Raw genomic sequence first — 72,089 nt, 5'->3', positions numbered from 1 at the left:
AAAGATCTGTGTAGAGTGCTCCAAATAGATGTTATTATTGTTAAAATGTTTTAATCCCAATTTTTGCACTATTTAAAGATGTATTATTCTGATAAAAACATAAAATAGAAAAATAAAACGGCACTGTCATTTTAAAAATAAAATAATTAATGGGTCAGAGAGATAGCATCATGAGTAAGGCATTTGTCTTGCACACAGCCGACTTGTGTTCAATCCCTGGCATTGCATATGGTTTTCCGAGCCTGCAAGAATAATTTCTGAGTGCGGAGCAAGGAATAACAGCCCCTGAGTGCTACAGTGTATGCCCAAAAAACAAAACAAACAAACAAAAAAGCCAAATAACACCACATATTCTAGCAGCCCTGGGGGTGGGGGGTGGGGCGGTGAGGGAAGAGGATATGGGAGGTAGGACAAAAACGGAGGTGTAGGGAGGACAAACTGGTGATGGGAATCCCCCCTGATTTTATATACTTAAAAATATTATTGTCAACAATATGTAAGCCACTATGATCAAAATAAAAATTATACTAAAATAAAGAAATAAAAATAAGAATAATTTCAAAATGTTATACAAAGGGGCCAGAGTGGTGGTGCAGCGATAGGGCATTTGCCTTGCATGCAGCTGACTTAGGATGGACCGCAATTTGATACCTCAGCATCCCATGTAGTCCCCCAAGCCAGGAGCGATTTCTGAATGCATAACCAGGAGTAACCCCTGAGTGACATCAGGTGTGGCCCAAAAAAACAAAAACAAGTAAGCATATTCAATAAATACAAATAAACTTAATTCCTATACTGTAATAATAACAGACAAAAACATCACAGATCTTTAATTGTATAAGAAATTAAAATATATATATTTCTTTCTCAAGTATAAGTCTGCCTAATATATAAATATAATTATTGGTAACAATGCTTATATAATTTAAATATAACTATACAAGACAATTTTCTGGAGTTAAGTTCAACTTATCTTGCAAGCAAAAGTAAATCATAAACAGATTGCAAAAATTCAAAATAGTTTTTATTTTCTAACATTTTTCAGTCTCAGTATTAAAGGTACATTTTTTTGGGTGTTTTTGGGGGGAGGGGACACATTCAGCTGTAGTAGTGGTTTACTAATGGTACTAGTGGCTCAGCACTCAAGAACTACTCCTGAAAGTGCTCAGGAGACCATATGGAGTGTGGAGAATTGAACCTGTGCAAGAATAGTTCCCTGCCCATTTTATCATTTGTTACTCCAATTCTAAAGATACATCTTAAAATAAATATACAGCACTGCCTATCCTCTAAAGATATATATTACTACCTGCATTGTAGTTTAAAGAATTATTCCTTTGTGTGTGTGTGGTACTGGATATCAAACCCAGGTCTTCACACATAATCTACCAATGAGCCATTTCACATCCCTAACTATATTTGTTTTTCTTTTTAATTGTGTTTTTGGTCATTATTTAAATACATTATTACATACTAAATTTATTAATTTTGTACTACATCCTGACATTTATTTTATTGTAATTCACAGAATAATTCACTTATTCTTAATCTGGTTTCTGGTAAATTTGGAGTTATTTGTAACATCTGTGCGCTTCTTATCATGATATTTCTTTTTATTTTACCTTTTGTTTGTACTTATTTATGCTATTTGTCGTGCTTTATATTATTTGTGATTTAGAAAAATTTTCCTTTGTGCCTAAATGACTAACTTGACTATCTTTAATTTATTTATTTTTAAATTACTTTATTTAAAGACCATGCATTACATAGTTGTTCTTAATACATTTGTTACAAAACCAATCTCATCACCAATGTAAAATTCCCTACAGTATTTTCCCAGACTCCTAAACAGTACTATTTACCCCTTTGACAGGCACACAATAATATATTTTATATTGTTTGTTTATAGGTTAGTGGTAATAAAATTATTATCTTGGGGGGGCACACCCGGCGGTGCTCAGGGGTTACTCCTGACTGTCTGCTCAGAAATAGCTCCTGGCAGGCACGGGGGACCATATGGGACACTGGGATTCGAACCAACCACCTTTGGTCCTGGATCGGCTGCTTGCAAGGCAAATGCCATTGTGCTATCTCTCCGGGCCCATAAAATTATTTTTTAAATTAAGACAATTGGAAAATATTGAAAATCAATGTATCTCATAATGAAGTGATTACATCATTGCCAAAAGGTTTGCTAAGCAATTTGTTGCTAGTAGATTTCCTGTTACATTTTGCGTGTTTGTTTCTGAATATTAGATGGCTTTGAATCCATGTCAACGTTGAAATTGGTGTTTTCTTACTTGATTGAAAAAAATTGAAGGTTAAGACAGCTGCATATGTGATCTCCAAGTCCAAGAATTCCAAGCTCTGTGGCTAATAGTGTGGTTTTTCTGGGACATAGTTTCCGTTGCAGAGCATCCAGAAGTTAAGAAGGGGGAGGACGGTACTCGCACTCAAACCAAAAAAGTCCTGAAAATGTCAACCCAAATAACAGCATACACAGAGTTTAGTCATTTTGGTGTCTCTGCAGAACTCTCTGGTTGAGTGATGAAGCTGGGACAGTGGCAAAGCAGAGGTTGTGGGTGGCATGGCAGAGTTTGGCTCTCTCTAGCCTCCTGAGATTGCTATTTTTGGGTGTGTGAACAGTATATCCCTGGTTTTCATGGCTTGGTATACATCTATTTCAAGAACAGAGAGCTATTTTGACTTTTAATCTCTTCTACCTATATTGCTTTGAAATTTCATATGGGTTTATTGCTACAATAATGCACTTTAAGTATTTACATATGTCCTTGGCATTTAAAGTTACCACTAGTTAAATTATTATTTTCTTTTATATTTGGTATAAAAAAAGTTTTAACTGTGTAGTAAGCCATGGTTTACTACACAGTTGTATTTTATTTTGGTTTTCTGGAATCTGACAGTTTTACAAATATATTTTTAAACATCTTAAGTTCAGGAGCCGGAGCAATAGTATTGCAGTGGGGCATTTGCCTTCCATAGGGCAGATTCAGGACGGACCTTGGTTCGATCCCCGCATCCAATATGGTCCCCCAAGACAGGTGCGGTTTCTAAGCGCATAGCCAAGAGTAACTCCTAAGCGTAACAGAGTGTGCCACCCCCCAAAAAAAATAGCAAAAAAAAATCGTATATGCATCATTTGTTGACTGATATTTCTGAATAATTTATACTATATAATTTATATATGTATTTATGCCAAAATATATATAAGGGCCCAATTTTTTGCAGTGTTTTTGCTATTAAGTGAAATACTATAATATTTTTTGTAGTCTTCCTTATTGCAAAATATTGTAAGTTCAAAAACAGAATGGGGAACTGGGAAGATCTTGCCTGGAGTAAGGCAATTGTCTTCCAGGAACGATCTCTGATCATAGATCCATGAATAAATTCTGAACACAGCTAGTAGAAAGCCCAAACAGCACAAAATAGAGTTGTTTTCAGAGGAAAACTTTAATGCTGTTCTCATTTTTATTCATATATATTTGAGAAATTTAGTCATAAATAGTAGTTAATAATTAAGAATTAAAACTGATCTAAAACTGATTTAGTTGTTTTATTTCATACAGTGAAACTGCTATGTGTTTACTAGTAATAATGATGATCGTTTATAATACCAAGCATATTTTTAAAGTTTTGATAAAACATAGAGCTCATTTTCAAATATAAAAACCATTCTTAGGTGTATAAGTAGCTATATTATTAGATAAAAGTAATATTCTGTTCCTATACTGTGATGCCTTGGTATGCATTATTCTCACTTATAAATCTATGTGTTATGTTCCTTGTATTAGTGATGTACTGATCCTCACATTAGAAAATGTTTAACTTTAATATACTTCACTTAAAAATCATTAAGACAGAGTTTGTACATTCACTTCTGCACAGAATCCACTCTGATATTTTTCAGTTACTAAGTAGAAACTATTTTAAGATAACTGAATGCATGAGATGTGATACAAGAATTGGAAAATCATAACAGAATACTTTTACATATGATAATCCATTATTCATGGGAGATTTATTTAATTTAAACAGTTTTTATGCTTTGAATAAGAAATCTTTTTCTTTCCACTCCCTTTCTTAATCTCCCATTCAGTTTCCTCCCTTTCCCTTATCACCCTTCCTGTTTTGTGGACGTTATGCCCAGTGGTGCTCAGGGGCCATGTGGCGCAAGAGGTATAACCCATAACTCTGCAGTGTATCACTTGAGCCAAACCCAAAAGCTTTCCTTTCCTTACTTGAATTTTATGATTTAAAATTATGAATTAAATTCTATGCATTTACTAATCTAGCAAGTCAATTCAAGAGGAGTTTTTGATCATTTTAAATTAGGAATTTAATAGAACTTATAAGAAAAATAGATAATAAACCACCTATAAATTATTGTTTTATCTACTCTACGGACAATATTCAGTTAATACATTTTTTGGTGGCTACTCCTATTTAAATTCAGGATCACTCCTAAAGGTACTCTGGATACCATATTTAATGACAGAAATCATACCAGGGTTGAACATTTGCAAGGCAACAGCCTTGCCCCATACTGTCTCTGCGACTCTCAGTAAATATTTTAAATATTTATTGTAGACTGTTTTAAGAATGAATTTCATTTCCCAATTTATGATTCCATATATTTACCAAGTCCATGAGATCAGCTAAGTAGTGAAAAATTGCATTTCTTGACCATTTCCTATTAATGCTCTATTGATGTTTTTTATTTGAGGTTGTTCATCTGTACTCAGAGATTACTCATGGTTCTGTGCTGAGGTTAACTTCTGGTGGGACTCTGAAAACCATATGGGATAAAAGGGCACTTGTATATTGAGCATTTACAATATATACAATATTATCTGTGATATAGTCTCTCAGGATACCTATTGGATCTTTATGATATATTTGTCTATTACAAACACATACACAGAAAGTATACTAGTAAAAGAGTATTATTTTAGAGACTCATTTACAGTTTCAGCAAACAGACTTAAGTACATCAAATACATATTTAATTACAATGTAAATAAACCCTTGGGTGTTATATGAATGCAGATATATTGCATTTATTATAACTGTTCTCTATTTAGTACTTTTAAAATAGGAGTTCCAAGATATTTTAAGAGTACCCTTTTTTTTAAATAATTTTTTTATTTAAGCATCTTGATTACAGACATAATTGTAGTTGGGTATCAGTTATATAAAGAGCACCTCTTCAACAGTGCAACATTTCTTCCATCTCCCATCTCTCCTCCTTCCCCCAGCCTGTATTTGAGACAGGCCTTGTACTTTTCTCACTCATTAATATTGTTATGGTAGTTGTCAGTGTAGTTATTTCTCTAATTGCACTCACCACTCGTTTTGGTGATCTTCATACTTGAGCTGGTCCTTCAGGCCCTCATCTCTATTATCTCTGGGCATTATTGCAATGTCTTTTTTTTTTCTTAAAACCCATAGATGAGTGAGAGTATTTTGTGTCTATTTCTCTCCCTCTGACTTATTTCACTCAGCATAATAGATTCCATGTGCATCCATGTATAGGAGAATTTCATGACCTCATCTCTCCTGAAGGTTGCATAATATTCCATTGTGTATATGTACCACAGTTTCTTTAGCCATTCATCTGTTGAAGGGAATCTTAGTTGTTTCCAGAATCTGGCTATTGTAAATAGTGCTGCAATGAATATAGGTGTGAGGAAGGCATTTTTGCATAGTGTTTTTTTTTTTTTTTTTTTGTTCCTGGGGTATATCCCTAGGAGTGGTATAGCTGGATCATATGGGAGCTCATTTTCCAATTTTTTGAGGAATCTCTATATTGTTTTCAATAAAGGCTGGACTAGATGGATATTCCCACAAGAAGGGAATAAGAGTTTCATTCTCTCCACATCCCTGCCAGCACTGAGAGTTCTTATTTTTTGTGATGTGTGCCGCCAGTCTCTGTGGGGTGAGATGGTACCTCATTGTTTTGATTTACATCTCCCTGATGATTAGTGATGTGGAACATTTTTTAATCTGTCTTTTGGCCATTGTATTTCTTCTTTGAGGAAGTATCTGTTCATTTCTTCTCCACATTTTTTGATAGGGTTAGATTTTTTTTTCTTGTTAAGTTCTATCAGTGTATTGTATATTTTGGATATTAACCCCTTATCCTATGGGTTTTGGGTGAATAGTTTTTCCCATTCTGTGGGTGACTTTTGTAACCTAGTCCCTATTTCCTTTGAAGTGCAGAAGCTTCTCAGCTTATATAATTTCATCTGTTTATCTCTGCTTCCACTTGTTTGGGGAGTGAAGTTTCCTCCTTAAAGATGCCTTAAGTGTTGATGTCATGGAGTATTTTACCTATATGTTGTCCAATATACCTTATGGTTTGGTGTTAGATATCCAGATTTGTAATCTATTTGAATTAGACCTTCGTACATGGTGTTAGTGAAGATCTGAGTTCACTTTTTTGCATGTGGCTGACCAGTTTTTCCAATACATTGGGAAATCAATACAAAGGGAAATGTAAAAATATTTTAAATAATATTTTCCTTACTTATATTAAATTGAAGTATTTGACAGAATCTTTGGGGGTTAAGATATAACATGGTAATAGTATTATCTTTCCTCTTTTGTTTTTTCATGTGTTTTATTATTTCATAGGAATAAAATTTGTTCAATTCATTTCTTCAAAAAGCCCATATTTTATCTACAGAAAATGCATATTTATATGTGCCACACTATGAATGTCTATTCATAAAATACTCATTTTTTATTTTGTACCTGATATCTATCAAATATTATCAAAGGCTTAGGAAGATGCTCTCAGTCCATGCATAGTTTGGTGGAGAATGACACAGAAATCTTACCCTTCCTTCCTTCCTTCCTTCCTTCCTTCCTTCCTTCCTTCCTTCCTTCCTTCCTTCCTTCCTTCCTTCCTTTCTTCCTTCCTTTCTTCCTTCCTTCCTTCCTTCCTTCCTTCCTTCCTTCCTTCCTTCCTTCCTTCCTTCCTTCCTTCCTTCCTTCCTTCCTTCCTTCCTTCCTTCCTTCCTTCCTTCCTTCCTTCCTCTCTCCCTTTTTCCCTTCCTCTCTCCTTTCTTCCCTCCCTCCTTCCCTTCTTCCCTCCCTCCCTCCCTCCTTCCTCCCCTAAAAAAAAGAAAAAAAACTTACTCTTGGGTAATATGAGTGGCCATATAGAGTGAGTGACCCATAATGTTGGTTCCAAAGACTTTTCCCAAGGTAGTAATATGAAAGTCATTCTGGGCTCAAGTACTGTGTTAAATAGTATGTAAGGTGTCTGAAGAAGACCCAATAAATGAAAAAATGAATTTAGAGAACAGTTTTTAGAGGCTATTATTGAAAATTATTTTGAGAAAAGTAATTGCCTAACATTGGTCAGAGCATTCAAGATTCCTTTTTGGCAAATTTTGGTCCTGAAGAGTCTGTGCTCCAATAGGTGATGTATAGCACCTCGGGCTAGGTGCTGTATTTTACCAGAGTTATACATAAAGGTACTCAAGGAACTGTGCAATGGCAGAATTCAAACCTAGAACCTTTTAATGCCAGACATACTCTTCAGTACTCTGAGCTTTCTCTCCAATCTTCTAAGATTCTTTAAGAGATATTCTTTATGTTTTTAAAGCATTATTTTTCTTAGTGAATGTGTGTGGTGATATCTTAAGTTAGGGGAACCATATTGAGTCAAAACTAAGGAAGCATAAATTTTAGTGATTGCAAAGCAGGGAAAAGAGACTGAGACAATGTTCAGAAAATGACCCCAATGCAATATTAGTAAGAGTTTCTTACTAGAAATGTAGTTAAACTGTGATAAAACGCAAAATGCAAACTATTGGAAGGGAACTGAGGGGGATGGTTATAAGAGCTGGGTATATAAGGTAACAGTCAGAAAGTCACTGTCCTGGGATCATGTAGCACTCTTAGTGAAAATGAAGTCAAAACTAAAACAAAAGTGAGATTTCTGATTCCTTCTAGAGTTACTTCACAATTGTTTTCCTGACTCACATCTGATTGCTTCAAGTCCAGGACAAGACTAATTCAGTTGCTGCTAGAAACATAGATTAATGATCAGACCAGGATTTGAAAACCAGTAACACTGGTGACTATATTGGCCCAAACTAGATGATTTCTCTAGTATTGTTATTGTGTCTCCTGTTTCTTCTTGAATGATTCTATCTCAAACACTAAGTTCCTATTTCACATCTCTGTGAAGTCAGTCTTCACAAAGTCTTTTTACACCCTGTCTCCACATTCTGGTGAGCTTCTCGTCTTATTTGCTAACAGAAATATGTAAATTATCTGTTAATAGCCATCCCACTGCAAGTCTAAGTCATCCCACTTAGATTCTGGGACATAGCCTTTTGAAATATTAGATTTGAACTTATAAAGGTGACATGCTAATAAGTTTGCTTAAAACCATGAATGACTTTTAGAAGAATATCAAACCTAAACCCCTCAGTAAAGCAACTTATTTTAGAATAGAAATTAGATAAAGGAAACTCCATTTTTGTTGATTAATATAGATTCTTCACAGTGGCTGTATTCTCACACTTATGTTCTCAGAATTAGGAGACTGCTGATCTTTAGCCACCCTTGTTGTGACCATTGTTCTCCCTAATGCCAAATCTGTATGGTCAGTAGCCATTCATCATATAATTTTATTTACTGGAGACACTTACTTATAATGCAAGAATTGAATTTGTTTACTAAGATTTAGTTATATCCATCTCCTTTTTTGTATTGACCTTCATCTGCTATTTTATTCCTATAAAATAGCAAGCAATAGTCCTCTTCTCTCTTCTTAGCTTTCAACTGTGTGCACTGCAGGAGATTGTACCTTGCACAGTGATTGATTCTATTTAATAAAAACAATGCTGACGACCTAATAAACACATACAGTAGTTTCTAGTTTAAGGGAAGACATTTAAAATAGAAGTAAGGTACTTGCTAGCTCTTTTGGTACAACATGAAGCTTGAACAAAAACGTAGAAGAATATTTCCATCTTCCATTAATAGAGTCCTTATATGTTCCATGGAATCTATTACTTAAACTTAAGTGTGTAATATTTTAATATAATTTATTAAAATTACTTTTGTTTCTTTAATTTTTATAACTTTAATTTAATATATTATATTTAGGTAGCTTCAATTGTGTTAAGGATTATGGCATCTATATAAAAAATTACTCTACCCTTCCACCACCATGGTGCCGGTCCACATCATATACTGTCCCTAAATTGCTCCTAGCCTCGTCTTATTCCCCCTTCTCCTTTCTTCCTTCCACTATTTGGTTATAAATTTTGTACTTACTGTCAAGGGTTTGTAGTGTTCAGTACTATTTATTATCATGTTTTGCTTCTAATACATAGATAACTCCTTCTGATTTGTTTCACTTAACTACGTCCACTCCAGTTCTGTACATGTTACAGTAAACAGCCTAACATTAGTTTTCTTTATCACTGCAAACTTATAGTTACAAAATTGAGTTTGTTTAATATTTAGCAGTTTGAAATTGAACAAAATGCTTCCATTTGTGTTCCAGGCACATATGACACTGAGTAACAATATCTTCAGATTCCTTTCCTTTAGAATAATGAAGGTGAATGAGATGAAAGTCTTAAATTAATTTGTTATTTACAGAAAGTGTTATTTTCTAAAATATATATGTGTATATATATTATAACAAGTCTCTGGAAGTAGCTTAATGTAAGGATTGTTTTTTACCAATTGTTCAAAATATACTATGGAAACAAATGGCAGCCTCATCACATTATTTTTTCCTATATGATTTAATAAGCCTAGAGTTAGTTTTTCCTATTAACTATAATGTTTGCTTTACTCTTGTGGTAAATTACTTTGACAATGTTGAGGATTATCTCTTCAGTTACAATCATATCAAGAGTTTTTGTCATAAATGCATGTTGAATCTTTCAAAAACTTTTTTTGCATCAAATAATAGACATATGCTTTATTTTTTATAATATTGATTAATATATTATGTTGACTGGCTTAAATATGACAAAATTTCTTGCAATCACAGTATCTTTGATTTAGATGCATGATTATAGTGGGATAATATAATTTTTTTAAAAAATCACCCATTTGGTAATGGTGAATTATTTTTTATGACTTAATAGATTATATTTTCTAATACTTAATATCTATCTGTCTGTGTATAACAGGGCCTATAATTCTCATTTTTGTATGATATCATTGCCTGCTTTTCATATCAGGGTAATTTTGTTTTATAGAAACTATTTGGGGGTGTTTTGACTTCTAATTCCAGGAACAAACACGTTTCCCTCTCTCATCTCTTATAGTCAATATAGAAATAAAAATACTTGCCATAGGGGGAAAAGATATTAGATAAGAAAAAGATAAAAGGATAAATCAGACTCTAATTACTTTTGTATGACATGATAAAATATTTTAAAAAATAGTAAAATCACAAAAAAAATGCTCCTAGAAACAATAGTTCTGTATAAAATAATGACAGGCTTAAATTAATATGCAGAAGTCCATGGCTTTTTATATGCAAAATAATGAAATAGCAGAGAGAGAATTAAAACAATAATCCCATCACAATTATGCAAGAGAAAATTAAATACCAAGCAAAAAAGGCAAAAAAAACTTATATAAAGAAAAAAATAAAACACTACTTCAAGAAGTAAAAGAGGACCTGATAAAGAAATGGAAACAAATACCTGCTTATGAATTGGGAAGAATAACACCATCAAAGGATAATACTCCCAAAGCATTGTATAATTTTAGAATAGCCTCTCTAAGGATACCTGTGACATCTTTCAAAGAAATAGATCTAACACTTCTAAAATTCTTATAGAATAAACTCCCCAATTAGCCAAAGCAATCTTTGGGAAAAAGATGGATGACATTACTTTTTTTTTTCCATTTTAAACTTACCTACAAAGCAGTAGCATTTAAAATAGTCTACATACTGGAACAAGGAGAGACACTCAGATCAATGGAATAGAATTAAAAATCTAGAAACAGGCCCTCAAGGTGTACGTGAATTAATACTTGTAAAGGAGCAAAAAAAATAAATGCATATTTGCATGGTTGTGCATAAGCAGGATACTTAAACTGGAGTAATTTTATTTTGGTAAAGAAACTTGAAGAAACAACATGAAGTACTATTCTTAATATTCACTTAAAAGAGACAAAATGTTACTAAATTCTATAGTGCTGCCAATCAGAATATATAATAAATAAATGCATTATATTATGATCAAAGAGAGAAACAACATATAGCTTAGGGAAACAAAATTAAAATAATGAGGACAAAATAGGAATTTTAGTACCAGACATTTAAAGAGGAAGCAGAAAAGCTAACAACAAACTTAGACAATGAGACTACAAATGATCCTGAGGGTGATATTAATATAAAAGTCCTAACTGGATATGGAAATCCCCCCATCATTTTGATGTAGGTGTCAATATGCTAGATTCTGTGATCACAATATAGCTGTGATGGAGCTGGAGAAATAGCATGCAGGTAAGGCATTTGCCTTTCATGAAGAAGGATGGTGGTTCGAATCCTGGCATCCCATATGGTCCCCTGTGCCTGCCAGGGGCGATTTCTGAGCATAGAGCCAGGAGTAACCCCTGAACGATGCCAGGTGTGACCCAAAAACAACAACAAAAAATATAGCTGTGATGAAAAGAGATCAAGTTCTATACTATAAGAAGTCTGCCTTCCAGTGGACTGTGTCTCTGCACATGACTGACAAGGTGAGTGTTTATTTGAGTTTTGCATTGTAATATATATCTTTGACTTATATTTCACTATGCTTACATAGTTTTTCCTTAATTGCACCACATAGTTCAATAGATGACAGCATTTGTGATGAGAACTAAACTTATGGCCTAAAACACTTGATCCTCATTATGTGATGACTTTGTCTGAGAATATGCCTACAGGTTAAAACAAATTTATCACCCTGAATCTATATCCTGACAGGTAGTCTTTTGCAGACCTAAGGATGCAGAGGACTGAAAAATAGAGTGTGTTTCTCTAATGTACATGATTTGAGTTAAGGTGAAACCAAGTGACACTTTCTTCTTGTTTCTGCTCTACTGATGCAAACATATATCCTTTTATAGTTCCTTTGACTCTGTGTTTCATAGTTATATGTTTTGGTTGTTGATTTCACTGCTTAAAATATTTTCTCATGCTTGTCTTTCATGAGGCTAGCCAGAGTTGCATCTCCAGCACCACATATTTGTCCCTGTAAGCATTTCTGGCTAAGCACTGTCATATATACTTATTTTCATGTAAAAAATAAAATTAAATATGGATATAAAATGCTAAGCATTTTTTTTAAAAATTAAAAATGTATTTCCACATTCTAGTTAAAGAGCAATTAGAAAAATAAAATATTTAGTGATAAAATTGTACTAGCATCAAAATAACATAACTAAGAATTTTTATGACAAACAGATACATAAGATCTTGATATTAAGAACTGAAGGGGCCTGGGCGGTGGCACAAGTGGTAAGGTTTCTGCCTTGACCAGGATTAGCTTAGGATGGATCCCGGCATCTCGTTTGGTCCCCCAAGCCAGGGGCAATTTCTGAACTCATAGCAAGGAGTGACCCCTGGGTGTCGCCAGAAGTGGCTCAAAAACCAGGGGGGTGGGGGAGAGAACCGAAAGTGACAGGGAAGAGCTAAATGTACATCCATATAAAATGTTTTAAAAAATACTCCTTTGGGGGTCAGAAGGGTACTACAGTAGGTAAGACAATTGCCTTGTGCATGACTGATTTGAGTTCTATCCTGGCATACCATGTTTCTCGAAGCACTACCAGGAGTAATTCCTGAGCACAGAGCCTGCCTGGTGAAACCCAAAAACAAAAACAACAAAACAAACAAACACAAAGCTCTCTCATTCTCAGGATTGTTCTGGAGTTCTAGCCCTTATTCTTTAGTGTAAAAAGATTGTAATAGATTGCTCCAAAAGAATCAGTTGAGCTCAGTTCAGATGTTAGAGTTCTGTGCATGTGGAGTTCAAAGTTCATGCATCAACAGTAAATATGAAAAAACTGTGGTTATAAAGAATCACTAATTAAAGCATGTCTATGCTCAACTAGAAATAAACTATGAAAAATTTAACTCTATTTTGCAGAAATGCAGCTATTTAGTATTTGCTAATTCAGGTCTATGAAGATATTAGTGAGTTTAACTGCCAAATTAGTTTGGGTAACTAACATAGTCAGTCAAACATTGTATTGGGTTTAATAGTAGTTGTTGTTTCCAGAAGTAATTTCAATGCTGCTCATTACCTATTCTTGGTTCTTTTTCCAGGGATCATTCCTGATAGGACACATTGGACCCTCTCTGTTACATGAGAACAAACTCAGGTCAACTGCTTGCAAAGGAAGCTTCTTTCTAGCTGTATAATCTTTGTCCCCCACACAGATTGGATCACACTTTCTGGGGATTAAATGTTACTTCCATTTTTCTGCTCAGGAGTCACTCTTATTTTTAATATGAAGATAATATTCAATACTAGGGATCAAACCAGGATCTGACACATGCAAAACAGGTGCCTTAACCCCTATCCTATCATGTTGGGTATAAATTTATAAGCTCTATTTACTTAAATGTTGAACGGTTAACTCTTCTCTGCTGTCCTGTACCTAAGCCAGGTCTATTTAAATGTTAAGCCTCTCTCTTTTATCATATTGATTTACATTCCTCATTCATACTTTGTTATCTGCTTTCCATATTGCTCCAAGGCCCATCTTAATACAGCTGCTTCCTGATACTGGAAGTAATTTACACACTGCAGAGGGTAAAACTGAATTTCTTTCTCAGCAGATGCTCTTTGTTCATTATTGAAGTAGCAATTTTAGCCTCAAGTACTTTCACAATTACAACAGTATTGCTGGTATTGTCACTATGTCATTTTTTAATTGTTCTGGCAAAACTCCATGAAAAGTCAAAAATCAGGGAAAGCAGCTGACTTTGTATGCAAACTATTCCATTGCATGCTTTGCCAAAACATTTAAAATTCCCACGTTCACTTTGATGAGAAGAATAGTAGAGATCATTTTCATTTTGGGCAGAAGGGGGAAAATAAACATCTCCTTATATTCACGAGGCTATATTCAAAGTAAAAATAAAAGTCTTTTACAGGTTGTAGAGATAGGGCAAAGAGTTAGAGTGAAATTTCAGCACGCACGAGGCTCAAGATCAAACCCCAGTACCGCATGTATTTTCAAGTGCCACCAGAATAGAAAGATCTCACTACTGCTATTTTATCTTTTTATCTTTGATTTTTTTCTTTTGTATATGAACTATTGTTGCTATCCTTTATGATACTTGGGTGGCTTTTTCTAGTGATTTTCAAAGTGTCTTTTATATAATCTGATTTTTTTGTATTTTGGGAGATCAAAAATTTTTTTGTTCTTTGTGTATATATCTGTGTGTGGTTGTCTGTGTTCACGTGTGCATCTTTATTTTCAGTATCATCTTATTTTGTTACCTTTACAGGATTTATTTTATTTTATTTTCCCCTCTAATATTTTGTTATCTTATGTAATCATATTTGTACTGTGAAATGAGTGTCAGATTTAAATGCTAGTTTTTAACACCTCTTTTTCTTTAAACTGCATTTTATAGTAGTCCTGGATCTTATTTATAAATATAATTGAAATTTTCTGTTTATCATCTTATGCTAATATTTTAGTTTGCTTGAATTTTTTATTTTCTATTGTATAAACTATGCCCATCAATACTTTGGGACCTGATTCACTCCTGATGTTGCTCTGTATGTTTCTGGGGTACTAGGACCATGCAGATTCCAGTAGGCCCATATGCATGTATTTATGGATTCCAAGGATTGTACCATCAGCCTTTACATGCAAGTTACATTGTGTATGTGTATTTTATATGTGAGCCACATCACAAATCTGATAATTTACTATTTTATTTTTATGTGGAAGAGCTCATTTAAGATTTTTATAAGGCAGATATGCTATGGGTATGTCCTGCTAATTTTTGTTTGTCTAGGAAAACCTTTTTTGACTACATTTATAAATAATCATTTTGTGGGGTAGAGAATTCCAGGCTGGTGGTTCTTTACTTTTAGTATTCTTAGAGGGCCATTCTATTCTTTTCTAGTGTGTGAAACTTCTGCTAATAAATCGAGATGATGCCAATGATACATTTTATAATTTTTTTCCTAGCAGCATCTTTTATTGATTAAATATTGATTGTTTAACTCTTTTTTTGTATTTATATAGGTCTTTAGATATTTAGTTGTCTTCTGTTTGTTCTGTACACATAGATTTCCCCCCACTTTATGAGTTTTTAAACTATGACCTCTTAATATCACTTGGATATTAAGAAGATATATAATATTAAGAAAATATAAGAAGATATTAAGAGATATAGTACAGGTATTACAGTACAGTTCATTTTGCACACTTATGCTTAATCCCTGGCACATTTTATGTTCCCCTGAAAACCACCAGGAGGCATCACTGAGCACAAACAGTTCAGCCCTAAATATCACTGTATGTGACCCCACAAATTAATATAAATTAAATTTATTTTAAAATATTTTACTACCTATCTACTTTATTTGAAGATAATCATTTCCATAATTTTTTCCTACTTGAGCCTCATAGTGATCAAGTGCTGTAGTCTTGCGTCTCAGCAATTCTCATGGGTCATAGTCCTTTCACGGGAGGAAAATGGGTAACACGAGTGGACGAATATGAAATATGAAATAATGATACCACACGCAGTATGTAGGGTCAACACGTTTCTGGCAGGAGTGCGACAAGTTTAATTTTTTGAGCAGGGGAATTTATAGGGGTAAAATTAGCCACAGGTGAAGAATAATTGTAATCACAAAGCCTAGTATAACAATAACAATACCTAAGCTATGGGTGTGACTGAAAATTCTAAGTTACAAGAGAGAAGGTCACAACTCCTTGCAAGTTTACTTAAAATGCAAAAATCAGGATTAGGAGAAAATAGGAAATATCTAGAAACTTGGTCTTTCTAGGCTGGACTCTATTGTTTTAGAGGTTAAATGAAGGGAGGTACCAAATCCCCAAGAATGAGCTTCCCTATTTCTAAAGAGGGTCAAAAGTCAAAATCTGTATTCTGGTTACCCCCTTGATTACCAGAATCTGCAGCTGCAAAGGACATATTTGAAAAGGAGAGAAAAAATTGTCTTTGATTTTAGGGCTGACTATATCCAGAAAAAGGGGTTTCTCAAATAAACTTTGGTGCTGGAATTTCTGGGCCAAATTATTTGACAGAGGTCAATATTTTGCCTAATATAAACAAAGGAGAGGTAGTCAGATACTGGCTGAAAATGTAATGCCAGGCGTCTCTTTAGAAATTCCTCAACCATCCACGCAGGGGAAAAAGGCGTCCACAGCAAGCCTTTTGAGGAACCTCATGGGGGACGGGAGAGATAGCACAGCGGCGTTTGCCTTGCAAGCAGCCTATCCAGGACCAAAGGTGGTTGGTTTGAATCCCGGTGTCCCATATGGTCCCCTGAGCCTGCCAGGAGCTATTTCTGAGCAGATAGTCAGGAGTAACCCCTGAGCACCGCCGGGTGTGGCCCAAAACCAAAAAAACAAACAAACAAACAAAAAAAACTTAGGCATGCCCTGCAATCATGTGTTTCTTTTTTTTTTACTTCTAATTATCCTCTGTGCTGAATACTATCTAGAATTTCCTAGCCTACTTTCTGTCATTTCTGTAGCAGTCATATTTTAATTTATTGAATTTATAATAGTTACATAGTTGTAGATTTTATAAATGCTCAATTTTCTTTTTCTCTTTCATTTATTTAGTATATTGTGTTGTCTTTATGTTTTCTTGTAGTTTACTGAATTTCTTCATAACAACTAATAAAGTTCACTGTCCCTTAGATCATAATACACTGTATCTTTGATTTCTGAATATTATATTTTTGAAGCTTATATTTTTGTATATTTTATACACTATTCCTGTAGTTTAATGATAGTTATTTGATTACACATGACAAATTGGATTTTGTGAGTACATGTTTGATTTTATTTCACCACCTTAGTAACTGGGTTCCTTTCTTTTTCCTCGTGCATGACACCAGAGCTGTACTTTTAGGTTTTTCTTTTATTCATCAGGGAAGTACTTTGAAAAAAGGGAATACAGGATGTACTATACTCATTGTCAGACCAGCATCTGGAGATTAGAAAGTAGTTATTATGTTGCTCCCTTTCCATGATTCTAGACAGTCTCATTTTGCATGCACAGCTCATTTTTCAGGCCTATCTGGTACACCTATTATTGTGCTTAAACCCCACATTTCTTTATAGTAGGAGAGGGAGGAAGGTGAGTTTTAATCCACTGAACTTCTGTGTGTTCTTTCTCACTAACTCTCTCTCTGGTACCCTAGTGAGTGGGTTCTTGTTCAGCCTAAGGATTCAGTAGGGTCCATGGTGAAGGATTCCATGCTGCGTCTTTTATTACCTACCAATCAGGCCTGCTATATAGATATGACTGGCCACCCAACTGCAACTCTTGCCCCAGCCTCTATGACCCAATTCACTTGCATATTTTCTGTTTTAAAAGTAAAATTTCAATATTAGGATTTTATTTTATTTTTATTATTATTATTATTATTATTTTGCTTTTGGGGCCACACCCAATGGTGCTCAGTAAGGATACTCCTGGCTATGGACTCAGAAATTGCTCCTGGGTTTGCGGGGGTCCATATGGGACTCCAGGAGAATGAAATGCGAGCTGTCCTAGGTTAGGACTGTTTGCATCAGTATTTCCTTGGCTCAACCAATATGTTTGTGTTTATCTGAAACATCTGTTATGGCACTAGAAAATTTAAAATTATTCATATTTATTTAAATTAATGTATATTAAACATTTATTTAAGTATAACTGTTTATTAAATACTGTTTAATATTTAATTATAAATATTTAATGATATTAAATATCAGTAAATATTAAATTATACATGTCTACCTGGTCATTATTTACTTTTCACATTTATGTCAATGAATATTTTTGCTATGTTATAAAAAATGAGCCTTTGCAACTAGATCTACATCTCAATTCTTATTATTCCATTGTCCTTATTTCCCACTCTTATTTATATTCTACACACAATGAATCAAATCTTTATATGTATAAACATATATGTTATATCTTCATATATAGGGAGCTATCTGAGCTTTGTCTTTTTATAACAAAGGCATAGAAAGATACCACTTGTGCAATTTCATAGCCAAGATGTTTAAAATTATTGAGACTACAATCTAAAGAGATCTGCTTATGGTATAACTGAATAGATTCTTATCATAGATAAATAAGTCATCACCAAGCTTTATTTCCAAGTACATTCAAATACATATGAAGTGATTTATTAATGTCATTGATTAGTTTTTCAATTTTTTTATAAACCAGAAAATGTAGATGACAAATAAAGTACTTCTGATGAGATATTTAGGGATAAATATAATGTAAAATTTCCACTTGTTTTGTTTGTCTTGGGAGAAGCCTCACCTGCGTGTGTTTAAGACTTACTCCTATGTGCTCAGAAATTAGTCTTAGATGGCTAAGGAGACAATACGAGATTCCAGAGATTCAAACCCAGGTTGACTTTGTGTAAGGCAGGCACTCTACCTGCTATACTACTGCTCAAGCCCCTAATTTAGAAGCTTATAAGGTAACAGATACAGGGAATTCTGTACAGCAGTGAGAGTCAGAAAAAAATTGAGAGCTCTCGATCTATGGAGTTGCATTATGGGTTCAGTAGGTGTAGAGAGTTTTCTTAGAAAACAGGATGTGTTGGAGCCCAAGAGATAGCACAGCAGTAGGCATTTGCCTTGCACACAGCCAATCCAGGACAAATGGTGGTTTAAATCCTGGCATCCTTTAAGATTCCTCGAGCCTGCCAGGAGTAACCCCTGAGCACTGCCTGGTGTGGCATCTAATAAAGAGTTGTTATGTTGTTGTATTTTGATATGACATCCTGACGATGAGGAAATAGCAACAAATTGATCTAAGAGAAGGTGCCCTATCTTATCACCTATCGATAACATGAAATCAGAATACACTCCATTCTTTGATCTACACAAAAAACCAAGATCACAAATTACAGAAGACTGACTTTGACAACCATGACTGAGCAGAACTCTTCCTGGGACCAAAAAGTAAGATCCTAGTCTAGGCTCCAGCCTAGCATTTGTACAAAAACCAAGATCTCTAATTCCAGAGGTCTGATTTTGACAACTATGACTAAACACAACTTCTAGAACCATGAGAAAAGACTCTACATTAGGCTTCATTCTAGGATTGTGCAAAACCCAAGATCACTAATTACAAAAGGCTGACTACAACAACCATGGTGGAGCAGAGTTTTTAGAACCAAAAAAAAAAAAAATGACTCTATCTTACACTTTATCCTAGGATCTGTACAAATACTAAGATATCTAATGACAGAGGACTGATTTAGTCAGTCACAATTGAGCAGAATATTTCCTGACACCTTGAAAATACCTTGGGGTTCGATAATGAGCATGTCCATAGCCTGTAGTTATTACCAGGGTAGTATGCTTCAGGAGTGAAGAAACCTAGAATCTCTTTGGGCCAAGGGAATTCCCTTTCTAATATCCCCAACACTTACTGTACCTATATGGAAAAAAAAAACTTGCCACACTAGCCTCCACCCTGTTTTTTATTCTTCTTTCCCTTTCTTTTTTGTTTCTTTTTATTTTTTGTTTTGTTGTTTTTTCTTGTTGCTGTTCTGTTTTTTTATCATTGCTAACTGTTTTTTCCCCCCAACAGTATCACAGAAATTGAGTCATCTTGTTTTGCCTCATAAATTGAGGAGAAATAAAGTGGATGATATCAGGAACAAACAGTTGTTTGAAATTTGAAATTTGAGTGGAAATAATAAATGATCAGACCTAAACACCAAACCCAAAGTCAACAACAGCAGAATTAAGACCCCAGTCTACAACAAGTTACACACAAAGGGGACCTGTTACACTAGCAGTCCAGTATCAGATGCATCCTGGGAAGAAGGGTGGATGAAGGACAATACTGGTGGTGGGAATGGCCCTGATTCAATGTCACTACATACCTTAAATATAATGTGAAAAACTTGTAATTCACTTTGGTCACAATAAAAATTATAATAAAACAAAGCCACCAAAAAACAGAAAAAAGGGATGTCTGGAACTTTAAATCATGATGTGAGTTGATGGGCACTTTAGTTTCATTAAACAAGAAAACAATAGACACTCAAGGACAAGATGAAACATGTATCTGGGGTCATTGTTCCAATGTATTAATAGGTGTCAAAAAATCTCCTTGCTTTCTTGAGTATTTATAAAGAAAAATAGTGTGCAGTTGGCATAAAGCAAAACAAATAGAGGAAATTAGAAAGTTTATAAAATATTAAGTCATGCTATAAGTTATTAAACTTGTTTTATATAAAAATTTGTAGCGAAGTTATGGGATCTTCCTGAGTCAGTAACTTTATCCTGGAACAAAGATTATTCTCATTTAATTTATTCTAGGAAAGAAAAAGAAGCAAATATAACTGTTTATTTGAGTTGTGTTTCTCGCTAGGTAAATCCCCAAACTCTAAAAGTCTGACATGCAATTTCTAGTTTCTGTTAATATTCTTTCTTCTCTTTCTGTAGGCCCAGGTGTTACATTTGTCTGATGGAGGAGCTAGTTTTAAAATGTAGACAAGCCAATTATCCAAAAGGAAAAACATATCACCATGATAGGCAAAAGCATGTTCTCAGTGGCCCTGAAGATATCCATATCCTAATCTCTATAACCAACAAATGCGTTATGTGAGTTTCTAAAGGCTAGAAAGTGTTAAGACTGTAGATGAAATTAAAACTATGGCACCAAAATAAAGTGGCCATATTGGATTTTTCATGTTGTCAGAATGTCATTACACTTATCTTAAATATGAAAGAGAGAGGGAGATTTGAATCACAGACGCTACTCTGATGACTCTGAAGAAAAAGGTAAAGGAATATATAAGTATCAAGAAATACATCAGCCATTCACAATTCAAAAGGCCAAAGAATTATCCAGTCCAAAAGTCCTTAGAAGAGCCTTGCTATCAGCCTTGCTTTTAGATTTTGAAACTATTTTGCCCTTCTGACTTTCAGAGTTATATAATAATTAGTATTTGTATCTTTAAACCCAGTAAGTTTATAGTTATTTGCTATAGTAGCAAGAGGTAACAAATATATTTTATACTGCTTTTAAACCCACATGTCCATCTGATTTACTAGTTAGGCTAATGTTAGAAATACCAAACTTTCAAGACTCTTTCTTTTCTTTTTCTGTTTTTTGTTTGTTTGTTTTGTTTTGGGGCCACATCCAGTAGAGCTCAGGGGTTACTGCTGGCTCTGAACTCAGAAGTCACTCTTGGCAGTCTCTGTGAGCCATATGGGATGCCAAGGATAAAACCTAGGTAGGTTATGTGCAAGACAAACACCCTAACTTCTGTGCTATGTCTCCAGCCCCATCGTTCTTAATTATAACTTTAGTGTGCAGAGCATATGTGTTCTGGCTCACTGGGCTTCACATACATTTTGGAGTGTTTCTGTCTAGCAATACATCTATATATTTTTTTATCAATTTTATTATTTCCAGTTGTTCAAGAGTGTCAAATTTGCACATTCATATTTTTTGCTACATAAAAAAACTTGTTGATAAATTTTTGGATAGTTAGCTCAGTGGATTTCCATGGATAATTTAATCTCATTTGGCTTTTAAAATGATTATATTCTCAGAAATATAATTTCATATATTTTATTTCAATTTCCCTCAAACAGGCTATATTTTTTGTATGTCATTGTAGTGAGAACTCTACTATTCCAAATCTCTTAAAATTAAAAAGAAAAGTCATATTTTCATTTTATTATGTAAGAGTCATGACATATTGGCCATTTTATATTCTAGCCTCATCTTAATTTATATTCTCCTTAACTGGCTGAATCAAGCTGATTCCAACTGTGCTGATTAAACCAAATGTTTCTTGCCTGGACTGCTAGTTGTCTTATATCTTGTAGCACATCTGTTTACAGTAAATAGCCCTCATACTTGTGTGTGTCCATCTTTGAAACTGTTTTGTCCTTTTACATTTTGGTAAGACCATAAAATTGTGAGTACCCCCTTCAAAAATCAGAAATAAAAGACCAGTTTTCTAGTTTCTTATAAAATAAATAGAAAGTTTTGTGACATTTTAAGAAATATATCCAGGAAAATGTTAGGTGTTTAGTGAGGGGGAGATTGTGGTATGTGTAAGGGTAGATGGTAATATACTAGGCCATTTTTGAACAGTTTATGTTTAAATTGTCTTATTATTAAAGGGATTTTGTTATCCCAGTCTGGATTATGTTTCTGGGGGTTATTTGATCAAAGGAACACAGTCTTTTCCTTAACATTCAAATGATCCTAAACATTAGAACAACACTCTTTAACAAATTATTCTGCTGATTAACTGTTAGTTGACACCCTGCTATTACTCAAAACAAAGGCATTCCTCCAATTTCCTCTTTATATTAACCAAGACCTTTGTCTTGTAAACCTCCACCTGAATAGGTCTTTTTGTCTCTCATTCAATCTTCCCCCTCCTGGTGATTTTTGTACTATTTAATAAAGAAAAGTCAGTCTGGCTTAACATGAAGACAAATCACAAGGCAAGAAGCAAAATGGCTCCATGATTGTCTCCTGACTCTCTTGGTTTATTCATTCTTCACAGCTACCTTCTTCAGACTTTTTCACCTGCATTTGAAAATATGGCTCATGGGATGATTTCACAACTTGGGTTTATTTTAAAACCTATGTTCAAAAAGGGACCCAGATAACCCCAATGTTGTGAATTCATCCCATGTGCCATATTTACAACTGCAGGTGAATGGGTTTGAAACAGGTAGCTGTGAAGAATTAATAAACCAAGCCAGTCAGAAGAGCATCATAGTGTCAGTTTGCTTCTTGTCTCTTGGTCTTTTTGCTTGTCAAGCCATTTATAAACCATGTGGTACTGCTTTGAGCAAAAATGCTAATTTCGCTGAACTCAAAGAGCCCTGAACAATCCCCCTACAAAATATTTGCTTCTTATATATAATTATCTTGCCATTGTGTCTTCCCTACCACTTTGATTCCTTTAATATAAACTAAAAATACCCATATCATTTAAATGCTTAGTTCTTCAATTTATTCTTTAATGCATCCCTGCAAATTTAAGTGATTATGTATGATGTAAGCATAAATACATTTGATAGGATTATTTTGATAACTAAAACAGGGATTGACAATGATATGAAACAATGCTCTAAATACTTAGACAAATTGCTTTCTAGACTATTAAATCATGTACCCATTAATGGAAATTTACTATATTTATTGAAATACAAAAGGTTCTTAAAATCAATTAATATCAAATATGTATAGATTTTTAAAAATTTTGTAGCATTATATACTTTCAAGACAAGAAATAGGTTTCTTAGGGAGACAAGTTGAATGTTAGTTTATAGGTAAAAAAAATGACCTTAACACTGTGATTTGACCTGTCATTTTCAGTGTTGTGATAGTGGGAGCTGTTATTTTATTTTATTATTACATTATATTATACCTTTTCCAGTATTCAAAGAACTGTACTTTGAGTGCTTTATATAAAAAAAATAGCATAGCATTTTAGCTTTGATCAGAATCAATCTTAGCATTGCCAAGACTGAGCAAACAAATTTGACATTAAACATTTTTATTCCACTTATTTCAAATTGATCATTCAGAATTGACCTCTGTGGCTGCCAACAATCTCCATTTTACTCCTGACTTGACACAGTGTCAAATAAGCCAAATAATTACAGGCAGTGAAGCGTATAGACAGTCAATTTGACACTCCGGAGGAATAATTTCTTTTAAAATTATGAACATAATAATTTTTGTGAGTCTACGCATTCAATAGGAACACATGATGTAATAGTGTCTGTAAAGTATCACTCTTTTAAAATCAAGATTTCTATCTTAGAGGTATTTGCTAGTGGGATCATTCCTAGCAGTGCTCAGCCATTACTCCTGGCTCTTTGCTCAGGAATCACTCATGGCAGTGATCAGGGACCAAATGAGATGCCTGGTCGGACCCACATTAGCTGCATGCAAGGAAAATGCCCTTTCTTCTGTGTTATTATTAATTGGAGCTAATTTTTAATATAACTGTCTCAGAAGTATATTAATATTGTATGAAATTTTCTACTAAAACAAAGAAAGATTTCTTCTTCTCCTCCTCCATCTTCCTTCTTTCTACCTCTCCCAACCCAGTGATGCTCAAAGCTGACTCTTGGCTATATTCTCAATGGTCATTCTTGATAGGCTTGGGATATGGTGTCAGGAGTCTAATTCAGGCTAGTCAGATGTAGAGAAAGAACCATGACTGCTATACTCTCTCTACAGAAACAAGATCTTACCAAGATGATAAATGGAGATATTTTGAGTTACAACCAACTTGGAATGATGACAATTATTCTTTAAAATTTTATATATAAATAAGACAAATTTCATATAGTTATTAAATTTATTCTTTGGTAGTAAATATTGCATATTTATTTCTTTTCTAAGTGTTTTAAATTTTAAAACAAATGATCACCAAGAATATTATGTTCTCCATTTTATTATTTTGTGATTGGATGTGAAGAGGGAATATTAACTGGTTGTTTTCTGTTTCAAATTTTAGAGATTTCCTTTGGAGAATCCTGACTGTGCTGTCCCTGTGTTCTAATGCCTGAAGAGGGAACTTTGCTCTGGAAGACAAAAATCATGCCACAGAGATGGCAAAGGAATGAACAGGATTAATCTAGTCTAGAAAGAATATTTTTCAAAATCAGATCCATTAATATTTTGCATGTTATAGGTTGTTCTGTAAACTGTTTCCTGCTATTGTTGTCACACTCATGAAGGAACCTCATAACTTCCTCCCCCAGAAAACTTTGAAGATCTATTTCTTTCATTGGCATTGTGAAAGTTCTGGGGATGGCATTGGTATAGGGCCAGATAAATTGTACAACTGCTGCTTATCTTGTATGAATTAATGCTAGATATAGAATGATTGACTATAACTTAAATATGAAGAACATGCTAAATAATGTTTTAATCACTACTGAAATTTGAAGGTCACTTATTTTTTTCTTTTTTTTTTAGATGAAGGTAATGCATTTTTTTGTCAATGCATTGTTTTACTCAATAACCTACATGCTATTTATAGGTATATTGCTGTTTGTGTGCATATTACCCAAATATATATCTGAGATTCATCAAATATTACTTTTTTGGTGGTGTTGTTGATTGAATTTTAATCTTAAAATCATTTACAGTGGTCTTAATTCTAACTGTTCAGGGATCACACCAGGTGGTGTTTCAGGCACTGTATGCATTGTGGGGGAATCAAACCAGATTTTTATTTTGTTGTTGTTGTTCGTTTGTTTTGCAAGTGTCTTCCCCTTTAAAGTATTTATCTGGCCAAACTCCAGATTTACATATTGTACTTTGGTCTTTTTATCATAATGTTTCAGAAAATGCCACATATCTCAACACAAAATCATTAGAATTTCTTTGTAAACTGATCTTTCTATGCTTTCATCTTTAGTTAAAGGAGTTATCCAAGACCTGGTTAATTAGAGAATAAATAAAGTATAATTCCTCAATTCTGCCTTCCATTCACATAATTATTCAAATGATCCATCACATTCATTGATTCTTTACTGAATATCTCACTTCAGCATAATTTGCCTGTGTCCTATTACTGTCAATTATCATTTCCTTTCCAGATCCTTTTCTCTGTAGCAGTTCCCTTCTTATAATACCATCAATCTATCTTCCACTACTCTACATTAAATGTATCTACCAAACAAAAATATGATCACATCTGCTCCAAGAGAAGAAAGCTTTGACTTAAATCTTCTGTGGAACCTATTTCTCTAAGAAGATTCAGTTAGGCTTTTTTTTTAAAGATTTCCAAAATAGATCTGTTCCAAACTGTCTCTCTTGGGCATATATGACTAAAATCTACACAGATTCTAAAGACTTCTGCAGAAACTATTATCATTACTTAGAGAATGCAAACTGCACAGAATATCCCCCAAGCAACCAGTTCTATTAGAAAGGCCTATGGTAGGGCAGGACAAATATCTGAGGCAAAGTACTGTATGGTGAAGACATTCATTCCCTTGTCACCATATAATGTGCTCTCCTTTTGATAGTATAATTCCTTAGCACAGAAAAGAAACTTCTATCAGACTTCTTTTTTTTAGAATCAATAATCAAATTTATTGTATTGAAATTGTTCATTTACCTAGAAAATTTTCTAGGTTTTTTTTTTTTGTTGTTGTTGTTGTTGTTTTTTTTTTTTCTGTGGTTTTTGGGTCACACCGGCAGTGCTCAGGGGTTACTCCTGGCTCCATGCTCAGAAATTGCTCCTGACAGGCACGGGGACCATATGGGACGCTGGGATTCGAACCGATGACCTTCTGCATGAAAGGCAAACACCTTACCTCCATGCTATCTCTCCGGCCCCAATTTTCTAGGTTTTAATGTGTTTGTTTATCTAACTCACAGGATATAGGAATTTTCCCCTTTGTTTCAATACTTCCATTTAATATCACAACCACTTCACGTTGCTTTTGTAATCTCTAAGAGTAATTTTCATGCATTTATAAGATAATCCTTACAGACTTGCCTATTTATTTCACTAGAATATATTGTGTTAAAGATATTAAGTATAACTTTTTTTCCTGTATATTCTACCATCATTCCTGCCACATTATATAAACTAATAATTTTGGAATCCAGATTAAATAGTCTACCATTGACCAAAATTTTCAATAGATATTTATCCCCACTCCACTAATGAGAAAAAATAAATGATATTTATTTTGCTCATTGATGTATTTTCTCTATTATAAAATTTGTTTAAATGTCTACACATAGAAAGACATTCATTCATCAAATCGGTCCACAGACAAGATTTTTTAGACTTCATGACACTTAATTACATTACCTCTTCTAAATTCTGGTGTCTAAATATTCATATAGTTTTCTAAAATATAATATCCCAAATTAGTTATATGTCTCCCTACACATCTGAATTCATCCCTGTAAGAAATAAAATGTGTAAATAACATATGAGAAATGTATTTGTGTAATTGAAATAATAATTTTTCACATATCATTGTGGTTCATTTGCAGGCCACATCTTCTATGTCATATATTTTCACAATGTCTAAATGTCTGCTTTCTCTATTGTTTCATATACTGGTCTTTACTAATTCTATATTTAAATATTAGAAATCTAATTGTTCACAACATTCCCACTTCCTAAACATCTCTTTACCCTATTAATTGCATATTTAACAATAACCTACTTGCTAATAATTTTGATTCTCTCTTTGCCCAGTTTGTTTTATTCTTTCATAATTTAATATTGATAATGGTGCATAAACCATCCGCTAATTAAGGTTTGTAGAGTTTATTATTGCTTCCATTTACATCTGAGAAATTAGACTATGTTACTAACATGATTTTTCTCAATATATTCATTAAGAGATGTCAGAATTCATGGAATCATAAAATTAAGACATTTCAGATAAAAGAAAATTGTTTGAAAACATTATATTAATAATAGTGACTAGAGACTGGATATATTATCAATGGTAAAGCACATGGCTTTTTATATTTGAAATCTGGGTTTGATTCCGCAGCAGAAATTAATATAGAAAATAAATTTATTTTTCTTTCTTCTACATCTTTTCTCTTGCTGTCTCGATCCTGCCCCCATGTGCAGGAAGTCTTAGATATATAATCTGCTTCTCCTTGGGTCCTGTCCCTCTAGGTGCTGAGTTATTCAGAAAGTTGGAGAGACTAGATAAAATTTGGTGTTTGAGAGGAGAAAATTGGTCAGAGTCCAATTCTTGCTCTCTGTCTGGTCTTCTCAGTGATTGAACCTGACAACTCAAATCTTGTTGACTGACTTTTCTGTGCTCTTTGTACCCATTCATTTTCCCGGGTTATGATTTGAAATAGTTTTTCTCCTTTTGGCAAAAGTCAAGTGATGGCTTCTGCTCTTGTTGGCCTGCTGTTTCATCAGCCCTACTTTGTTTCTTTAACCTTGATCTCACAAGGAGGCAAATAACCCTTTTTGTTCCAGTCAGTTCCTTTTTAAATGTTTCTCCTTTTTAGCATACCATCTGCTCTCTGCAAGGAATATTTTTAACCAGAGTGGGTCCAGGAAACAACCTTCAAATGTATCTAATTATCTTCCTTTTCTTGTAAAACAGCAAAGACTTTTACAGAATAAAGGAAAATCATACAGATATAATATTTGAATGACTTTTTTTCTTCAAAGGATTTCTTTATTGAGTATTAGCATTTTTTATAATAGCTATTGTATGATCTTCAAACCATAGGATTATGCCATGTTTTTAGAAAAGTGTGAACTTATTTTATTCTAGAGAAAATAGACGTTGTAATGTTCTTTGTACAAGATTTAAATAGTAGACAGTCTTATTCTAAAATCATTTATCGAAGTTGGCTTCATGAGGAAATTCTATTTTAAAGTAGATTGAAAATGAAAAATACAAAGAGTAAGGACTGGGGCCGGGCGGTGGCGCTGGAGGTAAGGTGCCTGCCTTACCTGCGCTAGCCTAGGAGACGGACCGCGGTTCGATCCCCCGGCGTCCCATATGGTCCCCCAAGCCAGGAGCGACTTCTGAGCGCATAGCCAGGAGTAACCCCTGAGCGTTACCGGGTGTGGCCCAAAAACCAAAAAAAAAAAAAAAAAAAAAAAAACAAAGAGTAAGGACTGAACTTCTAATTCTACTAAAACTTCACCAAAGTGATCTTTCTAAGCCCTTAATATCTTCATCTTGAAAACAGCAGATTTGAAGAACCACATCTTGATTTCATTTTCAGGCTTTCAAATTTGGAATTCTGTAAGAAATCTTCAAGAATTTCTCTTTCAAGGAGTAAATTGACTTTAAGTGCCCAGGCTCTCACAAATCTCTACTGCCTATCCAGTGTCATATTTTTAAAGACACCATGTATACCTGCGAGATTACAAGGTTTAAGATATTGCCCTTAGACTTGATACTAGCTCTGTGCAGAAAATACAAAGGTTAAAAAATCCCAAGGTGACTAAAGTCTGCCCCAAACTCTGAGCAAAAGAAACTGAATATTCTAGAGTAATTCTTTTTAATGCAGGGCAAGCACTCATTCCTTGAGGCCACTGCTTATACTTCAAGTTGAAATTTATGATAACAGCCCACATCACTAGTGACAGGGAACAAATATCCAGACAGTTTAGTGCATGCCTGCTCTTTCTGTCCTCAATAGTATCTTGCCTCTCAGCATGTATTGCATTTCACCTTCTTTCCACCAGAACTTATTACATATCTATGAGTGTCATGTAACTGCTCGATCCTAGTATTTCATTTGTTTGGTTGGTACTCAGGACTTACTCCTTGGTCTATGTTCAGTAATCACTTTTGGTGCTCTTTTGGAAGATCATAAACGTTGTTAAGGATGAAACTAGATTGTGGGTGTGCATGTAACACCTTACCCACTGTTCTACTTCTTGGTCGCTATCCCTAGCTTTATAAAGCTGTCTAGAAGTCTTGAATCAAATAATTAAAGATTGAGCTGGATGGACAAGGATTTCTCTCTGCCACCCCAGGCCACGTGGCTCCCCAACCCCCATTCAGCTGGCGGGTCCCAGGTTAGATGAACAGCGGGTATAGAACTCACTCACAGGCAGGCATCAGGAAGCATCATCTTTATTCATGCCCTATTCACCACATATGTGTGGCCTACTCATAACCTTTCAAGCACTAGTTATTCCTGGCCCTGCATCTTAACTCCTTTCAGCCATCTTCCTTTGACCTCCATCCTGGTCAAAGACCAAAAGAGGCAAAGACCCAAAAGCCAGAGAGCTCAGCAGGGCAGACCCCCAATCCCCTGGCTCAAGGGTTTATCTACCTATTCCAAGACCCCTCCCAGGAATGGGCGGGGTCTTGCAGGTAAGGTCACACCTAATATTCAGTTTCCAAGACCCCTCCCAGAAATGGGCGGGTCTCAGATAGGTACACCTAAATCCAGGGTGGAGTTACATTTCCCCCCTTTCTGAATTATAAAGACCCTTTTGTAATTCTAACTCCACCTTTAGCCAAAGATGGGTTAATATTTTCATGCACCAACTTAATAAAGTGAAAATTAATATACCAGCCCTTTTCAAAAACATAACATTTTTGCAAAACATACTATACACCTGTAACTTAAAATTTTCTTTATGCTTTTATACCAAGCACTATTCCGGAACTTTCATGTTCCTATACTTTTAAACTATATTGGGGGAACTTTTTGTTCCTATTAACCTTCCCTCCACACAAGTACTACAGCATAAATGCATAACATACATTTTAAAAACAGGCTAAGTACATTAAAATACACACAGTAAAACATGTTGCAATTGAAAATATTAACTATGAAAGACAACAAAACACATTTAAATTATAAAGAAAATAACTTAAGACAAAGATGCAGGCTGTTAGAAATTAGATCTTTTAGTTGGGCTAAGCTGTATTACCTCCCTTTTTTTTTAACCACTAACTAACTAAAACTTATCCCATCACCAACTATGAGTAAAATATATGACTACCCACTTAGTCCCTACACCTAAAATCATAGTCCAGATGCTGGTTTGTCCCACGCTGATTTCATCATGTGGCTTTTGTAAACTTTCTGCAGGCCAGTTAGCTCGCGCCATTTCACCTTTGTGATTTGGAGGGTGGAATACAGGTTTGCCGCTTTTCTGGAGCAGAGTTGAGCCGAGCTGAGCCCCAGGCGTTCCTGCTTCTGGGCTGATAGGAGCCTTTCACCGCTTCTTTGCTGCAGGGCGCACGTTTTGTGCTGATCCTAGCTGCCTGCAGAACGGGCATTTTCTGCTGATCGTTTTGGCCGCTACTTCTTTGCAGGGTGCATCTGGATGTTCAGAATGTTAAAAGTCCTGTCCGAAATTTTCAAAGTCAAAATCCAAATTCAAGCCGAAGGTTGTTCTCAGAAAATCAGTCCACTTTAAATACAGTCTTTTTTCTCCTCTGTTTCCAATCTAGACTTTTAATCAGTTTTTGAGGAGGCCAAGGTTTTTGTTTATTGTAACAAAGTCTCAGTCCTGGGCCTGGGCCTGGGATGGAGGTGATGCAAGCTTCCATCACCTTTGTTTCAATGGCCTTTGAGCCCCCAGATGGGGTGTCGGCCATGTTTGAAAATTGTTGCACGTGGCCCAGGGTTTTGGGCTCAGTGCATCCGAAAAGAGCCAAAATGAAACTGAAAAGCAGAAATCTCACCATTATCGCTGTTTTCTTGGGTCCAGGATTCAAATCACAGTTCGGGCGCCATTATGTTGCATTAAATAATTAACGATGGAGCTGGATGTTTAGCAAACAGGAACTCTGTCTTAAGAGCGCTAGAAGCTCTCTTTCCCCTAACATACATCTTTCCTTCTCTTAAATTCAGAGAATAAAGTCAGTATTTTTTGTACTAAAAATCACCAACCTGAGTCCTGAGTTCATGTCCTTGGGGAACGTAAACTCACAGGTAAAAATAACTAATGAGCATGACTGCTTTAAATGGAAATATGGCAAACTGTATCACTGGCATCATTTGAAGCTGAAGTATTAATTCAAAAGGACTAAGAATTTAAAATAGTGCCCTCAGTAAACATTGCAGATTTAGCAGCTCATATTAGTTGAGAAAATGAAGAAAAGAAATTCATGTAAATTTATAATATATATTTTAAGAATTTTAAATGGCAAGTATCTGCTTTATTGTTTTTATTAAGCATCAAAAAGAGAGAGAAAAAATCCTAAATTCTGACATGGAGTTTGCTCGTAATAGTTTGTCTTCTTCCATTCTCAGTAATGCCTTTTGATATATAATCACCCCAAATAATCACTTTTCACTGAATGCACACATTCAAACCTTAACATTAATAAGTAATAAGATTTTCTGCAGTATAATATTCCAGAATTTTACCCCATTTTCATACATGTTTGTACCTTTGTTTTTTTATCTTCTAGAAAAAATATTCATTGCTGCTTTTTTTATTTATTGCATTTATAATTTTTGCTGATATCTCAATTATTTCTGCTTGGGAAAACTTGAAAATGTGATTTTTTAAATCACATCTAAAAGTATCTGAGATTTAGAAATTGAAAAAAGGATCAATTCAGAACTGAAAATGCAGGCATAAATAGTGTCCACCTAAAATTTGCTTATGCCATTAGAAGAGAGTTAGATGCTCTTGGGCAGGACCTTTCTGGCCCCTCCTCAAGTGGTCTAAATATAGACCCCCAAGTATTTCACAATTCTTTCTTAAAATGTTGAGCAGAGATGAGTCATGTAAACTCCTCTAGATCAAAGGTAATAATGGCCTCACTCTGTTATTACTGTCTTGCATAAACTCCTTGACTGCCATTATTTTAACAGTGACTTAGTGACATTTGCTTTATAAAATTTGCAGGAAAATAAAATAGCACTCATTAGATAAATACATCCATATGCTTCTTCTTAAGATCATTTATATTGAGTGGCAAGTGTAAACTTATTGTTTTTTTAACAATGAAAATTTTAAAAGAGATTTGGATTCTATAGTCATTATATTCTTTTGTACTGCAAATCTGAGTCTAATCATGACAGGAATTTCTTTAAACAAGACCAATGTCTGGTTCTCAAAACAGGTAAAAATGAAATAGTTCAACTGCTTCTCACACTGATCTTCCTATTTTTCACCTTTTTCCTTTAATATACCCTGTAGGTATCAGATGTATCTATCCAAGCATACAAATTTCTGGAGCTGGATTTTCAGCTTCACTTGTAATTCATCTTTATACTCATTTCAACCCTGGAATGGATGGGTCAGCAGCAAGAACATCACCCAAGAAACAGAAAGATTCACCCAAGAAAGAGCATAAGGCCAGAGGTTTGAGCAACTTCTTAGATCAAACTGAGCCAGCTAAGGTGAACTGATCTGAGCTTCTTCCATGTTAACTTTTATTAGCCAGAGTTAAGAGAACAAAGGTAATTCCCCTGGGTGGTGGCTTAATTGACATAGTTAAAGGTATGTGGTGTTTATTAAACTGAAATTAGTTCCTATCTGAGCTGGGTGAGTTTTTACAACTTAAAAAAGGTGAGAGGAGAAAAAGGAAAGCAGAGAGTACAGGTGTCTACATTAAGTAAGAGTATTTTAGATTGGAAAACATTGTTTGCTCAGTATGGAATGATTACTTGTCAGTAAGGAAGCTCAGATCCAGAAACAACTTCTGTGACAGTATAGTCTTTTTCTGCTCTTCTTTGTGTCTTATCTGTTTCATAAATCATATCAAAGAATTTATTTTGAGTTCATCTAGAGTATTTGTTAAAATTTACTCTCTGAACTCTTAGCAAAACACAAGCTTCTTTGTCCCAACTGTGAGCCTCTGTAGAGAAAGCATAAGCAGACCAAACCCAACTAATATCAGAAAAGTGCCTATTGGGGCAGACACAAGTACTATAAAACATGAAGGTAGTCTTTAGATCTAGGAGCCACCAGTTCCCTTCATACTTCAAAATAACTCTGATGATACAAATATTGAGAGTATTTATAAATAAAAAGTACAGTATATATTCTGTTCATGAGACCAGTAATTAAGGAGCTTACGATGCAAAAGATCAAGGCTGAACAGTACAAAATCATTGCAGTACATTTTATCAAATAAAATGAACAAGTTAAATGCAAATCAATGATCATTTCCCCCTGCAGTATATTTTCTTTTTAAAATATCTTTATTTAAACATCTTGATTACAAACATGATTGTGATTAGGCTTCAGTCATGTAAAGAACACCCCCTTCACCAGTGCAACATTCCCACCACCAATGTCCCAAATCTCCCTCCATCCCACCCCACCCCCACCTGTACTCTAGACAGGCTTTCCAGTTCCCTCCTTCATTCGCATGATTATGGTAGTTCTCAGTGCATTTATTTCTCTAACTGCACTCACCACTCTTTGTGATGAGCTTCATGAAGTGAGCTGGAAGTTCCAGCCCTCCTCTCTTTGTCTCTGAAGATTGTTGCAAAAATGTCTTATTTTTCTTAAAACCCATAGATGAGTGAGACTATTCTGCAACTATCTCTCTCCCTCTAACTTATTTCACTCAGCATGATAGATTCCATGTGCATCCCTGTCTTGGAAAATTTCATGACTTCATCTTTCCTGACTTAAAAATGTTAGTACTTAAAATGTAGAATGCAAGAGAAAAATGGTTTTATCTATTTTATTTCACCAAAATTATTTTACAAATTAAATTTTAATTAAAATTGTGAAAATTTTACTATTATGATCTGGTATGAATCTAGTATTTTTAAATTTATTTTTAAGTGTCACTGTTAAAATATCACATTCTGTTTGTATGTATTTGTTTCTGTATGTTCACTCCCCAAAATACTCACTCCATTTGGAAGGGAGAAGTGTTTTTTTTTTTTTTTTTTTTTTTTTTTTAATGCATAATTTTTTTTTATTTAAACACCTTGATTACATACATGATTGTGTTTGGGTTTCAGTCATAAAAGGAACACCACCCATCACCAGTGCAACATTCCCATCACCCAAGTCCCAAATCTCCCTCCTCCCCACCCAACCCCCGCCTGTACCCTAAACAGGCTCTACATTTCCCTCATACATTCTCAATATTAGGACAGTTCAAAATGTAGTTATTTCTCTAACTAAACTCATCACTCTTTGTGGTGAGCTTCCTGAGGTGAGCTGGAACTTCCAGCTCTTTTCTCTTTTGTGTCTGAAAATTATTATTACCAGGGTGTCTTTCATTTTTCTTAAAACCCATAGATGAGTGAGACCATTCTGCGTTTTTCTCTCTCTCTCTGACTTATTTCACTCAGCATAATAGATTCCATGTACATCCATGTATAGGAAAATTTCATGACTTCATCTCTCCTGACAGCTGCATAATATTCCATTGTGTATATGTACCACAGTTTCTTTAGCCATTCGTCTGTTGAAGGGCATCTTGGTTGTTTCCAGAGTCTTGCTATGGTAAATAGAGCTGCAATGAATATAGGTGTAAGGAAGGGGTTTTTGTATTGCATTTTTGTGTTCCTAGGGTATATTCCTAGGAGTGGTATAGCTGGATCGTATGGGAGCTCGATTTCCAGTTTTTGGAGGAATCTCCATATCGCTTTCCATAAAGGTTGAACTAGACAGCATTCCCACCAGCAGTGGATAAGAGTTCCTTTCTCTCCACATCCCCGCCAACACTGTTTATTCTCATTCTTTGTGATGTGTGCCATTCTCTGGGGTGTGAGGTGGTATCTCATCGTTGTTTTGATTTGCATCTCCCTGATGATTAGTGATGTGGAACATTTTTTCATGTGTCTTTTGGCCATGCGTATTTCTTCTTTGTCAAAGTGTCTGTTCATTTCTTCTCCCCATTTTTTGATGGGGTTAGATGTTTTTTTCTTGTAAAGTTCTGTCAGTGCCTTGTATATTTTGGAGATTAGCCCCTTATCTGATGGGTATTGGGTGAATAGTTTCTCCCACTCAGTGGGTGGCTCTTGTATCCTGGGCACTATTTCCTTTGAGGTGCAGAAGCTTCTCAGCTTAATATATTCCCATCTGTTAATCTCTGCTTTCACTTGCTTGGAGAGTGCAGTTTCCTCCTTGAAGATGCCTGTAATGTCCTGTAGTGTTTTGCCTATGTGCTGTTCTATATATCTTATGGTTTTGGGGCTGATATCGAGGTCTTTAATCCATTTGGATTTTACCTTTGTACATGATGTTAGCTGGGGGTCTAAGTTTAATTTTTTGCAAGTGGCTATCCAATTGTGCCAACACCACTTGTTGAAGAGGCTTTCCCTGCTCCATTTAGGATTTCCTGCTCCTTTATCAAAAATTAGATGGTTGTATCTCTGGGGAACATTTTCTGAGTATTCAAGCCTATTCCACTGATCTGAGGACCTATCTTTATTCCAATACCATGCTGTTTTGATAACTGTTGCTTTGTAGTACAGTTTAAAGTTGGGAAAAGTAATTCCTCCCATATTCTTTTTCCCAATGATTGCTTTAGCTATTCGAGGGTGTTTATTGTTCCAAATGAATTTCAAAAGTGTCTGATCCACTTCTTTGAAGAATGTCACCCAACAAGAATATACTAGACCTGAGGAGAGAAATGGAAGAAAGAGGCCTAGTGGATATATATAGGAAGGGAGAAGTGTTTTACAAAAAGCTTTGTCAGGAATCTGAGAGAACTGGGGCCATAAGAATGCATTAGTTTAACAATAGAGGAATCCAAAACTGATATAGGGGTCAAGGATATTTTCACAAAGGTAGAAACATTCGTAGAAATAATACTCTAAATTGGAATTGAAATATGATGTCCAGGAATCTAAAAAATTTTCAAGGAAATCTATGCATATACTTTTTTTGGTGTCAGACTAAAGTAATATAAATAAATTTATACAACACAAAATTTTCATGCCTAGAAATAGCTTATCAAAGTAGCATTCAAACTAAAGAGGAAAGACCCTGACTGATAGAGTTGTGCTAGAAAAGAGAAAAATCTGACCCAAATGTTAAAGCGTTTCTCTAAATCTAATGTAATTTATTTTTGAGATGTGAGATCATCATGTAGTTTACATTGAGTGAAGCTATTTTGAGTTTTTCTCTTTATTGTCTTTTCAAATCAACCACTGACTCCTTTTACCCCTTTTAGTCTAGCAAATCTCCCCAGTAGATGCTATCACTATTATGGAAACCATATAACCTTTGTCCTTATCTTAGGAGATCTGAATTGTGCATAAATGCAAAGATCCTCCTGGAAACATCTCAGTATATTTCCAGATAGGACACTTCACATTCATCATCAGTTTTGTTGAAATGTTTTAAAGTACAACTGTTCAAGACTTTCCAAATATGCTTTACTAATGCTTATGCTCATCCCACATTATTGTACTCTGAGCAGACATAATAGTTTAGTTGATAAGATTTATCCTATCAGTGGAACAAAATATTTTATAAAGCAATTGTGAGTTGTGTTTGTGTTCAAGTATCTTTCTAATATCTCCATTTATGATGACTTACCTAGATCTTGTTTTTCTTTTTCTTTTTTTTGGGGGGGGTATTTTTGGGGCCACACCCTGCGGTGCTCAGGGGTTACTCCTGGCTGTCTGCTCAGAAATAGCTCCTGGCAGGCACGGGGACCATATGGGACACCGGGATTTGAACCAACCACCTTTGGTCCTGGATCGGCTGCTTGCAAGGCAAACTCCGCTGTGCTATCTCTCTGGGCCCTAGATCTTGTTTTTCACCTAAATGTTCATCCTACTAAACCTACTAGATTTAGTAGTAAAGCACCCACACACACATGCGTGCGCACGCGCGCACACACACACACACACACACAGATGTTCCTCAATTTCCAAATCCCTTATATGTGAACTTGTTTATTATAATCTATAATTATAGTCTATAATCAATATTATGGTTTATAATATATAGTTATATATAGTCTATAATCAATATTCTAATTGCTTTCTTGGACACACACCCAGCTATGAAAACAAAACAAAACAAAAGAACACAACTGTGTTCCCAGTCACATGCTACCAGCTGGGTGTTATCAAGGTGAAGATTTGGATTATTTCCATTTTTCTGCAGTCAGTATTAAATCTCTCCATTGTGAATGTAATATGATGCTTTTTATAATTTTATGCTTTTCGGAGCTTTTGATACTTTAAGGGCCTGAATGTAGTCCTAAAGTTATGTCTAGTGTTAGTAAGCTCAAAATGCAATGAATCTTGTCACATTGTAAAAAGACATTTTGTATATTTAATAAGATTCCTTTCAGTGCAAATTATCATTGATGAGTTCATTCATACAACGTTGAGACCAAAAAGTTTCTAGGCATTTAACATTGTATTTTCTCTGAGAACAATGAGTCAATGTTTGTTAATTCAACATTTTTGTTAAATATAACTACTGCAAAAAATAACTGTGTGTTTGTGTTTACTCTTATGTTGTTAGTTTGTTTTCATTTTGGGTCACACCAGGCAGTGCTTAGGGGTTACTCTTGGTTCTTCACTCAGAAATTACTCTTGGCAGGCTTGGGGATCATATGGCATGCCAGAGATCCAACCCAGGTAGGCTGTGCGCAAGACAAGCACCTTAGCTGCTGTGCTATCACCCCAGCTACAAAAACTTTGGACTCTTTATTTTTTAAATATTTTTGAGGGGGGTCACACAAGTGTGGGTCATATTCAGGGGATGCTCCTGGCTCTGCACTTAGGAGTCACTCCTGGCAGGCTCAAAAGATCATCTGGGATGCTGGAAATTGAACCTGGGTTAGTTGCTTACAAGACAAGCTCCCTACCCACCATACTATCTCTGGGCCCTTCTGCTTATTTTTATCTTACTGTGTGATATCATTATCTGATGATCATTTGCTTTTACAAAATTATTTGATATATATGTGACTAGCATAATAATGTGACTTTAACATGTGATTCATTAAAGCATTGTCTCAATACATAGATATGTGGAACTATATGTGATTATATCTAAGCTATGTGTAGAGATTACAGATATTACTGCTGGCAAACTCAGGGAATCATATGGGATGCCAGGGATTGAACTAGGTCAGTTGTATGCAAGATAAATACTCTATCTGCTGTACTACTGTTCTAGTCCTCAACTCTTGAATGATATTTATTTTACTCTTGATCCTGTTTTTCTAGCTATAAAAGTAGTGACACACTAATACATAACTTATAGTATAATTTCAAAGATAAAGTAAGTTAATATTCACTATTAATTGAATATCAAAAACTTTTAAATGTTATCTAAGTTGGCATATGCATAAGAATGTGCATTAGAATTTTATTAGATAACAATTATCTATCAGTAAATTAATTATTGTTGAAATAATTATTAATATAATGTACAGTCAAAAAGTATATATTTTACATACATTTCAGTATATAATAATTTTATTATATATAATTTTTAGTACCACAACTATGAGAAATTGGAATATTTTATTATCCTTTAGTAATGGCCATATTTGGTTACTTTGCTTATCCCCATTGTAAAGTAGTGTCTAATCTTTGTTTTCTATTATGCTTTCACACAACATCCTGTAACCCAGATGTCCTGACATATGCCAGTTACTGGCATATTTTTTAAACTTTATGCATTTATTGATTAATTGTTTGATTGGTTTTTGGACCATACCCAACGGCGGTCAGGAGTACTCCTGGCTCTGCAATAGAAATAACCCTGGCAGGCTGGGGGACTATATGAGATGCTGGGAATAAAACTGAGTCCCTCTTAGGTCGACCTCATGCAAGACAAATCCCTTACCTCTGTGCTATCTCTCTGGACCTGGCATATTTTTTTAAGTTTGTTCAAAATAAGAATAGTATTTAGTTTTCATTTATTTTTTTGGTGTGTGTTAGAGAGTTTGGGGACCAATTACCCACTGAGAGTTTCATCCTGACTTGTGTTTGGGGATTACTCCTAGCAGTATGCAGGGGCCACAGACAGTGCTGGGAATCAAAATGAGGTTAGTTGCATAAAAAACAAAGACAGTACTCAGTGTACTAAATATTCAGCCTCTAAAGCACTGTTATTTTCAGTGTTGTTTGATTTACATTTTCCCACTGAATACTATAGCTAAGCTTCTTTTCATGGGGTTCTTTCCCATCCATCTATTTTTCTGCTAAGAAGCCTGATGTTCAAATACTTGCAAAGTCTTAGTGGTACCAGTTAGGAAAACTTTTTATCATTTCTTTTCTGTGCCTTCATACAGATAGATGAGCATGGAGGAAAACTTACAAAGCCCTTTTTCTATAGAAATCTTTGTGGACATTCTGGTTTACATCTCATAGCCTGCCCCAGACCCAGCACTCCCTCCATCACTGTTCTGTGGAGGTGAGTTAACCCCTGTTTCTTTATGAGAATTTTCAATTATGAGAAATGGAAAGTTTTTTTTTTAAATACTATGCTTGGAAGAAAAAAGCAGCAGCTATGCTCAGTTTTTAGGGAAATATTTTATTTTATTAAACTTTGTGTCATTGAATCTCAAATTTCTATTGCCATTCTTTTTTTTTTTGCCTGGAATATTGGAGTTCTTGCTTTCCAATAAATTTATTTTCAGCTGGCTTCAAAAAATTTATGGATTTTGTACTTTATTTAGTTTACACTATTGCCATAGGATTAATGTTCTTTGATCTATTTTAAGAAAGCAACCTTATATATTTTATTAACCTATATTTCTTTAAATAAGTGTATGTTTTCATAGCAATAAAAAGTAAGCAAATATAATAAATCTTAGAAAATGCTAGATGTCAAGAAACCTACACTTAAAATATTACTTTATATTTATAAAGAATCTCATTTCTCTTGGATTTTCTTACTGAATAGTACAAATGAAACAACAGAACCTAATATCCATTGATCAGATATTAAAGATAGTGAAGACAATAATAGCACACCTTTGGAATAAAAATGATATTTTCTTTTAATTATTTTCTTTTGACTTATAATATTATTTTTCATGTATATTTTAAGAATGTTTTAGTACTAGAAATTAGTTATTTGGACTATGTGTTTACTATGTCCCATAAAATCAATATGTCCTTAATAACAAAACTGTTATAGTTATAATTTATTTAAATAATGCTTTTAAATAACAATTTATTATAGAATAAAATAGATGAGTATTATATTTGATATTAAAAATTTCCAGTAGTATCTTTTTTTTTTTTTTTTGCTTTGAGGGACACACCTAGCAGTGCTCAGGGTTACTCCTGGCTCTCTGCACAGAAATTACTTCTGACATGCTTGGGAGACTATAAGGATATCAGGGACCAAAATTCAGGTTAACCACATAAAAGGAAAATAGCCTACCAACTGTGCTATTGCCCTGATCTCTACATTAATTTGAAATAATTTAACATGATAGGAATATCATGTTATTTGAAATTTTAAATATGTTATTTGAAATTTGGGAGAAAAAGATCTCAAAGTAAAAACTGGTTTTAGGGACTGTAAAGATAGTATAGCAGGAAGGGTGCTTGCCTTGCATGTGGCTGAATGGAGCTGGTCCCCCAGCATATGGTCCCTCATACAACACCAGAGTAATTCCTGATTTCAGAGTCAGGAGTGACCCATAGAATCATTAGGTGTTGGCCCCAAACCAAAAATATTTGTTTTAAGTGGCTTTTCATTAAAGTCATTTTATAATATAAGGAACACTGGAGCTGAAAATAGCTTGAGAGTGACTGTATTAATTTTTCACTTAAGGGAATCCTTGTAAGGATATTTCCTATGCAGTGAATTAATGGGAAAATTAGAGGAATATTAATTACTGAAAAGATTATTAACTTACTAAAGCTTTATGGTAGTAATTTTGATAGAATGAATTAACTCCTTTAATAGTGTGATATAAATCTGTGGGTCAGAACTTAGAATATAAAAAAAAGTTCTGTAATTCCTTGTTTAGAAGAGGTCTGCATTCATTAGATTCACTTATCATCTGGCAACTCATCATCACAAAATTTTCATGTTCCTTTAGAGTTTTAAAAATATATATGAAGAGGGAGAGAGAAAAACACAGAATGGTCTCCCTCATCTATGGGTTTTGAGAAAAAATAAAAAACATTTGTGTAATGATTCTCAGAGACAAAATAGAGGAGGACTGAAGGGTCCAACTCCTGACATGAAGCTCACCACAGGGATCATTTAGTGCAGTCACAAAAATAATTACACTGAGAACTATCATAACAAAATGTGATTAAATGAGGGAAGTAGAAAGCCTGTTTAGAGTACAGGCCAGTGTGGGAGGAAGGACACTTGGGATATTGGTCATGGGAATGTTGCACTGGTGAAGGATTATATATATATTATAAAATACAATATATATATATATATATATATATATATATATATATATATATATATATATATATATATATATATATATATATATATATATATATATATATATATTGGTTTTTGGGTCACACCCAGCAGCGTTCAGAGGTTACTCCTGACTCTATGCTCAGAAATTGCTCCTGGCAGATTCATGGGACCATATGGGATGCCAGGATTTGAACCACCGTCCTTCTGCATGAAAGACAAATGCCTTACCTCCATGCTATCTCTCTGGCTCCATAAATAAATATATAAATACCATATATTTACATTATATAAATATATAAGTATATACACCATATATAAGTATAGAAATGTGTGAAACTAAGGAAAAATACTATAAGGAATACACATAACCTATACAAGTTGGAGAAAATCATTAAGTATGCCATATTAGTAGTGGATTTTCACATCGGACTACATACATTTGTCAAGTTTCTCTACCAACTTACTATCCAACGTAAATTCCTCTAATTGGAACTACAATATGCTAGGGTTGGTAGCTGCTCCAGAATTAGCTGGTCTTAGATAGTTTCTGATGTAATTCAGAGCTTGCTTGCATCTATTAATAAACTCTCTTTTAATTTAGAATGTGTTCTTGTTTAGCAGAGCTGCTGTGAAGGCATTTATGATTAACTTTTTTTTTCCAGAAAAAAGGTGAATAGTGGGATTGCTATAAAATGTAAACATCAATAGTGAAATTTTAGTATGTATTTAAATAAGAAAATCTATGACAATATATTGTTCTAAAATGTATATTGTGTTACTATGCAAGAATTTCCTTCTGCTCAGAAAAATAATAAAGAATTAATCTATCTAGATAATAAAGATATATAATAGACATCTATTTAGATAACCTATTACCCAAATATTGTATTTTATACTGGAAGTGTCTCAACATTAGAGTATTCAAAGATAATGGATAAAATATGGGTTTGGTGGAGATTGTATTATCTAAAATATCCACAAGTCAGATATTATATCTTACTTCTGTAGTCTATTTTAACTAATAGGTGGTTTGGGGTAAAATAGATTGCTTTTAGACAATATGTTCTTCTTTAAAATGTAGAATTTTTATTGAACACTTTTTGAACTAATAATTCTTTATCCTAAAAAAAAAATCATAAAACCCTAAACTTTTCAATCAGGTATTAATTACTAGCCTAGACCATTTCAGCCAGAAAATTTTAAGAATCCATCAAAATAGAAGCTTCCAATCAAATTTCACTTTATTTTGAATGTTCATAAAACCCATAATAGCTAGATACAAATCAGGTTTTCAGAGTAGTTTCTTTCTGCTCATTGTTTTCTGTGAGATCTATGCTGGGAAAAAAAAGAAAGAAAGGAGCATATGTTTCTTATTCAATTACTGAACCCTATCATACTAAACACATACATTCTAGATGATGCACTGGGATATAAGAATAAACCTATTCTGTTTGTTAGGCTTTTTGTTTGGATTTGGATTTTGGTTCAAGGACAATGGCGATTCTGAAAGGCTATTCATGTACATTGTGGTTAGGAGTGATCCTAACAGTGCTCTGATAATATATGTGGTGCCAAGGATTTGTTTGTTTGGAGGTCACACTGTTAGTGGTCAGGACTTACTCCTGAGTCTTTGTTCATGGATCACTTTTTCCAGAGCTCCGTTGATCATATGGGTTAATGACTAGGGCTGAAGGTTAGCTGCATGCATGCAAGAAAAACACCCTACCTACTACTCTTTCTCTAGTTAGTCCTGAGCAAGAGATTTGAGAGGGCTTGGAACAAACAAAGGAAAGCACCTTCACCTCTTTATTTCCTTACCAGCCTTATTAGTCTTTACCAGGCTTATTATTAAAATATGTGTTTCATTATAATTAAAAGTTTTAGAATATCAAACTTTGCATTTACTGATACATAGGTTTTCACTGTGAGGACATACTTGATAAATGACAAAAATAGCAACTTCTTGAAAAGAATCTCAAATGAGAAAGTAAGATATGCTCATATGCACGCAAACATGTAAAAACACATTCTGCTTGTATACTCACACACACCTCGAATATCCACCATCTACTACATTAGTTCTCCAAGTGTAAAAAGCTACTTTCATCCATGTCTGCTGTGATAACCTGGCAGTTTATGCTGATAAACCTCCTTTAGCTGTTTTTTTGTTTTTTGTTTTTTGTTTTTTGTTTTTTTTATGATTACCTACATGGACAATCTTCAGTTCTCTTCAATGTAAAGTATTGTAATTAGTATATAGTTAATTCAGGACTTCACCATACACTGTGCAAACTTTTTGTCGTTTCTAATGTGTTACTGACAGTTTTAAACGTTTATAATCTTATCTCTTCCACCTGTGACTTCTTTAATTCTGCAATTTTGCAAAATGCATAGCTGTGTATAAGTTCATGATTTTAATAGTAAAACTGTCCATTAGTGAGTAACAAAGAAGGAAAATTCTACTTGTATACAGTTTATATTTTAGCAAGAGGAAGAAAAAAAACAATATATATTATACATAGTAATACGGAATCAGAAATATTTCTTAAAATAAAATACAAGTCAAAAAGATTAAAGCTGGAGGGAAGAGCAATTTTGAAGCCAAGATAATAAATGATTCACTAAGATGATTACTGCACAGATGTTTAAGATTACATTATAAGAATATTTTAAAAGTATAACACATAAAATAAGTATATAACAATGAATCCTCTCCAATTACTAATTAATGAAGGTATCAGTAAAATAGGTTCATCAAAGGAAATATTACAGTATGGGATTGACAAATGATTTAGTAAAGGGCATTAGTCGAAGATTTGTCAGGTTAGATGCAGAACTGGTCAATGTCTCCAGGTTTATAGGTCATGTTTTCGACTATAGATGAAATACAATTTGTCTACTTCACTAAGTCCACTAAATCATTATTAGTCCTTAGTTAATAATCAGTGATGAACATTGAATCAAAGTACATTCCTAAAGAAAACCTTGTGTGCATTTTCATAGAAAAGTGTAAGTAAAAACAAAAATCTCTTTACCTTTGGCTTGATTTTTAAATGTTAATTGGATTTTTATAAGTCTTTAAGCCATGTGTATATTTTTGAAAAAAAATTTGCCACACTCAAAACACCTCTATTTTGAGTGTTTTTGAGTATAAAAACAAAATTATTAATATATATCAAAGTGTGGCACAAGTGTCTTTTGCCAGTGACAAAATGACTAAAAAAAGATATGAGATAATTTTGATCTGTATTTTTAAAAATTATGTAAAAATACTGAGCACAAATGTTACTTTTACCATAATTTTGGTCCAAATATGCTGAAATTTATTGCTACATATATTAGTGACTTTGTAATATTGAATTGAATGCATACTTTCTCCCATATTATTGACATCTTCGTTTTTGTTATCAATTTCTTTAGTTGCTTAGTTATAAATTTTTAATTTAATTCTCTTTGCTTTATTCTTTTTGCCTGAATTCTTTTTGCCTGAATTACCAACTAAATTCACTGATTTGTAAAGTCAAATTAAAAATCTCCATGTAGCTCCAAGACTTCATGGAGCTAGACCAAGTTTATATTCTATACAACTATATTCTGTAATTACCATTTAAAAATTAGTTGGAAGCAATCCACCACTGTTATTTGGAAATAATTTCCTTTAGTAGTAACAAAAATGTAATCTTCAGAGGATGATTATAGAACCAAACAACATTTTAATAAGTCAAAGTAGTGGAACTAGCATAGGCTCTGGAAAACTGCTGCCTTACTATGTTGATTCTTAAGAAATTAATTTTGTTTGATTATTATCATTGATATTTGTAATTTGGGATGCCATGTTCTGAAAACTACTAATACTAAGTCTTTCAATTTTCTATATTAAGGAGATGCAACTAGGTTGTTTATTTTTAAAGCATGTTTTATTTAAAATGCAATTAGTGCAGAAAAACACAAAGCATATACCCTATCATTCAGTTGATTACAAAAGAGGCTCATGAACTAATTTTACTATGTAAGTTTAAAATTTTCTGTTATAAAAATACTTTATTGAACATCATAAAAATTAAGTTTTTATTTCAAGATTTATTTACATATAATTAATGTTGTATTCTGTTCTATTTTATTTTTATAGTATCTTTAAGCACCATGATTACAAACATGTTTGTAGTTGGGTTTCAGTGAAAAAAAAGTATACCCCCTTCAGATAATAGCGTGATTTCACCTGGGAAATCCTCTTCCTCCCCCACAGGACACATGTGTCAGACACGTGTGTCAGAAAGGACACAATAGGAACCGACATGGGGCCTAAGGTCCTTGGGAAAGTGGATCAGTGAAGGATACACTGAGGTACAGGGAATTCAGGGAGATCAAGGGCCATGGTGCTCACGATTCTCAGATATCGGAGAAATCCTGATGGAGGTAAAGCTTTTGCCTTGCATACAGAAGGTCGGTGGTTCGAATCCCGGCATCCCATATGGTCCCCTGAGCTTGCCAGGAGGAATTTGTGAGCATAGAGCCAGGAGTAACCCCTGAGAGAGAGAGAGAGAGAGAGAGAGAGAGAGAGAGAGAGAGAGAGAGAGAGAGAGAGAGAGAGAGAGAGAGAGAGAGAGAGAGAGAGAGAGAGAGAGAAACAGAGACAGAGACAGAGACAGAGAGACAGACAGAGACAGACAGACAAGACAGAGACAGACAGACAGACAGACAGACAGACAGACAGACAGATAGACTTGACCAGAGATGGCACAGTGTCCAGAGATGGACACTTTTTTGTACATGGCTAGCTAGCCTGAGTTTGATCTCTGGCACCACATATTGTTCCCTAAGCTCAGAGTGAGCCCTGAGTACAGATCCCAAAAGTAAACAACAACAACAACAACAAAAATGTATACCCCCTTCACCAGTGCAACCTTCCCACCACTAATGCACCCCATCACCCTCCTCCCCTCTGCCCTGCCTATATTCAAGACAGGCATTCTAGTTCTCTCACTCACTATCATTGTAATAATAGTTGCTCTTGTAGTTATTTCTCCAACTGCACTGACCAATCTTTGTAGTAAGCTTCACATCATGGGCTGGTCCTTTCAAACCTCATCTCTATTGTCTCTGGATATTATTATCATACAGTCTTTTATTTTCTTTTTTTTTTTTAAATCCCACAGGTGAGTGAGACTATCCTGTATCTTTCTCCTTCTGACTTATTTCACTCAGCATAATAGTTTCCATGTCCATCAATGTATAGGAATATTTCATGACCTCATTTTTCCTGATAGCTGTATAGTAGTCCATTGTGTACATGTACTATAGTTTTCTTAGTCCTCATCTGTTGTCAGGCATCTGTGTTGTTTCCAGATTCTGGCTATGGTAAATAGCTCTACAATGAACATAGGCATGCAGAGGGCATTTTTGTATTGTATTTTTTGTTCCTAGGGTATATCATTGAAGAGGTATGGCTGGATCATAAGGGAGCTTAATTTTGAGGAAACTCCATATTATTTTCCAGAAAGGCTGGACTAGATGACTTTCCCACCAGCAGTGAATAAGAGTTCCTTTCTCCCCATATCCCCACCAGCACTGATTGTTCTTGTTCTTTGGGATGTGATGTATCTGTGGCAAAGAGATGGTACCTCATTGTTTTAATTTGCATTTCCCTGATGATTAGTGATGTGGAACATTTTTTATGTATATTTTGGCCATCTTTATTTCTTCTTTAGAGAAAGTGTCTATTCATTTTTCTTACCCATTTTTAAATTAACATATTTATTTAAACACCTTGATTACAAGCATGACTGTAATTGAGTTTTGGTCATGTAAAAATCACCCTCCATCACCAATGAAACATTTTCATCACCAATGTCCCAAATATCCTTCCTCCCCATTTTATGATGTGGTTAGATATTTTTTCTTGTTAAGTTCTGTCAGTACCTTGTCTATCTTAAATATTAGCCCCTTATGTGATGAATAATGAGTGAGTACTTTCTTTCATTCTGTGGGTGGCCTCTGTGTCTGAGTTACTATTTCTTTTGAGGTATAGAAGCTTCTCAGTTTTATGTAGTGTAGAAGGAGCTCTTTTTTTTTTTTTTTTTTTGTGGTTTTTGGGTCACACCCGGCAGTGCTCAGGGGTTACTCCTGGCTCCATGCTCAGAAATTGCTCCTGGCAGGCACGGGGACCATATGGGATGCTGGGATTCGAACCGATGACCTCTTGCATGAAAGGCAAACGCCTTACCTCCATGCTATCTCTCCAGCCCCAGAAGGAGCTCTATTTTATATAACTGAAACCCAACAACAAATATGTTTGTAATAATGCTGCTTAAATAAATATATTATTTTAAAAAGAATACTAGACATTAATAAAATATTAGGATGAAAATAACAAAAGTAAACAGATTTTAAATTCATTTGAAAGACTTGCTTTCTTGGTCACATTCAATAAATAACTTAAGTGTAAAGATGTGTATAAAATTTTTCGTAAGTACTAGTACAAGTGGCAGCATATTCATTTTACACTACATTTAATTTTTAACCTAGAAGCTTAAAAAGTTGTGTTTAAATAATTGAAGGAGGGAGAATGAGAGAGAAGGAGAAAGAGAAGGGCAGAGGGTTAAAGTTTACTGATCTAAGGCACAAATAAAATTTTTATGAATTTGCCTTATAAGTAAGCTTTGATTCAATGGTTCAAATAATTTGAAAATCAGCATTCATTTTCATTTCTTGATTTTATATTTAAGCTTCTTCCCCTTTATAAAAAAAGATTCTAACAGCCTCATGTTTCAGATATTTTTGCCATAATTTCTGGAGAGCCAACTTCAATCTTTCTTAGACTCCAGTATTCACATTCAATTTAATTCAAATTTACTTTAATTTACTATTTGAATAAATCTTTGTGCTCATAATATAGAACTAGTTATTAGATTCAACCACTCAAGATTCTTTTTCAATTTGACCTAGAGTCAATCCTTCATAAAGCACAAGTATAATGATAGTAACATGGCTATTTTTCCAAAGAAATAATCTGTGGTTATCTATCTCATAGAAGGTTAGTGAATGTTGGTAAATGGTACATTAAATCAGAAACTGAAGAGTTAATGAGAATTTTTTTGGGGGGTGAGGAATGTAAGTCATAGGTTTGAATGAACTGGAGACACTGATTCAAATTGTTGCCCTTAAATTATGTTATCAAAAGCCTGCCAAACAAAGGAGTTCTTTAAAAGATTATCATAGAGTCATCAAGAAAAATCTCTTCTGATCTGAGTGATCAGTTAAGTCTTCAAAAGTCAGAATATCTGTGGGTTTGTGACAGTTAAAATGTACATTCCATCTTTGTGTAGATGTATTGAACTTCTCTTCAATGGTGCCCCAGCTCCATTTAAGGGACCTTTTTATAATGATTACAAACTTAGATTTTCTGGTTTATAAGAATCAATATATGACACTACCATTAAGAGTTCCTTTTGAGGGCCCGGAGAGATAGCACAGCAGTGTTTGCCTTGCAAACAGCAGATCCAGGACCAAAGGTGGTTGGTTCGAATCCCGGTGTCCCACATGGTCCCCCGTGCCTACCAGGAGCTATTTCTGAGCAGACAGCCAGGAGTAACCCCTGAGCATAGCCTGGTGTGGCCCAAAAACCAAAAAAAAAAAAAAAAAAAAAAAAGAGTTCCTTTTGAAAAGTTAATGCCTAAGCAAATAACCAAAATAAACATAAATAAATAAAATAAACATAACCAAAATAAACATTCAACATGTGAGTTCCAAGAATTTAATTGAATCATAGTGAATATACATTATGTTCCAAGTACTTAATATTTAAAGATACAATAATAAGCCCTTATTTATCAGTTTTATGATTATTTACATACAATGAAATTTTCACTTTCTTAAATTCTACTTTATTCTTTTATATAATAAGGGCATTGAATTAAAGCTGCTTCTCTCTTACCCCTATTTAAGCTCATGCAGACTACTAATACTATAATACTGCTGCTAATTTCTAGTATCCTGCTGTTTTTTTTATATATATATAAATAATATACGTTGATGTGGTTTTCTCCACTTTAAAAGATTTTAGGCTTTTTTTTGTTTGTTTGTTTTTTGTTTTTTTTTTGGGGGGGGCACACCCATTTGACGCTCAGGGGTTACTCCTGGCTAGGTGCTCAGAAATCACCACAAGCTTGGGGGGACCATATGGGACACTGGGGGATCGAACCACAGTCCGTCCTATGGTAGCCCTTGCAAGCCAGACACCTTACCTCTAGCGCCACCTCTCCAGCCCCAAAATTTTACGTTTTGACTAAATTTGTGTATGAGAATATTTGATAGTATAGGTGACTCAATATAAAAAATGAGAAGACATTTCAGGCCTAATATTGTGATCTTCCTTGAGCACAGAGCCAGGAGGAAGCTGTGACCACTACTGAACATGATCAAACACCTTAGATCCCCCAAATATCCCATAAAATTAAATTTTCTTTCTGGTTTTCTTGTGCTTTCTGTGAAAATTTTCTTCACTAATGCTACGATTCTACTATATTTTGTTCTATAAACCACATGTATTCTCATTCCGAACAACAAGTGCTCACTATTATACATATAAATATATGTATTATACAGTAAAATACATATAAAATTCTATATAGCATTTACATAATATGTATAGTAGAAATTGATACTTAACAAATATTCATGGGGAAAATTGTTTTGATAACCTTAAAGATTCTTTAAACAAGCCCTCATAATCCTTTAAAATATAATGAGTCTCTGTTTAAAACTAAATTGAGTGCATATTTAATAATGCTTACTATATACTTCTCCAATGTGAGAGCTTCTGCTTTGGCCATAATAATACTAATTAGTTAATACAACAATACTAGAACTTCTGTTATGGTCATTTCCATTTTATACCATTTTTCATTGCAAGTTTAGTTGCCCACATAAAGCTAAATGTTTAAAATAATCCTCTCAGAACCATATCACATAGTTTTATTAAATAATCAATTGTAACCTGACAAAGTCATGGTATATTGGAAATGCTTTCACATGATAACCAATGTTAGCAATTTTTAAAGAACAATTTTTTAAATATTTTAAATGGTGAGGCTACCCTTGCACATGTAGAGCAATAAGGCCATGCTTTGTTTCTATGTGGTAATTTGCAGTATCAATTGTGTTTATATGACTGTGATTCTATGGACTTGCAATTAATTTTGAAACACTGGCTCAGTACACAAAATGAAAGATGTTATTTTACTTGCAAAAACAATACAATATATGTAAAATAAATAAGGAAAGAATATTTGCTGGATTTCTGCATATTAGAGAATGAATGGAGAAGTGATTGATTTTTCCCCTTTGGCATTTGTTTGTTGTACTTCATGTTTCTGAAACGTGCAAAGGGATTTGGATATAAAATTTAAAATAATTTTGAATAAGGAACTTACTTCATTGGTTTGAGCAATTGATTTCCAATATTTAGTACTTTCCTATGGAAATATTCTTCTTGACAAAATGCAGAGTCAAGCAAAATCCATGTTGTGTTATACACAAGACATTTATGTTCTTAATAGCATATTTGAATGATAAATATTGAACAATTCAGTGCAGTGCAGTCTTACCTTTTTAAATCTAAACAAGTTGCCCCTCGAGGTGGCCAGTATTTGTGTGAATGTCTTTTTGTTTGTTTGTTTTTGGCCGTTAAGAACATTTTACAGGATCAGTTTTGGAATGTTTTGATCAGTTCATAAAGAGTATTTTAAGAATATACTGAAATATTTAGAAACAAGCTCAGAAGAAGTGAGAAAAAGCCTTGTAAAGAAAGTGAAATATTGCCAGGGGCAAGCAGAAATGCTGATAAATTACAAAATCTCCCCAATAAAAAATAAAACCTGATAAGTTAATCATATCTAAGTATAAACAGTATCTCTAGCTTTTTTCAGAGGTTGTTTGTGCAAACCAACTGTTGCACAAATAACCAGGGTCATGTTCAGAAGACTATGATACAATATGTATGTCTCAGTATATACATAAATGATCATGTATCAGAGTCATTCAATATCTAGTCTCATATTTCTGTTGGCCAGAGATATTTTTATTTATTTATTTTTAAAAAATATGTTCAGAAGTACAGGAACCCTTTAAATGTGGTATTTACTAGACACAGCTGTGAGCTCTGTAGATTCCAGAGCATTTGCAAAAGATTTTTTCTGAACAATCAGAAATCCTTATCATTGGAGAATCAATCACACTAGAACAAGCCAAAAAACACATGGAAAAATAGTAAATATAATGTGGCTGTTTTGTAGTTAGTGACAGTGGGCCACATTATTTGTTCACAAATTTAAGCCTGTCAAGTAGATCACATATATTATATGTGGAAATAATTAGTTTGGGTTTGGAGAAAAATTTTTTTTTGACTTTGGACCACCAGCCTCGCTCAAGGCTTAGTCCTAGATAGATGTTTAGGGATCACTTCTGATAGAGATTCTGGGATTGTATGTAGCACTGGGGATCTAGTTAAAGTTGGATATGTTCAGAGCAAATAAATACCTTAACTCCTGTACTATTTCATACTATATCTTTAGTCTTGGAAATAATTTTTAACAAAGAAAAATATAGTAAATGTTCTGTTTTAAAAAAGAATTAGGAATTAGTACCTTTATTATTATGGTTCATTGTGTTAGATTAATTATCTTTGGTTATTTCTACATTTCAATTTTAAGCATCTTCCTAGTAATACGTCAGTGATAGAATCATGCAGTTGAAACTTTCCTGGAGCCCCAAATAGAATAATTTGGTTCTCAATACCTTGATTTTTAGTTCTGATAATTGACTTATGGTTTTAATTATGTCTTTTCATCTGTATTTTATTTCTTCCATACCCAATAAATTCTGTACCTTGACATATTTATAATTTTTTGTAAATTCCAGAGGTCACATGTCTTGGTCATACGGCCTTGTATAACTGATGGCTAAACACCTAAAACTTGCACTGCACACCCAACTATTCCCAGTGCACACTGTCTTCTGGGAGGCTAGTGCTTCTCAACTTATGTCCTACATCATACTTACATGAAAGGCTTGTTCAAACAAATTTCTGGTTACAGTTCCAGAGCTTCAGATGTAGTAAGCCAAATAAGGCTTGAGAATTTTCATTTTTTTTTACAAGTTTCCAGTTAATACTGAAGTTGCTTTACTAACTTGAGAGCCATTTTTTTAAAGATAACTCCTTTATTTAAGGACACATGGCTATTACTTCCATCTTGTCTTTCATTTTATTTCTTGAACCTTCATGAATAAAAAGCTATATGTGTCATTCATTCAACTAACTTATTTATTGTATTTTGAGTTCTTACTCTTGTTCCAAGTGTTACAGAGACTTTATATAATTTATTTTAATACATAAAGAATTTAAAATATTATCCTTCATTTATAATTTGATATATGGAAATTCTATTTCAAAACAGAAACTTTGTTATGGTTACAATAAATGAGAGAAACATGATTCCAAGTTAGACTGATTTAAATAAGAATCTATTAGAAAAATTGTACTCATATACTTATAAAATAAAAAAAATTTAAACAGATTATGACAAATCCTATTTTATCATTCAAATGGTTCTTAACTTATATATGTTGTGCTGAAAAGTGAGTTTTTTATAAATGTAATAACTGAGCAGGGGAAGAAGAAAAATGTGGGAAGGACTATAGAGTCTGTGATATAGAAAGTGCATCCAACTAAATAAAATATTAGTTGAGAGTACCTTCAGATGCATACATTTTTTTCTAGTCATGATCCAAGGACAGTGTAATCTATCTACAAGAATAATTCTTGTAATTATGTCAAAGTGAACCTATTTATTCAATATTGAGTAACTTGCATTTACTAAGTATAATGTAGTTATATTTGTAGCTAATGTGGTCTTATCATTTTAGAATAAGTTTTCCCTCTAAATTAAATTGGTATTTTACTTCCAACATACTCAAAACACATGTCAGAAATGTTCACTGAACCCTATTGTGCAGCATAAATATACTCTCCATTTTTATATAAAGAAGATGAAGTGGAACTAAGAAACATACAAGGAGATGCCTACTAAGAGTTTTTAGGATTTAATCCAAAGTATATAGCAAAATTAGATAACTAAATTGAAAATATTGGTGTTAAGTTTTCTTGAGTATTATTTTAAAATGTCCAAAAGTGAATTTATATTTGCAACATGTACTTTCTCTACTGGCCTCTGTTGCATTTTATTACCTCATATGGGTGACTGAGAAGAATCAATAAGCATTTAAATGATAATTGTGATAATACTAATTGAATATTTCTTATGAGTCTTTGATTGAATAACATTTAACTACTATACTTTCTGGGTAAATATCAAATTTAGTTGAATACAGTTCATTGGATTTGCTCCAGTTCTAAATAACTCAGAAGACGGGTAATTAATGTCTTTGTTTTTGATAAGATCAAGTATTCACAACAACTTTTTTTTTAAATGGAAATACCAGAATATCGGGCCAATTTGAACTTATTGGGATGTACATGTAAAAAGAAAATAAACTTTGCAAAATTGATTGTTAATTCATAGTAGGTCAATTAGCTATTCAAGTTCAAATTGAAAATAAAAATATAATGGATATAATATACAGAAAAATTTAAAGTTTAGATTAAAAGAAAATATAGAACAATTTTCAGAGTGCATTACATCACTATTGTCCTCTACGTCCTTTGAGTAGTTGAAGTGAATATACACAATTCCTTTCTAAAACCATGATGGTTTTACAAAGCAATGGTGAGTTATCTTCAAACTATGTCTTATATGACTTATAAATGAAAATGCAAGAATTGGAGAGATAGTACAGCAGGAAAGGTGACATATGTGGCCAAACCAACTGGAATCCTTCCAAGAGTGATCTCTGAGCACAGAGTGAGAAGTTAACACTGAGTACTGCAAGGTGTGGACAAAAAGAAAACAAAAACAAGATAAATGCTTTTCTCTTTTTTACACACATTTGTGCTATTCAAACAAATCCTTTTTTACACAGCAAGAATGCCTTTATTTAAGAAATAATTGTAAAGGTTTAATACAAAAATATAGATAGGTATATTGAACTCTGATTCAATTATACAACATAACTAAAAGAATATTTTTTATGTAGTTATAAAAAATTCATGCAGTTCTGAAATATTTAACTATAAATTCTTTCATAAAAGAATGTATCATGGGACATTCTTTAGATTTTTTTTGTCTGTGTTTGCTTCACTGAGAATTGAACCCAGGACTTCTCACAGAATGCTGTCCTTCATAAATGATGCATTTTTAAGTAGCAGTTTACAATAAAATTGTCTCATTATTATAAAATGATGGCTGATGATGGATTATTGATACCATTAATAAACTCATAAAATGAAAAAACAAGATAGTTGGTTGTAAAACATAAATTGTATATCCAGCTAACCCACTTTCATATCTGGCACTTAATGGTCTTTTTAGCATTACCAGGAACAGCCTAAGTGCATCTTGGAGACCTCTCAGCTTTGTCAAGTTGGATACTGCATAACTGCAGAGTAAAAGCTGTATCCCCAACTGCTCTTCTTACTGAACTGCTGTCCTTCTTGGTAGATGATTTCTTGAAAGAACTAAGAGATCTCTTAAAACACCTCTTTGGTGACCACACTTCAAAAACCAGAAAAAAATCATACTATTTTTTTTATCAGAATAAATAAAAATCTTTCAAGCAATCACTTCACATTTATGAATTGAAGACTTGGAATAATAAAAGACAATGCAAAGAAAAGCCATTCAATTAACTTTTTATAAATATTCAAACAGGAAAAAACTCTCTGACCTTCACCAAACATTTCAGAAGATGAAAAGTTTTGTGTATGCTAAATTCTTATGAAGCTGTTATGGGGAACCATTAAGAAATTCTAGATGTGTAACAGCTTATTAATATGAATCTCCTTTTATCGCTTTAGCTCTCTGCCCCTCTCATTCTCTTGCTGTCATTAAGTTTTATTTATTTCTTTTGCTTACCACAAGAGTCAGTTATTCTCACACACATATGTGAAGTAGAAGTTTGACTTCAAGTTGTCAGCAGAATTAAACTTTCATGGAATCTTAGGAGGGACACTGTGTTTAACTGTTCTAGATGCCTTTGGGTACTGGTATTTCTTGGTGTTCCCTGCCTTGCAGTAAAGTCTATAATCTTTATCTTAGGTCACCTTTATACCCTCTGAGTCTCTGATCTTCAACATGTGTGTTTTATAAAGATATTTGTCATAAGATTTAGAGCTCATCTGAATAATCCAGTGTGAAGCTCTTCATCTCAAATTCTTAACCACCTCTTCAAAGATCTTTTCCTCTTTAGAGAATATTCATAAGTCTTGGAAATTTGGATAGGAGATTAACATTAGTTTATAGCATTCTGTCATTCACTGCTTTTGAGTTGGGGAACATGCAAGTTCAGCTTATAATTAAATAACTAGAAATTTAATACCTATACACATTTTTTTCTGAAATAGCAGGGTTTAGAATTGTTTGGGAATTTAAGTTTCAGAACTTTTGCAAGGAAAAGGGAACAATTGCATAGATAGATAGATAGATAGATAGATAGATAGATAGATAGATAGATAGATAGATAGATAGATAGATAGATAGATAGATGATAGATTGTAGTAGTTGCCATAAACAAAGAAATTATACAGTAGTTCTCACTACTGCAATTCTCACACCTTCCTCTCTGTGTCTATCCACAAATTATTACAAAATCAGATCAAGGCCCATATCACAAGACCAAGATTAGATAAAGATCAGCATTGTTGTGAGAAATAGGGCAGCAGTAGGGTGTTCGCCTTGCATGCAGCTGAAACAGGATGGACCTGGGTTCTATCCCAAGAATTCCATATGGTCTCCCGAGCCAGGAGAGATTTCTGAGCGAATAACCAGAGTAACCTTGAGCTTCACCTGGTGTGACCCAAAAACAAAACAAAAAATAAAAAAAGAAAGAAAGAAGACAAAGGAAGAAAGAAAAAGAAAGAAAGAGAAAAAAAGAAGAAAAAGAAAGAAGAAAGTAGATGAGAAAGAAAGAAAGAAAGAAAGAAAGAAAAAAGAAAGAAAGAAAGAAAGGAAAAGAAAGAAGAAAGAAAGAAAGAAAGAAAGAAAGAAAGAAAGAAAGAAAGAGAAAGAAAGAAAGAAAGAAAGAAAGAAAGAAAGAAAGAAAGAAAGAAAGAAAGAAAGAAAGAAAGAAAGAAAGAAAGAAAGAAAGAAAGAAAGAAAGAAAAGAAAGAAAGGAAGGAAGAAAGAAAGAAAGGAAGAAAGAAAGAAAGAAAGAAAGAAAGAAAGAAAGAAAGAAAAAGAAAGAAAGAAAGAAAGAAGAAAGAAAGAAAGAAAGAAAGAAAGAAAGAAAGAAAGTAGGAAAAAGAAGAAAGAGATTGGCATTGTTCTATTAACAGCAAGCTGATATCAAGAAAGCAATACCTTCCTCAGACATGCAATCAACCAATCTTTAATAAAGGGGCAAGAAATCCAAAATGGAGCAAGGAAAGCCTCTTTATCAAGTGATGTTGTCACAACTTGTTAGCCAATTGCAAAAAACGCAAACTCAGACCCCCATCTATCACCATGCACAAACGTCATATGCAACTTGATTAAAAAAACTTGGTATCAGGCCTGAAACCATAAAGTATATAGAACAACACTTAGGTAAAACACTCCATGACATTGAAAATAAAGGCATATTCAAAGAGGAAACAGAACTCTCCAAACAAGTGTAAGCAGAAATAGATGGGAATATATTAAGCTGAGAAGCTTTTGCACCTCAAAAGAAATAGTGCCTAGGATATAAAAGCCACCCACAGAATTGGAGAAACTAATCACCCAACACCGATCAGACAAGGGGCTAATATCTAAAATATACAAGCTACTGACAGAACTTAACAAGAAAAAATAATTTAACCCATCAAAAAATGAGAAGAAATGAACAGACACTTCCTCAAAGAAGAAATATAAATGGCCAAAAGACACATGAAAAAATGCTCCACATCAGTAATTATCAGTGAGACACAAATCAAAACAACAATGAGACTGGCATACATCACAAAGAATAAGAATAATCAAAGCTGATGGGGATAGTGGAGAGAAAGTAACTCTTATTCACTGCTGGTTGGAATACCGACTTGTCCAACCTTTATAGAAAACACTATGGAAATTCCTCAAAAAACTGGAAATTGAGCTCCCATATGATCCAGCTCACCACTCCTAGGGATATACAAGGAACAGAAAAATACAATACAAAAATATCTTTCTCACACCTATATTCATTGCAGTGCTATTTACAATAGTCAGATTCTGGAAACAACCAAGATTCCCTTCAACAGATGAATGGCTATTTTTGTTTATTTTTTGGGCCACACCCTGTGTCGCTCAGGGGTTACTCCTGGCTATGCATTCAGAAATTGCTCCTGGCTTGGTGTAACCATATGGGACGCCAGGGGAATCTAACTGCTGTTCGGTCTAGGCTAAAGAAATGTGGTACATATACACAATGGAATATTATACAGCCATTAGGAGAGACGAAGTCATGAAATTTTTTTAAATGTGGAAATACATGGAATCTATTAGGCTGATTGAAATAAGTCAGAGGGAGAGAGATAAACACAGAATAGTCTCACTCATCTATGAATTTTAAGAAAAATTAAGGACATTATTGTAATATTGCCCAGAAACAATAAAAATAAGAGCCAGAAGGACCAGCTCACACTATAAAGTTCACCACAAAGAGTAGTGAGTGCAGTTAGGTAAATAACTACACTAACAACTATCATGACTATCTTAATGAGTGAGAGAAGTAAAATGCCTGTCTTGAATACAGGCAGGGGTTGGAAAGGAGGGATGGGTGGCATCGGTGGTGGAAATGTTGCACTGGTGAAAGAGTGTGTTCTGTTTATGACTGAAACCCAACTACAATCATGCTTGTTATCATGGTGCTTGAATAAAGATTTTATATATAAAAATAAATAAAACATACAAAACCCACACACAAAAAGAAAGTGATACCACCAGAAGTTAATAATAGTTACATCATTTCTTAAATGTCTAACAATTTAACTCATTTTATTTTAAACTAATTTGGCTATTATAAATAGAACATATATTCTATCTGAATGTTAGAAAATCAGTAGCTACTGAATATTTTCTTCTCTCTAGATCAAAGGTCCAGAAGGATAGATTTAGTAGCATAGGTAATTTAATGCTGAACTCCTGGGTAAATATTTAGGACACTGTAAATCATAATAATAGTTCTTCTAACCATTATTTTTCTATTTGAAGGAAGGTTATAGAGCAAACCTGGTGGTTTTCAGGTGTTACTTCTGGCTCCATAATCAAGAATCATACCTACTAGAGCTTAGGAAATCATATGTTGTTTCAAGTATTGAACTAAGGTCATTGTTATGGAAAACAAGGATCATTTTTGTTTGTTTTTATTTTGTTTTCTTTTGGTTTTTTTTTTGAGCCACACCCGATGACACTCAGGGGTTTTTCTTGGCTATGCCCTCAGAAATTGCTCCTGACTTGGGGGACCATGGGATGCTTGGGGTCTGTCCTAGGATAGTGTGGGCAAGCAGATACCTTACTACTTGTGCCATCACTCCCGCCCAGAAAGGCAAGAATCTTATTCCCTATATTATCTCTCTGATATTCATGGCATTTAATTTTAATAAACTGCTTTTTAATTTTATATACATGTATGTATTTTACATGATTATAGCTACATTAATTAGGGTTTGTAAAAAATCTCAAAGATGATCGTATTAGTTTGTTTAAGACTACAAATTATATGTGAAGCATAAATTGAAACATTATCTACCTGGTTTCTAGAAGAAAAGCAAGTTTCTATCTGTATTGATTTGGAAGTTTTAGTTCTGGAAAGAAATTTCATTACAATGTGCTTTGTAATGGTCTTTTGGATTCTGCTTTGCATTACTATGAATTATAAATTCAATGCCAAATTTATTGGCTTATTATTGATAGTGTTAATATGAACAATAATTGGAAACTTTTAAAAAAAAGACAGATATTAAATTTATTTTTTTTTGTTTTTTCGGGCCACACCTGTTTGATGCTCAGGGGTTACTCCTGGCTAAGCACTCAGAAATTGCCCCTGGCTTAGGGAGACCATATGGGACACTGGGGGATCAAACCACGGTCCTTGGCTTGCAAGGCAGATACCTTACCTCTAGCACCACCTCGCCGGCTCCAAGAAATTAAATTTCTTAATTAGAGGGTGACCCTAAAGATTTTATTTTATTTCTGTAAAGACCCATTACTACATTTCTCTTGGCAGCATTGTTCAACCAGTAGGCAAATAAATATGTCTTACTATCTACAATGAAAATTCTCAATCATTGAATAAAATCTATTGATTTAATTAGAATATAAGATAGCTACTTACTTGTTGGAGGAGACAACCTGTTTTGGGGTGTAGCTCCAGCATTACTCCCAACTCTGCTTGAGAGTCACTCCCAGTGGTGCTCCATGAAATAATTGACACTTGGGGTTTTACCTCAGTCCCCTCTTAGGCAAACACTCAGCTTTAAAGTAATGTCTCCACCATCAAATGCAATCTATCTTTAAGAGCTATAGGCCAACAAGGGAAAGAATAACCAGAGCAGTAGCTTGATTAGAAAAAAAAAATGAGGAAGGCAATGGATTATGTGGAGGATTAAAAGTCAAATCTAGACAGTTTAGGGAAAAGCTTCAATGGTAGAGCACATACCTAGCATGTGGAAATTACAGTAATCATTACCCCCTCCCCCAGTATTGCCAGATGTAGCCTTCTCTCCATAGCACTGAACCTTTTGGGCCTGCATGGCTGGAAATAATATGTATAGTAAGTAACTGCAGAAAATGAGTTTATGAGCTTGGGCAGTGAGACATTAAGAGCCTTTTGGCTTGTGCGATTCTGTAAACTGAGATGAGTCAGAACTGCGGAGGGAGTGCTTTCCTGATTTCCTCAAGAATGTGCATGGATGCTGGTTCAGAGAGCAAAAACAAACTGGACAGTGAAATCAAATGTGTCTACAGGTTCCAATGAAATGTTTAAAGTAGAGAGATAAAAAAAAAAAAAACAGGCCAAGGAGCCAGAGAGAAAGAGAGAGAGAAAGAGAGAAAGCGTTATCAGTAGGGCATTTGCCTTGCACAGGGCATATTCTATATAGTCACGAGGCAACCACCAGGAGTGATTCTTGAGTAAATTCAGAAGTAAACCTTGAGCAATGCTGGGTGGGGCCCTTAAGAGAAAAAAAGGTTAAGAGCCCATATTTTTTTCTTCTTTGACTTGTCATCTTGTCAGTAGTAGATTAGATGCTTGCTCAAGGAAAAGGGAGCTTTGATTCAGAGCTCATTACCTATGTGTAATTTGGATTTGAGATAGAAAAGAGTGAAGAATAAAATCAAATGCCTTTATCCACTTGATTTGTCTTTTACAACAAAATGAGTTTGAATTTACATAGTAATTCCAGAAAAATTGGTATTAGTATCCAAATACTGCCTGTGATCTGTCAAGCCATTAACTTATTCTAAAGTATATCTATCATAGGATGTTGTGAGGATTTATTTTCAGCTTCTAGTCATTTAAGTTAAAATTTTTAACATTTTTTAGGAGGCATGACCTATATAGCACAGCAGGAAGGGTATTTTCCTTGTACACTCAGCATCTCATCAGGCAGCCCCGAGCCTTCCATGAGTGATTTAATTTGGTGGGGTTGGGCCACACTGGGTGACACTCAGGGGTTACTCCTGGCTATGTGCTCAGAAATCTCTTGGGTGTGGCCCCAAAAGAAATAACAAAAAACCACAAAAATTAACTTTTGTATTTTCATAAATAAATCTAATCTATTATATCCACTGTCCAATTTCATATCCTTGAATTATACAAATATTAAGCTTTGATTCCAAGATATTTTTTCACCTTTGTGAAGTTAGAATGAATGAGTTTTTTTCTGACCACCTAGATATATTTTATTTAGCACAATCCATCAGAGACATCTGTAAGTTTATTTCTACATATTCCTTCAAGAAAGCTGGACTTATGATTGTGTTTTGTTTATTGATTTTAACATCTTTTTGAAAAATTTTTCCCAAGCCAGAAATAATTTATCTGTCACTCAGATTTTATAAGATTATTTTTTCTTTATAATAGTGTACACGTTTTCCAACTATCCCAAAAGCTATAGATTTATAAAAGTTTTATTTACTACTGTCTTACAGTTTCAAACAGATTTTTCTTATAATCATTATTATGTTATAAATATTGTGTAAGATGTGGTTCAAGATAAGCCAAAAGTGCCAAGTAAATAACTAAATGTATTAATATGGTATGTATTTTTTCATTTTTTCTTTATTTAAACGTCTTGATTACAAATATGATTGTGATTAGGTTTCAGTCATGTAAAGAACACCCCCCTTCACCAGTGAAACATTCCCACCACCAATGTCCAAAATCTCCCTCCATCCCACCCCACCCCCATCTGTACTCTAGACAGGCTTTCCAGTTCCATCATTTATTCATATGATTATGGTAGTTCTCAGTGTAGTTATTTCTATAACTGCACTCACCACTCTTTGTGGTGAGCTTCGTGAAGTGAGCTGGAAGTTCCAGCCCTCCTCTCATTGTCTCTTAGGATTGTTGCAAAGATGACTTTTATTTTTCTCAAAACCCATAGATGAGTGAGACTATTCTGCGTCTCTCTCTCCCTTTGACTTATTTCACTCAGCATGATAGACTCCATGTACATCCATGTATAGGAAAATTTCATGACATCATCTCTCCTGACGGCTGCACAATATTCCATTGTTTATATGTACCACAGTTCCTTTAGCCATTCGTCTGTTGAAGGGCATCTTGGTTGTTTCCAGAGCCTGGCTATTGTGAATAGTGCTGCAATAAATATAGGTGTGAAGAAGGGGTTTTTGTGTTGTAGTCTTGTTTTCTTAGGGTATATCCCTAGGAGTGGAATAGCTGGGTCGAATGGGAGCTCAATTTTCAGATTTTGGAGGAATATCCATATTGCTTTTCATAGAGGTTGGACTAGATGGAATTTCCACCAGCAGTGGATAAGAGTTCCTTTCTGTCCACATCCCCGCCAGCACGATTGTTCTCATTCTTTGTGATGTGTGCCAATCTCTGTGGTGTGAGATGGTATCTCATCATTGTTTTGATTTGCATCTCCCTGATAATCAGTGATGATGAGCATTTTTTCATGTGCCTTTTGGCCATTTATATTTCTTTTTTTTTTTATCAAAGTATCTGTTCATTTCTTCTCCCCATTTTTTTTGTGGTTTTTGGCTCACACCCGGCAGTGCTCAGGAGTTATTCCTGGCTCCAGCCTCAGAAATTGCTCCTGGCAGGCACGGGGGACCATATGGGATGTCGGGATTCGAACCGATGACCTCCTGCATGAAAAGAAAATGCCTTACCTCCATGCTATCTCTCCGACCCCTTCTCCCCATTTTTTGATGGGATTAGATGTTTTTTTATTGTAAAGTTCTGTCAGTGCCCTGTATATTTTGGATATTAGCCCTTTATCTGATGGGTATTGGGTGAATAGTTTCTCCCACACAGTGGGTGGCTCTTGTATCCTGGGCACTATTTCCTTTGAGGTGCAGAAGCTTCTCAGTTTAATGTATTCCCATCTGTTTAATATGGTATGTATTAATATGGTATTAATATGATGCAATAATATGCTTATATTTATAGAAGTCTGGAAATGGTATTAAAATGCCACAAGTTATTATTTATTTGGGTGCCAAAGAAAGTCTGATTATACCATATCTAGGGCCTGAAATAAATCTAGCTCAAATGTGTATATGGAAAGCGCATTATCCATTGCACTATCTTTTTAACCATAACAGATTTTGGTAAAATAAGTATCTTCGATGAGTGTTTTTTATTACTATAGCACATATGTTGGCATATACAGGTGAGCCTGATTTTCAAAATAAGAATGAATGAGGCTTAAAAACTAGTTATGATGGTCCTAATATTTAACATATATGCAGAGTTTTTGTAGAAGTTTTTTTGAATCCATATACATCAGATGCTCATAACTATTATAACAAGTATTGTATTTCCTGGTATTTTAGTCTTCAGATTTCCTAGGAACTAATATAGTGTAACTTTGTTTGCTTTTAAAATAAAACAGAATATGAAAATTTTTTCAAACAACTAGGGAAACCAAATTTTTTCTTAATATACCTTTATCATTTTTATGTGCTAATCTTTTCAGAGGTTCTCCCAATATTCCTAAAACTATAGATTCCACTTTGAATATACTCAAGAGAGAAATTTAATTTGTGTGAGATTATTGTTCAGAGAAGGGCTGCTAGGAAGGCCAGCATGAGGGAGGAAAGCTGGGCCACAACCCCAAGGACTACCGCAGCTCTATTGTAGCAACTCAGGATCCAGTTTCAGATCCTCTATTCAAGGCACATTTTTACCCTTTTGAATTACCTCCTAAATTTCTTTATCTTTTCTTTATTTAAGTATCCTTATTATAAAATTGTTTATTGTTGGGTTTCATTCATAACATGTACACCATCCGTTACCAGTGACTCCTTCCTGTCACTGATGTCTCCCATCTCCATCCCTCACAGCCTCCTGTCTCTAGGGCAGGCATTTTGTTTCACTCCCTCATTCTCTCTCTTCTTTATGGCACTGTGGTTTACATTAGTATTCATTGGGGCTGTCTTGCATTTCACTTTCTTCCTTTCTTGCCTCAAGTTCTTGTCCAGAGTGATCAGTTCCATCTATCATCTATAAAATTATAAAAATAAATAAAATATAGAGAGCATAGCATAACACTTTAAGTATTAACTTTTTATTTCTAGTATAGCTGCTTTCTGATATAAGTATATTTGTAAGTTTGTATTATTTTTTATTAAAATATTACTTTAAATGTTATAGACTCAATGTGACTTTTTAATTAAAAATGTAAGAATGGCTTTAATGCCACTACATAGTTCTTAGTTTCAAGTAGTGTCAAACCCTGTTAGCAATAAGAAATGACTGCATACAAAATGACTGACTTAATGCTTAATAGAAGAGCACAATAACAACTATGAAATTTAGTTACTTTTATCACTAGTTTTGGTATTATTTTAGCCACTTCAAATTTCTTAGAATTGTTAAAAGTGTTAGCAATTTGTGAAAATGCCATCATGATAATGCACCCAGCTTTTTTCCTGTTACAGTTTATAACATAGAAAATTTATTTTGCTATTGCTGATTACCAAGTAAAATATATTCAGAGACTGTTTCTGAGTAAAAGCCTGGATCATTATATTTTTCCTGAATATTTAATTATTTTTATAAAGACAATAATGAATGAGTGTATTACATTTAAGTTTAAACTTAAAAGAAATTTTAGTCAAGTGCATGTCCACATGAATGAGTGGTGTAATTTTCTTTTACATAAAATGTCTAGATAATTTTACTTCAGGAAATCTTATAAGAATACACTATGTTCTCTTAATTATTTGATGTGTCATTCTCAAAGAATAGCCATTCAACAATGGCTATTAGCAATTTTTTGGAGAAGTTACTTCTTCCCATCTTTTTCTTATATCCATTTTAATAGCTAAATTGTAAACATAACCTAATTAGAATTCTTACTATATACATAATGCTTTAAAAACATAGCTCCCAACCTCCAAAACTAGAACTTGAAGAAACATGGATCTGGAAGCACATTCGATGCAGGAAATAATCCAAACAGTGAAAGGATACAATAACAGGTTCAGGAATTCCAACACTTAAGCCTTCTTTTCCTAAGAAGGAAAGGAGCCTAGTAGAAAGAAGACCAAAATAATGAGCCTTTTCCTTTCTGAAAACCAGGCCTTTATTAGCAAGAACCAGACCACACTCTAGAGTGGAGAAGGAATATCAAGTAGGGAAGGATCCAGTAATCCTATCACCAGATCACACTCTAGTGTGGAGTATGAATACTGATTAGGGTAGGACCAGTAATCCAACATATATTTATTTCCGTGAGTGAGGTCAGTGGTGAGAGATGGTACCATGCCTTAGTCTCCTACTCCTATCATTTGCCTAAACTTGTCATATTATTTCACATAGCAACTCTTACTGTGGATGCTATAAAACATTTCACTTGGTCTTTGTTGACTGGAGAAAATTGACTTTAACCAACCCTTCCTGAAGCCAGCAACACTGGGCTTACTATAGAAGTACTGTCAGCTTGATAAAATGATAAAGTGGTAAAGTAATAAAATAATCTTTTTGTGATTTTGATTTTGGGCTACCAGAAGGTTATTTCTGGCTCTGCACTCAGTAACCATTCCTGGTGGTACTTGGGAAACTACCTGGAATTCTGGGAGTTGAAATTGGGTCAGCTGGGGTAAGGTGAGGTAAGGCGCTAGAGGTAAGGTGTCTGCCTTGCAAGCGCTAGCCAAGGAAGGACTGCAGTTCGATTCCCCAGGCGTCCCATATGGTCCCCCCAAACCAGGGGCAATTTCTGAGCACTTAGCCAGGAGTAACCCCTGAGCATCAAATGGGTGTGGCTAAAAAAAAAAAAGAAATTGGGTCAGCTTTGATCAAGGCAAATGATTTACTCTCTGTGCTATTTAGCCTCAGTAAAATGATTTCTAATGTCATCATTAAAGATAAATAAATTAAAATTAAACATATATAAATTAAACACATATTAATTAAATAGAGCAGTGGGAACATGAGTTGTCTGCTAGTATCATTCTCCTAACTGCCTGGTATTTAGTAGTGACTCTATAATAAAATCAGCATTGAATCTTTAATAATTCATTACTTTCAGTACCCATGGGAAGTGCCTGCTCTAACCTTAAACTGTTTCATTCCAATCTCCAGTATAGTCTTCTGATCTGTGATTTACATGACCTACTTTCAACAAAAATATTTTACATTTATTTTAAGAATGATTATTTTTATAAAATCTCAATGGACTTTGTGCATGTCTGAAACTGAGCTACAAGTGACATTACACAAGCATTAAAAACATGAAGAATGGAATCATTTTCAAAATATTCTTATTTTCCAAGTCTAAACACGAATATAATATCAAGATGTATTAAGGATACCTTGTTGAATGTAATAGGAAAAAAAGATTTGACATGATAATTGCATTTCAAGACTAGAATTACTGATTAAATGAAATGCATTTTTTCATAAGCCCATGTGAACTATATTAGAGTCCTAGAATAGCATGTTTTATAATTGCAATGTGCTGACTTTTATTGACTCTTTAATTTTCAGTAGAATAAAAAAGTGGTAAGTAGAATATACATTGTATTAATATAGAGAAAGATGCTTCCAATTTTATAAATATATCTGCGATTCTTTCCAATTATTTTATGAACAATTTTGCGCTGTGTTATTATGTTACATTCTAATTAATCTTGTACTATAAACTTGGTGGGAATATACAAAATTACATTTTTAATAGCTTATTTTATTATTCAATTTTAGGAAGATAAATTTACATATACTTACACTCGATCTTTGCTGAGAACACTCTATTATATTTTGATATACGTAGGTTTCCCTAGTTCCATTGCAATTGTAAGTTTTGTTACTCTTTATTTCGTGCTTTTTTCTCTAGAATCCTTAAAATGTTATATTTTGCTAATTTGCTTTATAGTTTAGGCATTGTGTATGTGTGTGAACCTTTTATTTTGCTTTTATCTTGTCTGATCACTAACCTCTTGAGTCTCTGGTTGGTTGTATTATATTAGCTTTAGAAAATTTAGACATGTTCTCTTTGTATTTATTTATGTTTTTAATTTTGGCATCATGATTTGCATAGTCATTCATAGATGAGTTTCAGGCATACCATTTTTTAACACTTATTCCATTACCAGTGTGGACTTCTTCCCACCAATCATCCCCTTTTTGCTCCCACCCCACCCTTTTTCCTGACAGACACATTTTAAAATTTGGTTATTATAGTTTTACCTCATGTTTTAAGCTTTGTTGTTTCTATGGTTTAGATTATATATATATTTACGTTAAGCATTTTCTCTACTAATGTGTCTGTGTCTATGACAATGTTTCCTGACTCTGTTACACTCTATTTTTCATATCATGTTTATCCCCATTCGATGTTGTTCATTGAATTTTTTTCTATCGCCCAAGAAGCAAGATAATCTGGCATTTCTTCAGAGAAGCCTTGCTTTCCATTGTTCTCTTGTTCTAAATACCAGAGTTTATTCAACATTTGTCCTTCTTCTAACTTACTTTGCTCAACTAATATCCTACAGTTCCATCCAAGTTGTGGCAAATTGCATTATTTCACCCTTCCTTGCAGCTGTCATATATATATATATATATATATATATATATACATACATATGTACTGTACATATACTTATATATATAAAAACTGCATTATTTTAAAGATATTTTGTGCATTATAAGGATATATGCATTAATAGTAATGTAAATATGAAATGTGTATATTTTGATTACAGTATTTTATATTTTATCATAGACTGGATGTTTATTTTTTGTTGTTTTATTTTATATACCTTTGTAGATGAGCTTTTCTGTGAATTTAACTTGTAGGACGTAGATTCATCTGTTCTATCAATTCTTGAAAATATATTTTATTTCTGTTACCATGTTTTTATTTCCAGCACTCTAATTTGATTCTCTTATATATTTTTTATATTTCTGCTAGCTTCCCTTTTTCTGTACCCATTATTTTAATAAAATTATTAATTATAAGTGGTTTTTAATTATCTTTTAGTTTCATAAAATTTATTATGCCCTCATATGGGGTTGTCTAACCAAATGTGGGGACAACCTAAAATTTGGGAACAATGATTTCTGAACCCACAATATAGCAACAATATAAATTTTTTACTTTGGACGTACTTGCCCATATTACTTTTCCTGGGTGCAAAGAGTAAAAACATTGAAGAAGTTTAGCACTAGGGCCAGACAGAGCAAATAGCACAGAGATTAGAGCCTTCGTGTTGTGCCCTGCTGACATGGGTTTCATCTCCTGCATCCCATAAGGGCTATTGAGTATGCTGGAGTGATTTCTGAGTGCAGAGCCAGGGGTAATCCCTGAGCGCAATTGGATGTGGCCCAAAAAAAGGAGGAGGAAAAAGAGGAGGAAGAATAAAAGGAGGGGGAAGGAGAAGAAGGAAGAAGGAGGGGAAGGAGAAGAAGGAAGAAGAAGAAGAAGAAGAAGAAGAAGAAGAAGAAGAAGAAGAAGAAGAAGAAGAAGAAGAAGAAGAAGAAGAAGAAGAAGAAGAAGAAGAAGAAGAGGAGGAGGAGTAAGAGGAAGAAGGAGAAGAGGAGGAGGAGGAAGAAGGAGAAGAGGAGGAGGAGGAAGAGGAAGAAGGAGAAGAGGAAGAAGAGAAAAGAAGAAGAAAAGAAGAAGAGGAAGAGGAGGAGGAAGAGGAAGAAGATGATGATTTTTGAAGATTTACTAAACCTCTGTTATGGACCAGAGAACTTCAAGGGTACAAATGCCTGTCCTTGTTCTGTTCACATTAGGAGAGTATCATGTTGCAGTGTTTCTTGGAAGGGACCTTCTCAGTGGCCTTACCATATTGGTATCAGTATGATTTTTGGCGATTCATATTTAAATGTGCTTTGATTAACATAAATAATAGCCAAAGTCTCATCTAAAAGCCATTTAAATTAGGCAAGAGTAAAAACTCTGGTAGTACTATTCATTCTGGAACAAAAATCTTTTGCATCCTTAAAATCTGACAAATTAGGCAGGTTACATGCTTTAAAATACAGTGGTATGACAGGCCTATGAATGGCATTTTCATTACCAAAGGAAAAACTTGAAAAGAAGCAAGAGTTAACAGATCCCAAGCAAATCTAACTTGGCAGGCAAATTTATTTGATCTTAAAGATGAAAAATAATAGCATCTGATTTGATATTCCAAACTTTCAGACCCAGTGGGGCCACAGTCCCAATTCTATAACTCTCTGGGTTAGGTCCCATTCTCACAGCTCCAGGCTGAATCTTTTGAAACTGAGATGATACCTGTTCTTTCCTTTGGAATTCTAATACTTCTCTAATAATCTCTGAATGATGTGTTGATATCATTCTTCCCTTGACTTCAAGATGCTTTACAGGATTAAGATTCTTGTGTGCACTTGGCCTAGACAATGCATAACTCTCAGTATGATTCCCTACAAACCCCCACATTATTAGAATAGTGTATGCTGGCAATCAAACAACTTTATGATTAGATCCCATAAGGCATGAGCAATCTAACAGTCTTCATTGCTTTATTTATCTCCAACTTCTTCTTTCTAACCTGTTTAAACTCATAATCTTTGCAACATTTATAAACTAATCACGCACTTGGTGTTCTCTCATGAATAAGGGCAAACTGAACATTTGCAAATCTATAAGTAATAGTTCCATTGATCTAACAATTCCTTCCTCAATCCATTTCTCTCTTCACACACTTTTCCTTTAGGCCAGACACTCTTCTAACATTTTATTAAAAAAAAAAAACAAAAACAAAAAAACTCCTCAAGTTAAATAGCCCATCTCATTATTCACACTTTCTACTTCTACGAAACACTAAAACATAAACACAACTTAGCCAACGTTGTTTTTTTCACTTTATAATAATAATCACCTTTGTGAAAATTTGACATTTTAAAAATTATCCAAGGAACTATTACACAAAAAATAAATTTATTACCTGTCACATTAAACTGGGCCAAGACCTTTGGAATTGGGCAGAGCCATTGTTCAATGAAGCTACCAAATAAACAATAGTTCCAGATTTTGGGCTTTAAGCCAAAAATCAAAATCAATACCATTTCCATCTTTTCTAAGGAATTGGTAACTGATCATATATTAAGTATAGATTAAACTGATGAGTACTAATCAATTCTTATCTTGATCGCTTTGTGCTTATCCTCTCATCTGCCCTTAACTTTATCCATTATTGAGCACATTTTAGGTTTTCTGCTTGAATTTACATACCTATAAATTCAATTTTTGAGTCCCAAAATAGATTCACTTTTTTTTTGTTTTATAATTTTTTCAGGCTAATATACCATGTAGTCTCCAATGTTATCTGCCACATTTATTTGTGATAACAATGCCCATATTTATATAAAACTGTTCATGATTATTTATTTTCCATAATAAGATAAAAGCTTTCTCTCTGGATCTCCTTTTTTCTTTCTCAATTATTTTTAAATTTTAAATGTACACATTTATTTTCAGTGTCTATCAAAAAGCTCCCTAAGTTTTAATATCATAAATTCCAAAGCTAATATTATTAAATCTTATTGAATGACATGAGATCATGTTCCAATTGATATTATCATCATGCCTTGATGATGAAGACACATGAAAACTTTCAAGATACTACATATGATAACTCAACTTTATTTGGATTTAGAGATTTTTTTGCCATTTATAATACATTATTCCAGACTGATGTAATTTCATACTAAGCTTGACAGCCTTATTTTGTCATAGAGTCCTCTCAGATTAATGCTATTCTTTATGTACCTGATTATGATTATTCAATTATATAGACAAATTCATAATACAGTGAGGTTATGCAACCAGGGAGAAGAGTGACTGAAAATTTTGAATAGCAAGTCAACTTAATACTTTAGGCCTGGTTCTAAAAGCTAGTTTTAGAATCCCATCACAAAAGCTATGTTGCATCACACAAGTTATTTTTGCCCATGGTGTTCAATTAATATTATACTAGACTTTTCCAGCATACCAAAGAGTCCTTTGGGAGCAAGTTAGAGGTTGAAGCTAGATGCATTTGCTCTTTTAGGACCCTAAGGGTTTGTACTTTGATGTTCATAGAATTAGACACTCTACTAACCTCTCTCCCAGACTATTTGAGAGTCCTGGCTTCCCACAAAATGTGGTATGGCAACAGCATTGGGAATGACAGGCCCTGGTAATGTGAACTACTGGGATGAAATAGAAAACATCCTTTGAACTCTAGGATTAGTCTGCTGTACTTTGAGCTGTTCTAAGTTTATCTAAAACCA

This window comes from Suncus etruscus, chromosome 13 (genome assembly GCF_024139225.1).
Source record: "Suncus etruscus isolate mSunEtr1 chromosome 13, mSunEtr1.pri.cur, whole genome shotgun sequence".
In the NCBI taxonomy this organism is placed as follows: Eukaryota; Metazoa; Chordata; class Mammalia; order Eulipotyphla; family Soricidae; genus Suncus; species Suncus etruscus.
The sequence above is the reverse complement of the archived record's forward strand: the minus strand, read 5'-3'. Positions refer to the sequence as shown.